The 72,089-nt window shown below is 47.2% G+C and overlaps 2 protein-coding genes and 1 pseudogene across 2 annotated transcripts; 1 reads left to right on the forward strand and 2 right to left on the reverse strand.

The window, feature by feature from the left end:
- Positions 1-2,271: 2,271 nt before the first annotated feature.
- On the forward strand, positions 2,272-20,144 carry LOC119390584 (techylectin-5A). The gene is made up of 6 exons (XM_037658179.2): positions 2,272-2,411; positions 9,315-9,496; positions 10,808-10,950; positions 14,356-14,461; positions 17,901-18,068; positions 19,833-20,144. The coding sequence occupies exons 2-6, from the start codon at positions 9,322-9,324 to the stop codon at positions 20,120-20,122; spliced, it is 882 nt and encodes a 293-aa protein (XP_037514107.1). The 5' UTR covers positions 2,272-2,411; positions 9,315-9,321; the 3' UTR covers positions 20,123-20,144.
- Positions 20,145-31,151: 11,007 nt separating this feature from the next.
- On the reverse strand, positions 31,152-32,773 carry LOC125758102 (uncharacterized; the record flags this gene model as incomplete). The annotated part of the gene is made up of 1 exon (XM_049414872.1): positions 31,152-32,773. A coding segment is annotated over one exon (1,614 nt), but the record flags the coding sequence as incomplete, so codon positions are not given.
- A 160-nt stretch (positions 32,774-32,933) lies between these two features.
- LOC119391518 (uncharacterized) lies at positions 32,934-51,446 on the reverse strand (annotated as a pseudogene).
- Between the last annotated feature and the right edge of the window lie 20,643 nt (positions 51,447-72,089).

Below are 72,089 nucleotides of genomic sequence, written 5' to 3' on the forward strand. Positions count from 1 at the left end.
AACTGCGTTTTTGAGTTAACGTTACAATCAGGAATGGCCGCATTTTGATTCCAACTGTATCAGAAGTTAAAGATACTTCGGCTCGCTTTACGCTCCCGTGAAATTTAGCCCAGTTTCGGTTTCTGCATTTGGCTCTATGTGAAAAAAAAAACAAAGAAAACACGCCACAAGTGGTCTATAGACAACCTCCCTGTCTGAATAATTAAGAAAATTGGACCAGAATCAACAAAAGTCGCCACTAACTTATTATGCCATCCTTAAGTCATGCGCGCCGCTGGATTGACGGAGCGTAAATTAATGCCGTAACCAAAGTGAAATGTCGATGAAAACATGATCGCCAGTAGACGCCGATAGATGGCGTATTTCGGTCGCCCAGAAACGTCTCAGTGAGTTTAAATAAGTTGTCTTAAACAAATCTTACTGGCGTTCACATACCTGGAGACTACAGCAGCTTGGCGGTTCATAGCAACAACAACAACAACAACAACAACAACCACAACAACAACTTACAAACATATGCGCTCGCACAAGTTTGCATTAGTGTGCCGGGCAGGTGTATATAGATGCGTGCTCGGATTTTTAACGCAAACGGAGTGATTGCAGCTTCTCACTTTACTTATGCTGCCTTCGAGTGCTTAATCACGCACTTAACTTGTAAACAAATCCGCTTGGCACGGCGTTAGAGGCTCATTATAGACTCATTACGAGAATAGCAAGTGCGACGGCGTGAGGAGATTACAACTTTGATCTTATCTTCACGCTTTCACGTACGAACTCGCAAAGGAAGCCCTGGCCGTAGTGACAAAAAGAAAAAAAACCAAAATAAAACAAAAAGCATTGAAGCTATAGGAGGTCACTGGCTTACGGGAGCGAACGATCGTGTGATCGCCCAACCTGAACTAATCCTTTCCACAGTGGTTTTCCGACGTGCTTAGCCGACGTAACCGTTTCGGATTCCGGGCGTCTGCCTTTGTGAGGTTACCGACCATTGTTAAACTGGTTAGAAAGCTTCAGCGTGGGAAATATGGATTTGCCTTTCCGCAATGGTACGTACGAGTTAACTAAAATTAGTACAATATTACCACTAAAAAGTGTGCAGTATTGTCGGTGATTCGATGCACCTTCAGCCAATCGTGAATCGTCGAAACGAATCAGTCTACAAGTTATACAGCGGTATGTGTTACTGTCATGCGCTTATTCAGAAGCTCACTCCGGATAGCGAGGTGTAAGAAACCAAAAGCGCCTGCGACTGAAACTAGTAGAAGTATTGCTCGAGACAAATTCGGACTTCGCTTTGGTTGTCTCCGGCAGTAGCATCCGCCGCGCTGCACCGTTCTAAAGAGTCAAGCATCCATGCAGTAACGCGTGGAAAGAAAGGAATTCGAGGGTCGAAATACAAAAAAAAACAAGAAAAGAGAGAAAGTTGGTTAGCAGTACCTTGCCCCCGCGGGCCTCAGCGCGCGTCTCGCATTATCTTTTTTTGTTGCTACCTAACTTTTGACCGGTGGCAAGAGAAAGCTGACCTTGAGAAAAAGTTGGAGCACGGGGTGTAGCCGTGCCTGGATGCATGCCTGGATGCGTGTAATATCCTTGACGCCTTATAAAAAGAAAAACGAGATAATCAAAAAAAGCTGTTAAGCGGCTAACAACCTACAAGATGTGTGGGACCGCGTCAGAAACGCCATACTACACCCGTAAATTTCGTCGGGATCTCGGCGGAGGGCATCTCTCGCCTCGCCGCCTCGCGACCACCGCCGGTAGCGATCAGACGTACACCGTATTAAGGTGCTTAGATAAAAATCTGTTTTTTTTTTCTTGCTTCATCCGCGTGTACCTAACACTGTATCAGCGCGCCGGCTGGCGAAGACAGCCTTATCTCGGTGTTGCTATTCGTCCCGCATTTATCAGGCAATCGAGAGGCTCCCTTCAACGAGTTCGCAGCCGGTGCTTTGCATACGAGTATTATACCTAGCGAATCTGCTCCCAGGGGGGGCAGCCACTGCTTACACGCTTTATGAGTTCGGCTACTGCTGCGCAGTACTTTCCTCCTCGCGGAGGAAACTGGAGCGGCGCCTTTGAAATGGGAGCCTGCAGCGGCCACCGGCGTTTACTGCACGCAAATAGAAAAGTGCAGTATAGAGGGGCATTTATGGTTTGTTTCGGTGTATAGTTACGGGCGTTCGCAAATTTCAGCGGCTACGTGAAGAGGAGAGAAGGTGTTCATACCGCAACGCACGCACGTGGTTAGCCGGACGAGACGATGTATATCGCTCGACGTCACCGCCGTGAGCTTTTAAAACGGGGCCACGCTGAATTCGCATGCTCCACAGAAACTCCGGACTCCGGCGGAACACGGTGGTCGAAGACATCGGAGCCGGAACACACAGCGTGGTACCAACACCCTAAGGATCGTAGGTGTCCTTTTCGTATTTTGCGCTCGAGTTCACACTTTGCGTATTGCGAATCAAAGCTGTATAGAATGATATTATGGCTATACGGCGTGTGACGTGTTCGGTGCTAAGATAATAACGAACATTATGAAGACAGTCCGTCGCGGTGGCACAGTGATTAAGGTGCTCAGCTGCTGCCCCGAAGGTCATGGGTTCGATCCCTGCTGCTGGAGGCGAAAAGGCCCATGCACTGTGCGATGTCAGTGCACATTAAAGAAGACCAGATGGCCGAAATTTCCGGAGCCTTCCTCTACGGCGGGCCTCATAATCATATCGTGGTTTTCGCACGTAAAATCACATAAATTATTATAAATTACATTACGAAGGCGACGAGAATTCGTAATATCTGGAAAGTAGCATTGTTTTTGGAATGAGTCTGACCTTCGCGACACGTCGTATTAAAAAAAAATTAGAGCCAAGTTTAAATAGTCACTCATTAGGTTTTGAGAAAGGTAGGAACATCTGCTTTGAGCAGCATGAGACTAACGGCGGCAGAAGAAAGAGCACGACGAGCGCATGCAATTTAAGTCGAGAAGCTCTTCTTTTCTACACTCTTAAAGCTTACTCATAAACTCTTGATACTCTTAAAATAACTCTTTATTGATCATGCAAGTGATCAAAATTAAAGGCTGCCACTTTGTTGATTATACTGATGCGCATGCTATAGAACAGGTTCGGAAGAGACTTCCCAAATAAATACGTTGCCATTCGATGAATTATTTTCAACAAAGGGGCTCGTCGTTCACTAATGAATAATCTTAGGGTAACGCGTGTACATCGCAGCCCACTTCCAAGCAATTAGTTAATAGACCCGCTTTTTCCGGAAGTCATACTAAATATGAAATTACAGCACCAATTCGACTATTACTCGCAAAGGAAGAACTGATAGGTAACTGCAAGCTCCTCATTAATACTCGCACTCATACATAGGTCATTGTTCGCTGAGAGCTATGTTGTACCGGAAAATATTTAAAATGGTAAATTTTAAGCATTCGAGGGCCTTATGATTGTATGTACAATTATTTGTGTAGTTATCCTCACTGTCGTTGTTTCTTTACAAGTACGATATTACGTGTGCATTTGTGTTCGGCTTGGAACATTTCTTAAAATGTCTGCGTGGTTTTTCAAAGGCGTGATACGCATTAGTCTCTGCTTTTCCTTTTTAGTAAATTCGGCATCCCTGAAAATGTCCACGAACGCTATATATCGAAGATCATTTTGTAAAATCTCTCTCTAGGAAAATGGTACACTTATTTTATCATATCTTTTAAAATTTCAAATGACAGCCCCGCTTGTGACAGCCAACTTATAAATAGCAACGCAATTACATTTAACATACCGCTACCGTTCGTTTAATTAGACGGAGGAGGTGCCGATGTCACGCCAGTGATATATTACAATTGTTGTGGACATATTCAACGTCGAAATAAGTGTATTAACCTGTCTAATGCGTTGTCGCTTTCTCAGGAATCTCCATTGTATAGACTCAATAGCACTGAACCCACGCACAAAGCAGCCCACTCTAGCTAATAGTGAAAATGTTGAATACCCGGCGTGCTGGCTTTGCGGCTGTGCTGCTTTGCCAAACATGAGGGCGTGGGCTCGATTCCCGACTACGGAGGCCGCAGTTCATTGGAGCCGAGATGCAGTAAAGTCCGCACACTTAGATTTACGTGCGCGTTAACATACCCCAGGTGGAGTAAAACTGGAGTACTCCTTTAAGGCGTGCCTCATAATTATATAGCGGTTTTGGCTCGGTAAACCCCAAAACTATTTTTTTTTATTTACGTCCCATGCTGTGCTTACAACCAACGACTTCGCCTCATCACTGTAAACCACCTTAGCTCAAGAGAAGGATATTCAGGTTGTCTATACAGAAGCCAATCACTGTGTCTTTGTGTGTATTGTTCCTCTTCTGCTTCTCACAGTTTCCATATATATTAAAGGGGAAATCCCCCTTCCTCTAAAGCAGTCAGTGAAAACAGTGAGTAGTCAACCGATTCGCGTATATTGTCGAGCGTTGGTGCGTTCGGCACATACTTGTGTAATTAGTGCCATCCATCTCTTTTCGTAGTTATCAGCTTTCTAAACCGGCTGGTAAAAAAAGCCGATAAATACGTTTCCCTCCTATTTCTGCTGATGTGTTTATTGCTTTGAACCAAGACTGAAAACATTTACGCATAAAAAAAAATCAGTGCACGGAAGTTTTGGCGACGTACTGACATAAGCAAAAACGAGACCTTATTCTTGTACGCGTACACAGCACATGGTGACAGAGTAGTCCACACAAGAACTGCTGTAATATAGTTACTGGAATGGCGTACCGCGAGCTCTTACTTTTCAGCCGAAGGTTTGGTGGTGGTGGAGGTCGCTTTGTCATTGCAAATAAAAAAGAAATATGTAGGTGAAGATTTCTCCAAAAAGATGTTTCATTGATATATCACGTTTTAAATAATATAGTGCGAACTCTATAATTTATTACTAGAAACAAACTAATAAACGTGGTCGGAGAAATAAAGGCAAAAGCAGAGGCACCAATGGAAGCAAGAAATGAGGTACAACTTTCATCAATAATAAGTTCTGAAATTTTCAGTCGTGCGGGTACATTTAAATATTATACATATCTCGCACGTATAAGGCCCGCGAAGAAAGGTGTGTTCGTTAAAGGGACACTAAAAAGCAAAACGATTTTTCTCGTATTAGTAAACTACTCTTTCACGATACCTAAAACACCACGCTCGCTGCGAGAAGACGCTTAGTAAGCGAGAAATCGCGCAAAAAGAAAATGTGGGTGGTGACGCCACTTTGAAGTTTCCGCACCATTCGCCGTGACGTCACATATTTTGACGGCGCCTACTAGGGCCTACGTAGCTCCTAAACGGTAAAAATGAAGTACACTGTCCTCTGAGAGGGCCATAGAGTTAACATACCAAGTTTGAGGAAATTTTGTTGAGCCAATGGCGCCAAAATACGATAAATACACTTTGAAATCCTTGACGTCACACGTGGAGATTTTGGCGCGAGATTTTAAGATGAAACCTTGAACTTCAATTTCTCTCTTATTAACGTACCTATCATGGTGAAAGTAACCACATTATAGTCCTCAAAGTACAATTTATCAATCTAAACCGATTCATTGTTTCCCTTTAGGCATTCAGGCGAGTCATTTCTGAATTTCATTAGCAAGCGAGATAGTTCGTCGTGTAACATTTGTAAGCCGGACGGCGTCGTGGAAACTTTCTGCTGTCCCGAAGTCATCGCTACTAAACCAGCGACCAGGACTTATTTGTAACATTTTTGAAGTTCAACTGTCCATTGGAAGAGGAATAGATACCATGTTTTTCTACCTCGACGACACAACACCAACGAGCAGTTCGGCGACTTAGCTCTTTTATATGTAAAGAAGTGCCCTAAGCCCTTCAGAGGTGTCGAAAATTGACGAAAATTTTGTCTCGGTAGAGTTGTCCAACATTGAATCACGCTGCATATTACGTTTTAGAACAGTCATAACTGATCGTTTCGAGTATGTGTATTTAGGCTTTAATGAATATTGTGAATTGAGGAGAGTGGCGTCGTTGCGTTCAGCGGCTGAACGCCTGTTTGCAACTTACCGGCTGCGGCGACTGCGCTTCAGTGGAAGGCGTACCGAGATTTGATTATCGCAGAATGGACTTGAGGGACTTGAAACAGTTTCTGTGTTCTCCGCGGATGTCGGTTACGTTGTTTCGGGACGTTAAAAATGGCCGTGCAGAGTAAATGGTAGAGACGAGTTATTACCCTAAAAACAGAAAAGACCACGCTGCTACATTGAGACTGTCGAGGGAGCAACTTGTCTTAGTGTAGAGAAGATACGGCATATATAAGCATACTTGTGAATGTAGAACGTTGCCGTGATCGTTCCGAAAGTCACTCCTGCATATTAAGAGGGGAGCTCTTAAAACCTTTAATAATAACAGCTGGGTCCACTAATCGTTACTGGACTTCATACACGAAGCAAATTTATATGTGTATTTCTGAATAAATATTATGCCTAAGGGCAGACTTTCGAAAAAAAAATAACAGCTGGGGTTTAACGTCCCAAAACCAGGACATGATTATGAGGGACGCCGTACTCGGGTCAGCAGTCGATCGCCATAACCACTAGACCACCGTGGCCGCGCCCGGGGCCTCTTAAAGCTTTTCGTTACGCGGGGTAGTGCGAACAGAAACTATCATTATCATGAATAGGCACCCGCTCCCTTCTCCATCTTGTTCATCTTCTGCTTCGCCCCCACAACACGTGCGCCGATTTTCCGGCGTGGCCTGTAATTACCCTGATGGGTGAGAGGAGCGAACGAGTACAGAAAGAAAGAAAGAAAGAAAGAAAGAAAGAAAGAAAGAAAGAAAGAAAGAAAGAAAGAAAGAAACAAGCAGAGAGACAGAAAGAACGATATAAAGAAAGCGAAAATCTTGCAGAAAAAAAAAATTCCTGATGAGGCAGCGGGATTCGTACCCGCATACCCCCGATCCGAAGGCGACCGTCTTAACCACTCGGCTATCCAGGAATGCTGACGGAGCATAACATAGCCTTGTATAGTATCGTATAGCAAGGGTAGTGACGGTGAACAGGGGGAGGGCAGAGGAAAGCATAGCATATAAAGAATGAGAAAGATAAATATTGGCAGAAAGAAATGCAGCAAGAGAAAGAAAGAGAGATAAAAAAGATAGAAAGAAAGAGGAAGCAAGCGATAAACAAAAGACGAGTGAGACTAAGATAGCAAAGAAAGAGATAAAAAGAAAGGAGCAGAGGAAGAAGAAAATAGAATTAAACAGAGACAAAAGACATAGAACAAACAGAGAGATGAGAGAAAAAGCAAAATAAAAACAGGAAGGAGGAAAGAGAAAACTGAAGAGGAACAAAGAAGGCCACCCAGCTCCGCTCTTCCTTCAGACTTGGCACCTTTAGCGCGAAGCTGCCTTAATTTCTTTTTCATGCATTGGTGCCTCGTATTTTCAAACATAGATAATTTATAAGCAGCGGTCACTGAAAGGATAAATTAGACGATATTATTTTGTTACAAATCTTTGTTGACTGCGTGTTTTCCTGCACTCTCAGCTATGAAACTGAAATTCCTTAATTTTTTGTTTTTGAACTCACACGGTGTTCTTTTATAAGGCTAACAATTGTTTTTTATGCTATGTGAAAATGATTTTTTTAATGTGTTCCACAAAAGTTCGTGCGCTGACTTCAGGCAAGAGACTTTTACAAGGAAACTGAAATCTGCTCTGAACGTTTCTTTCAGCTTAAGATGTTTAGATATCCAGCCTCTTCGGTATTTCAGGATGTCTCTTTTGTCTCGAGTTGTTCAGTGAAGTGTTTGGACTGCAGGTCTTTGATAAGCGTTTATGCTTTAGACACGTGCCGTGCGCCGTCAGTTAAGGTAGGAAAAAAAAGAAGCAAAAGCCAAGTGGACGCATCGCCATGTTCCGCCTTAGGATCGGTGTGGCAGCGCCAAGGTTATCACGTTCGCATTGCTGCTGTTGGGATGAATCTCGTTTTCACGTGCACTTCATGTAACGTTCCTGCCCACTACCTGTTCGTACACAGTCAAGCATACACACATTATGAACCAATGAATGATGCAGATGAGTTAAGCGTTGTCTAATTACAGCGATGATTTTTCCTACTTAGGGAAGCATCGGCGTGGACCCGCATTCACAAAAACGTCTTACGCTAAATATTTTCGTAAGACAACATTTCAACCAATCACGATGTGGGACATATCTTTAGCGAAGCCGGCTGACCAATAGGGAAATGCAGTTACGAAAGAGATGTTTTGTGTATGGGCCGCTTGTGGCCAGAGCCATCGAAAAGGCTGGCGATAGCGCATCTCTGGGACCGCCAGAGTACCGTATTGAACAGGCGCTAAAACTTCACATCTTTTGATTACTAGACTTGCAGAATTGAAGCTCGATAATCAGACATGGAGGAACACAACGTGCATGTAGCGTGGCAATGTTTGCGCTGCATGGACGTTGCGTTTTTTGCATGTCTGATTATAAAGCTTCATGTATTCAACCAAACGACGTGCTATCTTGTGCAAACTCTAGTGACCATGGTCTAGATTGCCTTTTTTATTGGCTTGTTTTATCGCTGTGCATTAACCTGTTGTTATAGCTTAATAAATGATAATTTACGTATTGGGAATTAGAACTTCGTGGCTCTTTGTGTCCTTGCCCTGGTTTCGTGTTTCAAAGGCAGTCATTGTGGAACAACGATTAGCCTTCGTGGAAGCCTTGAATGATTGGAGGTCGTTTGTCTCGAAAGTCAGAGCGCATCACGCATTTTCTCGATGCAGTTAAATGTACTAAAGGTGCAAATTAGGTAGTTACGAGTCTTCGCAACACTTTTGGTATTCTCGAACTATCGATGTCCCATGATGCCTCTAGACGGGACAACTCCCTCTGTCGGTTCCATCTCTGTGAGGAGAAGGAAGGACCGTTCTGTAGGGATCAACAGGTGTCGAGCATTCGTGTTTCGAATTAGCGTTCGGTCTTAGCAGCTAACCAGAGTGCCATACCCTGAACGGGTCGCTGCTTTCACAAAAATATCATGAAATATAAAACATGTGAATGCATATAAAAGGCGAGAGTAACTTCACCATTGTTGTTAACTGTTTGCTGTAGTTGACAAAGCCTGCACTGAAGACTACGTACGTTAAAAAAACTGCGGCACTCAGAGGGAATTAACTTCTTATGTTTCCTGAAAACATCGAATAGACTAAGCCAGAATCGTTGAATAAGGTGCTGAAGAAGTGCGATGGCAAAGAAAATCGCGGCACTTCAATGAAAGCAACGATGCTCTTCCTCTTATCTAACTTCCAGAGACAACATGGCTGCCGGGCAACTCCGCAGGCGGCTGACCATGCTCGTCGGCATCGCCATTCTATACGCGGTTGCCATGGCAGCGGTGGCGGCTGCCCGGGGAGTGAGCGACGTCCGGCCGTCCATCGAGCAAGCCGAACAGCGGGCACGCGAGCTGACCGAGATACTGGCCAACCTCAAGAGTAACCTGCTTGTTTCTGTCACCGACGATCTTTAGTTATTCGAGGACCAGAAGTGACTCTCTGTCGTCTGACACTGCGCTACCACTTCAGTATTAGCTAACACATCTTTCCGTTTCGGTGGTTTGTAATCTCGTTTTGAACACTTATTTTCTTGAATAAAAGCAATCCCTGTAAAGTGAGAACACTCTGCATTAATACGATGGCCGTGCGCCCTGCTGGCGTGCTCGGCTTGACCTGCTTCCTAACCTGAACGACACGTGTCACTCGCATCATTTGACTTGATAATGATTGATGTTACTGCGCTATGGCGCAGGTACTCTAGGGTGGGCTTAAGTTATACTCGTGCACCAGCCTGAACGTTACCATTGTTCCTTGAATTGTTTCTCGCTTGCGGGTACTTGTCGGTGGCTGTCAATATAGTCGAGACGTGTGCGAGAGAAGAATGGCTACGATGAGATGAGTGACGAAAATGCTTTAAAGAAAGGAGGGAACGCTGCACGGCAATGCGTCAACATTGCTGTTAAAAACGCATTTTGATGCATCTGTTAATATGATATGTGACGCAGCCAACAATGCTTCGTGGGAAGAAATGTTCAAATATGACCTTATTAGATAAGAGTTGGTGGCGATTATTCTCATGCTCAAACGCAAGCAAAGATACTGAATAGCCGGAAGTCCACCGCTAGAACAATATCAAGATAGACGGCAACAACTGAAAACAATAGTTACATGGAAATTGTAATGAATGAACTAGCTTACTGCGAGCAAAATAGAAAATGTAAAATGGTGAGTACGGGCGGTCAGCGTTAGGCATTTAAGCGTGCTCTTGCGAAAGTGATGCCTCACTTTAACTGCATATTCAGAAATTTACTGTACCTGTAAAAGACAGCGTATTTACCTCCTTTTGTTGTACTTATTTTACTCCAGTAGAAAAACAATACACTGCTACTTTTACAAGTCGCTTAAATTTCGGCTCCGGTAACAGTGTGAATTCCTAACTAAAAGAACCATTTCAATTGTGAAGCTACCGAGCTCTTCTGTCTTGTTTATTAGACAGTAGAAGATTTCGCCTGTGAGGTCATTATGAAATTTTCCTACGTCGCTTTTCGATGATCGCTAGTGAGACAACAAAATGACGGTTGACGGTTTTAACGAGCTTATTTCTGGCGTCTCACTCTGTCTTCACCGCACCTGAGGCGGCATACTTTTTCCCACGAATTGTTTAGATGGTATGGTGATTCGGGTAGTTTATGTGAATGAGAACGGCCCTGTTATTATTTTTTATTTTCTTTGTGATCGCTTTCTGTGCAGCCACTATTCTTCCTCGGCACTGCACCGACCTTCTTGGTGCCGGACAGCGGTCAAGCGGAGTGTATACCGTGTTCCACAAGGGTGCTGGACCTTCAGGACAGAGCGTCTACTGCGACATGGACACTGACGGCGGTGGATGGACTGTGAGTGACCCAGCATGCTACGCGGTAGCAGGCAGTTTGGGAAATCCCATGTGTTCGCTGCTCCGTAATTTGTTTCCTCGAAACGGTCTCGTTCGCTCCCTGATGCATAAGCACGTGTAAGCATGGATGTTGTTTTCGGTTTTATGTCTTTCTTCCGTAACGCTGTGAGTATAAAAATCTTGTTTTGGTGGAGGCGAAAATATTTGAGGCCCGTGTACCTAGATTTAGGTGCACGTTAAAGAACCCCAGGTGGTCGAAATTTCCGGAGCACTCCACAACGGGCGTCCCTCATAATCATATCGTGGTTTTGGGACGTTAAACACCAGATATTATTATTATTATTATTATTATTATTATTATTATTATTATTATTATTATTATTATCATCATCATCATTATTATTATTATTATTATTATTATTATTATTATTATTATTATTATTATTATTATTATTATTATTATTATTATTATTATTATTATTATTATTAAAATCTTGCTTTGTCGTGTATGCCTGAATATTCTGCTTTCGGAGCCACAGATTGATATTTTTTTATTAAAGCTGGAGAGGTGACCTCAGCCCTCTTGTGATTGTTACCTTTGAGGTATAAATAAACACATCAGTAAATAAATACTGCCGCTGCTGCGATGAAGCACACATGCTCATGCATGCACACACACACTTATGTGCATCCGACAGAAGTCTTGGGGCGACGAACAGTCGTCGAGACAAAGAGAGAGAGAGGGATAGAGAAAAAGAAGATAACTTTATTTAGCAGTCGTCGAAGAATGAGTAATGTTCTTGGAGCCACGATTGGACAAATGCATTTGCTTTTGTTCGTGAAGTAACATATTTCTCTCGGCAGACTTTTCGATCGCATAATCGAAACTACTGCCATCTAAATGGAAAAAGGATAAGAGCATAGATCAGGGTGAGCAAAATGAAAGTGCTTTACTAAAGGCCGGAATAAGGGTAGAGTTAGTGCCTATAGCAAGGGCAATGGCCTGTCATTCATTATTGTCGGTGACTCTTGATCGTGATGTCACAAAATAAGTTGCTGGTGTCAAAGTCGCAGACTGTACCGCTATCTTGTTTCATTTGAGGAGCGCATTTGGAGCCGCTTAGCCTGATATCTGTAGATATCACGAAGTTTGCAAGACTATTAGTCTCTGTATATATACAAAAGCGCAGGTTTTCTAGTACGTAAACCTCCTTTTAAACGATGGTGATACCCACCAAGTTATCCTTGTGGTATTTCCTTAGGTAATCTCCCCGCATCTTCCTTATGTCCCCAAGGATTTCCAAACGTCCTCAATGCCGTGGAACGATGACCCCCTCCGCGTTATTGGGAAAGAAGTGTACACCCAGATTCAATGTGCGACAGCAGCATGCTTTGAAGGGTCCCTGACACAAAATGTTGCTGCTGAGATAGCCGGTGGGATCCATTCCCGTGAACATGCGTATATCATCTACCAAATATCAACAGCGAATATAACTTGTAAGGTAAGTTCTATGAATATTGAAATTTAAGCGCACTCCAGCGCTATCCGCCGTACCTCGCGACATTGCCATAATCTAAGGTGACCAGAAGGTGACCCCCAACTTCCGAGACGTCACCACTGCAGCCGAGCTCCGAGCTAGCGCAGCTAGTAATGATGACGCCATAGTCATAAGGCCACTGCCCTTTTGACGCGCTTGCACCAAAAAACTACCACTCGGCTGCTGCTCGCGAGTCCGTGCCAGCATCAAACGTGTGCAAGCCTCAAGAAAATGGTCGCGACGATTATAATGACAGCGACGACGGCATCGGGCAGCATGTACGACAGGCAAAAGAACGCGAGCATACGATGCAGGCAGCGCGGAAGCGCGTCACAGTTCTGTGTTGTCACGTGGTAGAGGTTGCTTACCACGTTGCATGCTGTGTTCATCCGGCGGCTTGTTGTTCTCGAAACCCTCCCGAACCGAAAATGAGACCGTTTGGTAATAAAAAGAGTGTAATTAGTGATATGTGGCGCGCTGCAGCAAGCGATGTGCCATGTTAAGACTAACAGTCCCCAGCAACATATTGCAGAAAAAAAGCAAAATGAGAAAATAACGCCGGGACAAAGTTTTTGCGCTAGTTCCCCTTTAAAGCTTATGATACTGCATAGAGTCCAGCCAGTTTAAAAAATATGGCTGATCCCTCCGTCATAGGAATCGGTATGACAGGAACGTGAAACGGGTCTTCACAGAAGTAGTGCTTATTTTGTAGTGGTACATGAGAGCTTGTGCAATGTCTGTTGGTGCTTGGCAGCTATAGAGCCCCGTTTGACGTGGATGCACCCACGTTGACGCCTATAGTGGCACATCTCCATCGTGACGAACGCCCATGCATGATCATGAATTAACTGTTGTGGTGGCTGAAGTTGTTAGCATATACCTGGACACAGCGTATCGGGAATCCCGCGTAAAGAGGACATCAACAAGCACATTTGTAAACACTGGTACTTCAAGGCGCCGTCAATTAAGGAGAGAAACGGCACGCTGTGCAATCCCGAGTAATAGGGTAACCTACGCCTGTGCTCATGCGTAGTCTGCCACATTGCGCTTCAGCAACACGGGAGGCAGATGTTCGCAGCTTGAGCCGCAAACGCTTGCAGGCGTTGCACGTCCCGCTGGCCTCTGACTCGCTCCGCCAAGGCACGACATTCGACCGTCGACATCGTTGCGTTTCTGCGGCGCTTACTGCAGCAGTGTTATTAGTCGGTGCTATCGCACTCGAAGCACTCGGCGGCGGACAAACACCTTTGGTGCATGTGGAAGTTGCACTACTCCGACAACGAGCCGTCACATGATAACGCGAAGCGAAAGGCAAAGAACGCAGTTGCGTCCAGGGCGACTAGCGCGGACGCAGTTACGGGTGACTAGCGCGGATGCTAGCGCGGCTAGTGTTCCTCGCTGGCATCGAAACGCTTTAAACATTGCCTCGGAGATTGCGCGCCGTAGGCCATGTCTTTATCTGCGTCGTCACTGAATCGTTCCCTATCGGCGCTAGTAAGTGTGGTGACGCACTACTTCCCTTCACCGTTCACAGACGGCGGCATCGTCTCGCCCCACCTTGCCCCGCCAACAAAGAAGCACCGTGCGAGAGATAATGTGTGAGAGATATAAGGCGCGTTTGTTAAGTGTCTTGCATGTGACTCGGTAGCCTTGTGGGTAGAGCACCGGGCGCTTACCGTCGAGGGCCAAGAGGTCGTAGGTTGGATTCCCGGCGGCGGAGCTTTTTTCTTGTAGTTCTTTTTCTTTCTCATTCGTTAACGTCATTATATCAACGTCATATCCGCGACGGAAATACGTCACTCAAGTCTTGTGGACCCCGACATAAAACACTTTCGTGTTAAAATTCTGGTGTGTATTTTTATTTTCAGGTTATCCAGAGGCGAGGCCAGTTCGGCAACAGAGTGTACCACTTTTACCGCAACTGGACCGAATACGCTCGGGGCTTCGGTGATCCGTCTGAGGAATACTGGATTGGTGAGTTAACGAAATGGAAATTAATTTTTCTAGCGGCGCAATATCTTCTACTTGGCAGAGCAGGAGCTCACGATTCACTGCGAATCCATTCACCGTTCACCGCTTCTATACGACTAGTGGCGAGCGACTGCGACGGAGCTGCGGCAGCAGATTGCTGGAACGACTATCGCGAGAAAAGCTATTCGGTACAAAAGAGCAAAAACTGTAATCGAAAGGTCGTAGGCGCGTTTCATTCTACTACGCCAAGACGGTGGACACGAGGCTATAATTTTAAGGAAGACGCCAGCGCGCGTTTAGCTGCCACCCTACATTCCGTACACTGTTTCTCGAAAATTTAAATCTTTACCAAGATATCAATTGGCTTCAACAGCACTAACAGTGAGGGCTCGATAATTTCTGCCGGGTTAAATCAAATACGTGGGACTGTTGTTTACTTGTCGGCTTCGACATATAGATTACAAAACAACAGGAACAGCTGTTCTCCTCTTTCACTCGGAGCTTTGAACTGAAGTCATATGGCGCGTGATCCAGCATGTAGAGCAATCAGTGAAGCTGTCACATTTGGACTATGTTCGCAGGAGCTGAAATAAAAAATTAAGGCACCTTCGCACTGTTGGTGCCGAGCCTGAAGGAGCAGTGGAGCTGGGCGGCCTTCCTTGTTTCTCTTTATTTTTCTCTCTCTTTCTTTCTCCACTCCATTCCTCTCCCTTTTTTCTATCTCTTTATTGTCGCTGTTTCTTTCTATTTCTTTCTGCCTCTCTCAGTCTATTTATTTCTATATCTTTCTAGCTCTTTCTTATTTTTTCCCTTTCTTCCCTTTCTCTCTCTCTCTCTCTGTTTCTCGCTTCCTTTCTTTCTATCTCTTTCTCTCTCTCCATTTCTTTCTGTCTTTCTTTCTCTTTCTGCCTTGCTCTCCGTTTTTCCTATCTCCTTTTCGTCTGTTTCTTTATATTTCTTTGTATTTCTCTTTCCTCTTTCTTCCATTTCTTTTTCTCTATCACTGTCTCTCTCTTTCTTTCTATCTTTTTTTCTTCTCTCTTTCTCTCTTTCTTTTTCTCTTTCTTATCGTTCTCACGCCCGTTCAAGTTATTGCATCCTACGCCGGACAAATCAGCGCAGCGGGAGAGCGCGCGCCGGGCGCACGTGTTCGGGGAGCGAAGCAAAAGATGCAGAAGAGGACGAAGAGACCGCGCGCCGGGCCGAGTTATTGCGTTGCACGAGCTAGAAGGTAGAGGCCATTCACGATGGAGATAGTTTATGCGAACGAACGCGTAACGGCATAACGAAAAGCATAACAGCTCCGCAGCAGGGGCGTAGCCAGGGGGGAGGGGTTCAAACCCCCCCGAAATTTTTCAGTTTTGCTTGCGTATATATACACGCACACATACAAACGCACGCACGAAACCCCCCCCCCCCCCCCCCCCCGAAAAGAATTTATGGCTACGCCCCTGCTCCGCAGTAAACATTCAGAGACCACAGGGAGGTACGGCATGTGGGACACGCCGACCGGAACACGTCGTTTGAAGCGATTACGCGGAATATTGGTCTAGACGTGCAGAAAAAAAAAAGCATCAGGACCCATATTCACAAAAACATCTTACGCTAAAAACTTTAGTAAGAGCGATCACGATGCAGGACATTAGCGAAGCCGGATGACCAATGGGAAAACGCACTTACGAAGAAGTTTTCTGTATTCGACCCCTGGTACTGAACTGAAGACTTATAAGTTTGTTTTTATGCATTGTAACAAAATCAGTTTCATGTCAGCTTAATGTACAATTAGGTACTATGTTTCTACGTACGTCAATCCAAATCTACTTTCGAAATCTGCACTTTTTACCTTTGCGGGAATCGATTCAGTGGCGTCACGAATGTAGTCGTTGTGTAATTAACCCGTACTTTCCCGTCACATGACGAAAAGATGTCATATTGTTGCGACAACAGACTGTACTTTCTAAGTGAGACCGCGTTTAATAGTAAAAATGTATAGATAAGGGTTGTTTAGGGACCATTATCTAACTTAGATTAAATTAGGGAACCTTTTGAGCACCATTGTTGTACCACCTCGGATTTGTCCATAGGTCAGCGAAAAAAGTGCAGCTCACTCAGACTACTCAAGAAATATATTTTGCTTTTAGGGCTCACTCTGACCCAGACTCACCAAAAATTTTCCTTAGCTGGACTCACTCGGACTCAGACTCGCTAAACTTTTTCTCAACCGCGGACTCAGGCTCACCGAAATATTGCTCACTTGGACTCACTCAGACTCAGACTCACGGCTCGATCTGAGTCTGAGTGAGCCAGGGTGAGTCAACTCATGAGTGCGTTAGCGTAAAATTAGCTTTGACGATAATAATTTCCATGCTGTTTAACACCAATATCTCACATAATCGGCGTTCCATGTGGCACCTTTTGATCTCGTACTTTCAAATACGACTTATTAGTGGTTGCCAATCAGTAAGACGCGACTCACACGAGATTTAGAATAACAGAGAGCTGGGCTAGTTGGTAAGTATTCATTCTAAAAAGACAGGGCGTGCAAACACGGACACAAAAAAGAAGTCAGGACACCACAAACGCCGGCGTTTGTGGTGTCCCGACTTCTTTCTTGTGTCTGCGTTTGCACGCCCTGTCTTTTTAGAATCACACGAGATATTTTTATGAAGAACTTCCCGTGAAAGAAAGATTTTGCGGGGGGAGGTCAGTGAACCCCCTTCCCTCCACTGCACGCCTCTGATCAATAAATTTTTAGGCGGCGTATGAGCGATATTGCGTTGAAAAATGTGTGTGTAGTCGTGACTATAAACGGGAGCCGATGTCAGGCTGATATTAACGCTTAAGGTGAGCAGATAAGACCATAGGTCAGCAAGAAATGCCTCGCATGTGAAGCGAATGCCTAGATGAGTTTCGGTGCTCTGCAAAATTCTGTGGAATGAAGCCGCCTTTGTAAAATTTTTACATAGCAGCTGGCAAATAACTCCTTTTGGCCATTCTCAGAGCAGAAATGCGGGAATTTTATATCAGGAACAAAAAATAGAAATCGCACATGAGAACAGCAAACTATAACTTAGCTTCGTTTTCTTGACAACTGCATTTTGCAGAGTGTGGGCACTGTTGCCGCGCCTTTATATATATGGCTAAGCAATTCTATATTCACACCGCCTCTTTTTGTTGTTAACCGCCACGGTTGGTCTAGTGGTCACGGTGCTCGACTGCTGACTGGAAGGTCGCGGGGTCGAATCCTGGCCGCGGTGGCCGCTTTTTCGCTGGAGGAAAGAATGCTTGAGGCCCGTGTGCTTCGATTCAGGTCCACGTTGAAGAACCCCAGGTGGTCAAAATTTCCGGAGCCGTCCACTACGGCGTCCCTCATATACATATCGTGGTTTTGGGACGTGAAACCCCTACAGTTATTATTGTTATGATCCTTTGGCTGTTGCAGGCAACAACGCGCTGAATGCGCTGACGTCGGGCGACCAGACCATGGTTCTTCGAGTGGTACTCAGCAACAACACGGATGACAGTGCGTCGGTCGACTACGAGAGCATCCGGGTGGATCCCGAAAACGACCTCTACAGGCTACATCTAGGACGGTTCTCGGGACCAGAAGGTGAGGGAAACGAAACAAACAACGACACTAAGATTTGCCATATTTCCTGCTGGTGAACAGCTTTCCACCGCTATTTGACAAATTTTTATTGTTGCGCTGTAATGAGCTCTGATGACATCGCTACAGTTTGAATAAAAACGCATGCGTGGTGGAAGTTGAACTGGCAATAGTGGCACCGTGTAAAGCGAGACCATTCGTTCTCTTTTAGAGAGAGAGAGAGAGAATGAATATAGAAAAGGTAAGGCGGCAAGCTAGACTACGTCCAGTTTGCTACGCTACACATGGGGAGGGGAATAAGAGAGTAAAAAAGAGAGAGAAGGAGATGCACATTTCACGACACACACATACACCTGACAGGGTTTCACAGGCGGTCGCTCAATTCTGTTGCCTTCAAGTACTGCAGGAGGGCTCGTGTAGCTTTCTGGCCCGATGTGCTGTGAGGCCCTTCTCCCAAGATCTTTCCTTCAGTAAAAGGCCGATCATCAAGTGTCCTAAAGGCACATTGGAGAGTCCGGTGATGTTGTTCAAATTGGAAACAGCGGGACAAGAGACGATCAATAGTCTCTACAGAGTTGTAGTCATCGCGCATGTAGGAATCTGCCGCACGTGCGATAGCTGAATGAGCTGGTAAACGCTGCACCGAATCACAGCCGGCACAGCATTGTAGCGTTACGTCAAGAAATCCTGGATGGCAGTTGTAGCTGTAGCAATGAATCAAGGTTCTGTGCGCGACCATTGGAGTTTAGCGGAGAATTCCAGTGCGTTAGCGCGGCATTGTGTGCTTTTAGAGTTCACAAAAAGGCAAAAAGGCAAAAAGACATTGCTGTGCGAGGTAAAGTGTGCAGCTGTATGCGCAATCTACCTCGCACAGCAAGTTTTATGCGCAGGGGTGAGACGCATAAATTAAGAGGAAAGCTGGGAGGAAGCCAAACTTAATCACAAAATTTCGGCTATGGGCTCAATGTTGGGGAACGGGTACGAGAAGACTCGATGAGAAATGAATATATGTTTGGTGCGGGGCCACGATGAAGAACTGCACCTTACATACACGGAGAGTGATCCTGGAAGCTCCTTACGGCAATGTTCCAAATGCAAGGAATGAAATCAGCGTTTACTTCGCGACAATTAAATCAGCATACAGAAAAGTTACGCTGCAGGATAAGCGCTTAGCGCTTGTCCTGTGCCAGTGTTCTGCCCCTGTCCTGCCTTACATCCGCGCTATCCAGCATTTATCAAGACAGCGCAAGCTGCATTAAAAAAAAAAATTCGCGCGTATTGTTGTGCGTTTTCTGCAGTCGTCTCACAAAAGCCTTCAGCTCCCTAAAAACTACCTCGACTGGTCAACTTACATCAAGGCTTCCAATCCTGGCGACATGAATTTAGATAGCAACATAGAACGTAATATACCATGTAAAAGGGCGCGAACACATGCATATAGGCTAAGGAAGAAAACTGAAAAATAAAATGAAACAAAATCGAGGAATCATAACATAGTGTACAGTGAGGTCTAAGGGAATGAAGATTATCCTGAAGTCCATTTTTCTGGGTTTACTTGAAGTTGTGTTCTCTCAAACTTTTGGCTTGGTCTTCTTCTTGTGGGTCCCTATTAACAAAAAGAGGTTTCTACGTTAAAATTGTTCGTACGAGTAAATGCTGCAGCTGATCGTGATGGTGGAGATACGAATAACGAAGGCGGGGCCCGTCAATGTCTGAAAGTGGACATACGAACCAAAAAGCTGATCCCTGTCACCATTGCCCTCGCAGGTTGGGACTCCCTGGAGATATCGAACGGACAGAACTTCTCCACGTTCGACCGCGACAACGACCTGTGGCCCCAGAACTGCGCGGCCACTTTCCGGGGCGCCTGGTGGTACAACAGCTGCCACTCGTCCAACTTGAACGGCCTCAACTTGAACGGACCCCACGAGAGCTTCGCCGACGGAATCGAGTGGAGCCTGCGAGGATCCTCTGTGCCCCTTCACTATCACTCCTACCCCAGCGTTCGAATGATGATACGACCAGCGGAAACGTCGCGTTTTTTGGGGCGCCAGTAACGCAGGGGACCCTCACATGCATAGCAGCCCGTGTCATCAAAAATACCCTTGATCTCTCTGTCACCTCCACATCTCTTAACACGTAATGCCCAAACACACTTCTACATCAAGAAAAATTAAAGAAAAAAGAACCTTGCTCATATTTTTTTCTAACCACGCAGAGAATATTTGCGCAACAGCGAAGTCTTGAGTATAGTAACTTCGAGGTATACTAATTAGTTAAATTGTAACTAGGTGTCTGGACTGTCTGTTAATGAAAACTCGCTTATGAAGAGTGCTGCTTCACAGGCTATTTTTACATTTTCAATGTATAAAAAAAGTTTTAGGGGTCTAAACAGATTAGCATAAGTTATGCATATGGTACAAGAGGGCTAATATTGACATGGTCCATCGCTTCAGTAATTAGGAACAGCAACCGTAAGCGCTTATTAAAAACAAATGACTGTGCCACTTCGTGCCCAAAGACAGGCGCGTGCTCTGTGAATGTGTTCACAGAAAGCCATATAAGCAGTTCAGGCGGCGAAATTTTTTCCTTCTTGTCATTAAACAAAATTGAAACACAAATTGCGCACGTGAAGTCGCAATAATAAAAAGAATTAAGCGTTAACGCTCGTCGGCTAATAAGAAAAGAATTTACAGTGAAAAGAAATCAGGTTACATTACAAAAAATATTCCACATGTCAAGAGTGCTGCAGTATGTCACTTAGTGTATTTTTGGCTATTACACAACGATACGTTTTGACATAATGACACTGCATTTCTACATACCTAAATATTGGTAAACGAGCTAGCCGGAGCAAACGCCTTGCATTCACGGACAACGTCAATGAAGATTTAAGTGCGGAGGATGGATGGACCACCGCCAGCGTGTTCGCTTACGTCACTGTCCGCAGCTACGCAAGTCTGCGACATCCCGCGACCCGAAGGTCGCGGGATCGAATTCCGGCCGCGGTGGCTGCATTTTCGATGGAGGCGAAAATGTCTGAGGCCCGTGTACTTAGATTTAGGTGCACGTTAAAGAACCCCAGGTGGTCGAAATTTCCGGAGCCCTCCACTACGGCGTCTCTCATAATCCTATCGTGGTTTTGGGACGTTAAATCCCAGATATTATTATTATCTAGAGTAGAGGTCACTGGTTCGAGAAGGACCCTTATTTTTAAAGCAGTCAAACCGATGAGAGATTGCTAGTAGTGCTGCCCCATGTGCGCCTAAAGCAACGGTTGCGGTACGCACATGCGATGCGAAAAGGGGCTTTCAGTTTGTATTTTAGTGAATGCTGACGCTAGACAAGTTGCTGTTTACACGGTTATGTGAAGGTGCAAGGCGATGAGCCAAGGCCTATTGCATCGCGAGGAGTGAAGAGCTCATAACGCTCGGGTTACACGTTCCTGACCGCAGTGGCGACGTCTATACCGACTACGCCTGGTTCAAGATAGTCCACATCTAGTTACGCATCATTGGTGGCAGCGCACGCGTAAATTTTGCCTACATCAAACCACGCGTTCTGGGTAGACGTCGTTAATGCAGTCGGGAAGGCGCCGCTCCTGCGTTCTAGACAAGCGTGTTGAGCTCTGTACGAATGGCAGTTATCTGTTAATTTGGATTAGTACACATAGACCCATAGTTACTGGTTCCGAACCAATGAGATACGGTATAAATGGCACAAGCGCGCGTCCAAGTGCATCGCTACAGTGGTCCAGACGAGCATGGCGGGATATATACTTCGCCGGCTGTTTCCACCCGCCTTGGCTTCCTCTCGCCTATGAAGGCCGAGGGTTTTCTTGAAGCGTTGGAACAATGAGCCCGTTTATTGAATAAAGAAACGGAAAATGCTCTATCTGCTTCTAGTAGCTTCTAGTAGCAACGTGTTCGTGGCTGTCATGCAAACACGCTGGTGGCCAAAGGTTACGCAAGAAAATTGGCATTCCACACGCTTGGCGCTGCTAATAATAGCTTTACGTGCCAAGAAACCGCGATTGCTTTGCGCTGGTGTCTTCTCAATGGCAGTATAAATTCGAGCAATTGTGAATAAATGATCTAACAGGGAATCGTCGGCCACAGGTTCAGAAATTTTGGGCCAGTACAGCCCGACACAGATGTCTTCGCACGCAGGCACCAAAGCGAATTTGTGAAGTAAAAAAATGTTTGGGTTTTATGCGGCGAATGCATTTCTTGAGTATGGAAGTACTTCTTGTGTTTAGGCGAGCCGAGGGAAACGAGGTTGCACGTCGTTCCTGTACTTTAAGGTACGTTTCAGGTTGATCGTTGCAAGTCTCTATCGAGGTCTCATGTTTGTGTTGCGAACACTCTTGTACCAAGTGGCGGTGACAACGATTGCTCTCAAGGAAGCTTCTCAATTATTCTCGGCCCTCATTTGGGCAACGCCGGGAGCTTTTACCGTTTGTCTACAAATATCCAGATCCCAAGGCGCCATCCAAAAAAAAGACCGCCTGTCGACCTGGACGGCGTTTCAGTTTCATTAGCGCCGATCAGGTCAATTTCATAAATCACCGATCACCCATCTGGCGTACCACGTACTACGTGAACTACCTATATATTTTGACTCGTACTGTTCTGAAGTACTGCACCAATTTTCCATGTACTACAACCGTCTTCGCATGTCTTGGTTGCTCGTCCACGATTTACCGTCTACTGTCGGCAAGAGTACTACGATCTTAGCGTAGTTACCTTCTGTTAAGGTTTTCTTATTAAGGCGAAAGCCTTCGATACCTCATTACCCACGAAAAGTGACCGTCGAGTGACGAAAAAGAAACAGCGAAAAGATACGAGTGATGAAAACAACCATCATCATGCAATGACGTCACCCTGTGATGTTTACCATCGTCACAGACGCATAAGGGACCCGGTGATTTTTTTGCTACTAGTAGCGGCGAATTCTTGTGACCTTGCGAACGTATTAGGAATGTCCACAGACTAATCTGATACGTCATGCATATTCGTCAAAGTACCTGTTATTATGCGACAGTGAATTTACGCCAGAGATTTATACACGATATCGCAGACCGGTGACATGTCGCTTGTGGACATTAGGCAAGACTGACATTAAGTTTGAGCGAAACTAATTGAGGTGAGCGTTGTGTACGAGTGTGCCTTCATGGTTCACCGTTAAGAAAGCTATTTATCACTACAGAAACGGAACGAATCATAACGTAACGTCAGCGACATTTTGCATGCTATACGCTTATAAGACGAAGGCTGATGTTCTGCGGATAAGAAGTCTTGAGACCAAGATTTTGACTAGGATGTCCTATAAACATCTATAGCTTGTAAGCCATGGAGATCGCGAAAGCGCTACGGAAAGCAGCAGATAATTAGCCTAGGGATTTATTATTGCGAAGCGTATTCATATTTTCCGCGTTTTCGTTTTACAATGCCGCTATTGTCCATCACTGCGACATTAGCGTTTCTGCAATCAACAGTAACTTTGCTGTACATCCTGTGTAGCCTGTAAACGGAGTGTATATTTTAGAGGGACGTAAGCGTATTCTAGCAAAACTTTGCAATGCATGCGGCACGTTACTCAAGGAGGCGTAGCTGCAGAAGTGGCTATGGGCTTTGTCTTTCATCTATTATTATTATGATATTTGCAGTTATTTCACAACACAGAGTTGATGTACGGAAGATGACATTTTTGAGATTATTTTATGATAAATTGCTGGTTTAAGCTTCGCTTTCAAATGGGATCTCTATTTCATGTGGCTGGCACCCAAGGAACTTTATACGTTTCCTGTCACTGTAGTTTGTTCGCTCCTGCTTTGGTCTCATATGTGACCGGTCGATGATTGACGATCATCTTCGGGCTTCTCTTCAGCTGATATTATTAGGTACGGCCAACATACACCGAAGAGACTATACCACTGGAAGTAGGAAGACGATGAAGTGTTTGGGCGCTGGGTGGGATAGTTTTCAAGTTCATCTTATAGACATAGACATAGACAGAGACATAGACATAGACATAAATTTCGCATTCAGTCGTTACAGAAAGCAAAAAACTCGGACAAGCTTGCTCTTGTGAATTCCGTGCACACGGTCTCACTATGTTTCCTATGTAACAATACGTTACCTGCAAAGGAAGCTTGCGTGATTATTTAGAATAAATATGATGCATAAATATCGAGTATCCCAGCTAGCACAACATAGAAATAATCTTTTATTCAGGGATATATAGCCTAAACCGTCAGCAAACCAGACTAAAGAAGTCAACTTCACGACGAATTTAACCAAGACAAAAAATCCTGCTATAAGACCTACTTTCAAAGATATTAACAGGCGTGTTCTTCTTGATAATTTGTGTTGTTTACGAATATATAATATTAGCCGTCAGCAATACGGATTGAAGAAATCAACTTCAACAAGGATATAATCAGAACTTGAAATCCCGCTATGAGGCGGATTTTTAAAGACCCCTTTTCTCGCCAAGCAGCAGATCGCGCATCATTTGTTCAATGCATGCATTGGGCATGCATGAACTACCACGAATTGAAATTTGAGCTCGTGCCTGCGCACGCCATCTCTCATTGCGATAAATAAGGTAACGCGCAAAAGGATAAAGGCGTGTGGCGTTCACATTGCGCCAGCAATCATGAAGGCTTCCAAGTTCGTTAACCAGGAAGCTTTACGTAATTTACATGGCAGCGATAACCTTCTAACCTAATTCCTCACGAGCTCTTTAGCTCTGATTGTGTATCCATCCGCGCAGCTGCTTCTGCTTCTGCATTGTCAGTTAAGTTCTTCGATTTAGCATGTGCGGTCGCGCGCGTCGGTCATGGCTTGCTTTGCTTTATTTCGTGTATGTGCCGTGGTTCATAGAGACCATGAACGCAGCTGTGAAAAAGCTGTACTTCGTTACATGTACAACTTGTGGGCCCGAATGCAAGTGTGTTCCTGTGGAGCGGCTGTTGCGCTGTCTGACTGTTAGGCCTAGTCCCACACGATTCCCTGCGGAGGAATGCACTCCTCGTCTTGCGTGCGGAGCGCTATCGCAACTTCCTTTCTTCTGTGCTGGAGAGATGGACGCGGCCACCTTGATGTGCGATTACATTTCTTCGGATTTACGGATTTTATGTAAACCACAAACTTCTGTCATTTTTGAAGGTGAGTTAATTTCGTTGCATTGCACTCTGTATTCGAGAACCCTAAAAAATTAACAAAAGATAATGTGTTGCGTTGCATCACGGGTGTCATGTGCGACAATTTTCAGCAGTACGTGACTGCGTAATTCATGCAGAATACATGATTAAGGTGTCCAAACATAAATATAGGCTATGGTTTCCATTCATGTTCGAATGCACATGAACGAAACTATTTTTATTACTTGACCTAGGAGGTATTAGGAGGTATTCACCTGACGTCATCCGCAAGGGGCGCTAGCGAGGTTGTCGCCATACCCGTGCTCGCTTAAACATTTCCGACGCCACCTATGAAGAAATGTCTGTAAATGCGTCAAGTCGATATAATGTTCCTTCAAGGCACTCGATAATATATTGCAACAAAAATAATGTCGTAACACGTTAATTTATGTGTGTTATGGTAATCATTCCTAATTACTTTGTAGTTTAATATCTATTTATTTTGAAGCCATTCATGCTAAGTTTCTGCATAAATAGAATGGAATCTCAGGCTAGAAATATAGTGCAAATTCATTTTCGGTTATGTCCATGTTGAACAATGCAAAATTATACTTTTGCCATCGGTCACGGGAAGCGGCATGTCGAACTACTCATCGAATATGGTAGTGCCTTCAGCAAAGTGACCATATACAACAGTGCACTGCAAAATGAGTTAAGTGAGCACAAATTTACTATGCAGGAGGTTCAATTCATCCGAAACTGAATCTATCTTGCTCTTTGTTAGCACCTAGTGGAGACAAATAGCAAAAACAAGTGGTGTACAAAATTGTGTACATAGCGTGTCAAAGGGTTAACTATGGACCTGTTTTTAAGCTGCGAGCTGTTTTTAACGGAAGCTGTGTTAAGCTTCTGTTAAAGGTATGAGCATGCGCTAAAATGCCATTATTTGTTTAGCTCGGGCCTAAATTTAGGCTTTGCCCACTTAAATAATCACCTGATTTAAACCATTGCCATTGTTGTTTTGTGCAATGTTTGAACCTAGGTTCCCGCTACCACTATTTAAGTTTGTTCTTAGGGAACTGATACCTGCATCACAATTGCTGCCTTTGCTCCGTATATTGATTCAATAATCAGTTCTGTGATACTGTTCTACAGTAAAACCTCGGTGATACGAATCTTGTGGGGTTACCAAAAATATTCGTATCATCCGAAATTCGTATCACCAGAAAACATGGAAAATTAGTATGGGACAAAACAAAGTTGGCATACGTTTTGGTGTAGTGTTTCTCAGGGCCGCAGCGACGTCATGAGACGCTCTGAATGATTGCCAGTATAAGTTTTTGTACTTGTACTTTATACTTGTACTCGTAAATATACGGTGCGTGCGCGTGTGTGTAAATAATGAACCAGATGTGTTGTTCCCCGTCACCTCTAGTAGCCCCTTCCTAAACTTACTACGTTTTTATGCATGACATCAGAGTACTGAGGGAAAAGTGACTTAAGAAGCGTTTTGCACACGATAGATAGAGGCCAAGCTCCTTCGCCAAGACCGTCCGCTTCGTCTCTCGGGGTATTCGTCCAGCTTTAATGGGACTTCATGACGGACCAGCAGCCCAAGTTTGAGCCTTGTTTCGTAGAACGTCTGACTGTGGGGACATGGCTTGCATCAACGTGGCAGGTACGTGCTAACACAGTACAAAGACGCTGCTACGTCGAGCATAGCAGCACGCGTCAACGCGTCAGAAAAAAAAAAAAGCGCGACCTCAATGTCATCTGTAATCTAAACGCGAAGGCGCCTAAAGGCCTCCAAACTTCGCGCGTACTATCTCGGAGGCAACGAGGCACCGCTGATGGTCGTGCAGCGCGCATGCCCGCGCCCGCGCGTGACTGCCACGTCTTCCGCGACAGCGGGGGCAGCACCTGTTCGTACCTGTGCGCTAGCGTACGCTCGTATCAAATGTCGCGGGGTGCAAATCGGTTCGCAATAACCGGACCCCAATACATTGCAGGCTAGTGGGCCTTGGCGGGGACCTCCGAAAAATTCGTATCACCCGAAAATTCGTACGAGCCGTGATCGCATGAGCGAGGTTTTACTGTATAATGTTGGAATATATCATGGGAGTGCCATTTGTGCAACTGATTTCTTGCCGATTGTCACTTTTGCGTATCTAGTGCGTGTGAACAAACAGCTGTGCACGAACACTTGAGATAAACCTTTGTAGCCAGTGAGCTTAAATATAAGTTCATGGTCCCTTGGTACTAGAGTCGTATCAATTTAATACATTGTTCTGCACACAAGCTTATTACAATATGTGTAAATTCAGGCAGCTCTGCTCCCCACACGTCCTTTTTTTTTGCTGTGAACACTGGTCCTACGAGACTTGCGCGTTTTTCGTGGCCGTGCTTGTAATTTCACTTGTAATATAATAAAAATACGGTGGCTGTACTTGTGCCTCCCACATCACTTAAGTGCAAATAACCTGCCGGCAGCCGCTTGTTCTCCTCCTTCGAATATGTACCAGAAAGAGGGTACATATTCGGGGGAGGGGAACGAGAAAACTAGGAGCATGGGAAAGGGAAACAAGGTAAGAAGAGGACAGGAAGTACAAAAAAGAGTATGGATAATACAATCCGAATTGTAGAAGGATTTTATCCCTACTTTTCAAGGCTTGAGGTGGTCGTTGAATATCCCTTTTGAAGAACAAATTTCTGGAACCTTCTTAAGGCAGAATTGTAAAATTATTAAAGCGGCATACTGACCGGACATTAGCCCAGATAAAGGACCGATGCAGTCGGATGAACGGATTTGAAAAAAAACTTGCTAGAAGACGTTCGTTTCGTCTTGGCCAATCCGCAGTGTCGCATTTCTATATCAATTTTGTGCTAGCTGGGATACGGCGCTCATGGAACAGCTTCAGAGTTAAAAACATTGCCTCATGACAGAATATTGTGTACAGGTTGGAATCGAATTTTTGGCTGCTACAAGCTTTAATAATGGGGGGTCGGAAGCTTATATGAAAAGACCCCCACTCTACTTACGCATAAACTTCAGACTCTAGCCATGCCCAAAGCAGCGCCCAACAAACGCACCCAATTTTATGTTCTTTGATAGAGCATTGTGAAACATCGCCGACGCGGTAGATCAATGGTTACGGTGCTCGGCTGCTGACCCGAAAGAAGAGGGTTCAATTCCGGCTGTGGCGGTCGCATTTCGATGGAGGCGAAATGCTAGAGGCATGCGTACTGTGCGATGTTAGTGCACATTAAAGAACCCAGGTGGTCAAAATTATCCGGAGCACTCCACTATGGCGTGCCCCGTAATCATATAGTGGTTTTAGGGCGTAAAACCAAAGTAATTATTAACATTGTATATCACTCGTGAAGCATAAGGACAATGGGAACAATTATATGCGCGAACTTCATTTTTCTTTCCAGCAGAGGTAACTGCACTTATCTGGGAATAACTAAACTCAAGCACGTAATATTGATACCTACAAGTAAATCATTAGCGTTGGCGCTGCGTCAAACCTTAACAGTTGTAAAGGTGTTTATTGACAGCTGGATTGACGGCGACGACGCACAACAGTCACGACAGAGCGCAGACTCTCACGAGCACAAGCACGAGGGACGTGCTCTCCGAGAAGAGGCGAAGGGGGCGACCCACTAGAAGGCGCTTGAGAGGACGGCCCATTACAGCGTTCCAATGCTTCTCTACAATTACCCCGGGTACGAAAAGGGAGCCGTCTGGCGACCTAGCAGCTGGTCACTATGAGCGGATCATGGTAGGGCTTGAGGCGCTCCACTTTGACAATGTCGCGCCCTCGACGGCGCATGTCCGAAGATGGGTCGATGGGTTCAATCAGGTAGTTGACCGGGGATGTGGGTTCTACGACACGGTAGGGGCCTTCGTATTTGGGCAGCAGTTTGGAAGAGAGGCCAGTTCCAGTGGTAGGGACAGAGAGCCATACGAGCGCTCCAGGGAGGAACGTGGGTGCAGAAGTGTTGGTCTCACCGCGAATGCTCTTCTGCCGCTCTTGGCCATGCGTAGTAAAGGTCTTGGCAAGCTCGCGATACTATTCAGCAAGTCTGGCTGTGGCAGAAATAGGCGCACACTCAGATCGATCCGGCTTGTATGGAATGATTGTGTCGATTGTGTGCGACGGGTTCCTGCCGTACAATAAGAAAAATGGTGAGAAGCCAGTGGTGCTTTGAGGGGCGGTATTGTAGGCGTAGGTGACGAAAGGCAGAATAGAATCCCAATTTGTGTGATCGGCGGCGACGTACAGCGAGAGCATGTCGCCGAGCGTGCGGTTAAAGCGTTCCGTGAGCCCATTCGTCTGTGGGTGGTAAGCAGTAGTTTTGCGGTGAACAACGTACGTTGCACTCTTTGAGGATGACTTCGACGACTTCTGACAGGAAGACACGGCCGCGGTCGCTGAGCAGCTCCTGGGGTGGGCCGTGGCGAAGCATGAACCGGCGGAGCAGGAAGGAGGCTACATCGCGCGCTGTAGCCGCTGGGAGGGCGGCAGTTTCGGCGTATCGCGTAAAGTGGTCTACAGCGACGATGGCCCAGCGGTTACCAGCCGACGTCAGAGGAAGTGGCCCATACAAATCGATGCCAACGCGCCCAAACGGCCGGTCAGGGCAAGGTAAAGGTTGCAGACCTGCTGGTGACTGGTGCGTTGAAGTTTTGCGGCGCTGACAATCGATGCAGGAGCGAACGAACTTCTGCACGTAGCGGTACATGCCTCGCCAAAAGTACCGTTCGCGAATGCGGTGGTATGTTTTCGATACCCCAGAGTGCGCACACTGCGGATCAGCGTGGAACGATTCGCATATTTCAGAACGCAGACTGCGGGGTATTACTAGTAGCCACTGGCGGCCGTCGGCGAAGGAGGTCGTCGCGAATGGCGAAATGGTGGGCTTGACGACGCAACGCGCGAGTGGATGGTGTTGCAGATGGATCAGTGAGCAAGTCTATCAGTGAAGCGATCCATGGATCCTTGCGCTGTTCGGTAGCGATAGTGTGAATGTCGATGGAAGAAACGGCATTGTGAGACATTGAGCTGTGGGTATTGTCGTCAGGCAAGGGGGAGCGCGAGAGTGTGTCGGCGTCAGCATGTTGGCGTCCGTTGCGGTACAGCACGCGGATATCGTAGTCCTGTAGGCGAAGTGCCCAGCGGGCGAGGCGGCCTGATGATGGCCTTCAATGATGACAACCAGCAGAGTGCATGGTGGTCGGTGATGACATCAAATGGGCGACCATACAAATAGGGTCGGAACTTCGTAAGGGCCCAGATGATCGCCAGGCATTCCTTTTCGGTGACGGTGTAATTGGTCTCGGCTTTGGTGAGCGCACGACTTGCATATGCCACGACATATTCAGGGAACCCTGGTTTGCGCAGCGCAAGGACAGCGCCAAGGCCAACACCGCTGGCGTCTGTGTGTACCTCTGTAGGGGCCGTAGGGTCGTAGTGGCGTAGTATGGGAGGCGACGTCAACAAACGACGGAGCTTCGCGAAAGCGTCGTCGCACTCTGACGACCATGAATTGAGGGGCCATTACTTCCGAGGAGCTTCGTCAGCGGCGATATGATAGTCGCGAAGTTTCGAATGAAGCGCCGAAAGTAGGAACACAGTCCTACGAAACTGCGCAGTTCTTTGACAGACGTAGGTTGACTGACTGATTGACTGACTGACTGACTGACTGACTGACTGACTGACTGACTGACTGACTGACTGACTGACTGACTGACTGACTGACTGACTGACTGACTGACTGACTGACTGACTGACTGACTGACTGAACTGAACTGAACTGACATAAAAAAACAAAACAAAACAGACTGATTGAGCCGAAAGCTTCTTTTATTGCGGTTGTCGGTGTCGGTGTAGTCGGAAAATGCAAAGCATTGACCAAGTACTCAGGATGTTAGGTTGAAAGCTGTTTATTGATCAAGCTGGCGCGTGCCGACGTATGTTTCTTCGAGTACAAAAGCATCAAACAGGAGGACCAGGGCCATCGGGTGGATCTTCTTGTCGTATTTCTTTAGTGGAGGACACGCTCGCCACTTGTAGCGCCACATGCGGTGGTTGAAGGCCTCGTCATCTGGAAACACCTCGTTGTTTGAGAGCACAATGATGGGCGTCCTGGAAATGTTCTGATCAGCCGAGTACTTGACCGCCACCGAATCTACGTCACCGCCAAAAATTTTTTTAACAGTATCAAAAGCAGACGACTCACAGTTTGGCTCGTTCCACACCAGGATGCGACGGCCCACGGTGTCCTGAAGCGGAAAGCTAGTGTAGCGGTTAAAGTTGCGGATCGTACCGCGGTTAATGTAAAAGGAAAGAACGGGGTCAAAAAAAAAGTTTTTTCCTGCACTCGGAGGGGACACAATCTCCATACAGTTTTTCTTGGGGACCGCCTTCTCGACCAGGCTATATAGGTTGTTTACAAAGGCCGACACTTCCTCGTGGATGCCATTAAACTGAAAGTTTAATAGTTCCATCATGGCATCAAATGACGCGGGCACATCCATGTAAAAGGTAGCGAGGTCACCGTGTGGGGCATCAAAGAGAGGCTGGGTGTGCTGGTACATTTCAATAAAGTCCAAGGTGGTGTACGAGCACATTTCGTCATTAAACACCTGGATAGCTCGTTGGAGGCGCTTGTCGTCCAGGCGAATGAACCGAAACACCGGGTCTGCCAGCCACTTGGGGGTGCGCACAATGTTTGTCAACGGCGATACGGGGTTTTCGCGTAGCCAGTCGTAGATGGATTCTTCCGACGCTCCTTTTGAACGTTTTCGGCACTTTGCACCCGTTCTTGCGCGTACCTCGTCAGTGTCTCCACCGCTCGTCTGACCTCCATGGGCGTCGTCACATGCAACTGAATGCGGAAGTTTCGGGTACAGTATTTCCAAAACTCGCCCGGGCTCGTGTCCAGAACCTTCGAGTTGTGCCAAAACTTCATTTCTAACGTCGCGACCCCAATCATTTCCTCCCATTTTAATGTATTCCAATACTCGGGGCTCACTATTGAAATACTTGACGAGATGGTAGAGGTCCCATGCACTGGCGCTTGTAGACCAAATTGACGAGCGATTTGGTCGTCTGACGAAGCCAGCGAAGATAACACATCGGCATGTGCCATTGCTCCAGCTGCAGTCGTGTAAGACGTGGACGTGTGGGAGTGTAGTTCCTCGTGTGTGGAGTGCGACGGCAGCGATTCCGTACTGGGTGGGCCCTTGCTCGAATCCTCTGATAATGTCGTGACAAATTGTCTCAGCTTCTCCGTCGTCTCGAGCGGGAAACACATCATGCACAAGCTTTCTTCGTTTTGGAACTGACTGTAGCTGCAGTGCCCAGCGTGGAGGGGGTTGTAAACTTTTTCCATCTCCTCCAACCCCTGTTCCTGGTTCGGACACGTTTGGATCTGATACTTCTCCCACGCCTCGATCAGGTTCCGCAAATGCCGCCAGGGTTTCATTAATGTCATAGGTACTGTTCTCGTCGCTCGAACCAATAAACTTTGTAGTTTGTCCCTGGGAATATAGATGGCGTCACCAAAAAATAATTCCAAATGGTAATATAGGGGTACCTCATCTTCTGTTTCTTGATCGTCAAGCTGACGTTTGCGTGATTCTGCCATGGTCTCTATTAAAAAGCAGAAAAATGCAAGAATTCAGAATATAGCATAGCTAACCGAAAAAAAAAGTCTTACCGAAGGCGTCTTGAGTGTCCGCTTGAGGTCCTCCTGAGTGGACAGCCTGTTGAAGACTGTGAGTTCTGAGCTGCTGCACACCTCTTTATATACCCCTCGCGGTGGCCTTGGAAGCCCTTTATAATTAGTGTAAAAACCCGTCTAGAACTAGTTACGATTGCGCGACAACTAGTTAGTTATTCTCCGTCTCCTGCATGGCGCTCAGTGGAATATAAATGAGTTTTTTTTTTCTTCTACAACAAAGGCGCTTTTTAAACACGTATTTTCCTTGTATGTCGTTGTCGTTGTAGTTCCACTCAGAAAAAGTATATATATATATATATTTAAATATATCTCTTCTTAGGCTTCGACGACAACGACAACGGCGCAGCATTGTGAAGTAAATAAGAAACGAAACAAAAGTTGTGCTTTTTTATTTTGCTTTTATTAAACAGAACGATCTATTGTGGGAAAAATGGCACCGAGCGTAGGGTTCTTGAAGCAACTCCTTTTGATGCATTAATTTGAGCTTGCGCAATCTTCTGCAGCTCTGCCTTGTGTTCGGTAACTTCGGACTCCGTGCGAGTGAGGTTGACTGGACGTCCGTGACGTGTGAGGCTGTTGTAACTTGCTTTGATGTTTTCGTTGGAGTGACGCAAGTAAGGCCCCACGTTCGAGGGTAAAGTAACACTGTCGGCAACTATGGTGTCTACGTCAGAGTGAACCACCAGTTCTGTGTCAATTTGAAAAAAGGCGGCAATGTCTTGAAAGGTTTCAGTACTGCCTGGGTCGTCCTTGTTAGACTTGCTTACTGCCAATACCCCAAAACTCAAACTTGGTTGAATAGTTGAGTGCGCCATCGTTTTTAAACCTCGGGTGAAGTAAGTATTTTCCATAGGGTCCAAATACTTCACGTGGCGCGTGTGCATATCGTCGGGTCGAAGCCGCATGGTGATGTTGGTATCTGGCTTTTGCTCGTACGATTCGTAGTTTGACATGTTGCTAGTGGTGTAGGATACAACGTCAGCAGGCAGGCCAAGGTGTGTACGAGTTAGCAACTCGTTTCCCGCGTTATAAGTTGGACCCATCTTTAGCCATGCGTCACTTCCAAACTGGTACTCATAGTTGACTATAGGTGTGCCCACGTGACCTTTGAACGGAAACTGGTTTACGAACTTGGTCAAGCGGGGACTTGCCTTGTGAATGTGAATAAAGTCGTAAGCAAAGTTGTGACGTGGTACACCCATGCACGCAGGTACGCTCTTTTCGTCATCGCCATCGTCATCCTCGTTTCCGGGTGTGATCTTTAGACCCCAGTAGCTCTTAGCCAGATCCGAGTGGTCCTTCTCCTGAAATGGTAAATAAGACTGTGGCTTCATCGGGTTGTTTGTCTCGCCTTTCTTCACACGTCACATGCCGGTATCCAAGTAGTGGTTCAGTCCGACGGAGCTAAGGCCATAAACTAGCATGTCAGAGTTGACGGGTTGGACAACCGAAGAGCCAGTCTTCCATGGCGTGCGTAAACCATGAGGGGTTACCTTGACAGAGCAGCTAACAGCTCTTGTGTGAGCTGGTAGGTTAAGGTAGGTGCCGTGAGGAATGTAAAGATACGGCCGGTCCACTGGCAAGCGTGACAGGCTAGTCAGAACTCCTGGAAACGTTTTCTCGGTGTCATAAACTAAATTGGTCTTCAGCATTGCGTAGGCCCATGTGGTGAGTATTTTGCTGTCACGGAAGACTGTGACCACTCCGTGGTCGCGAGGTACGCGCAAAATCTGCTGAACGAGCTCTGTCGAATTTTCACCGTCACCTCCAACTCCTGCTCCGCCTGGACGGGTGGGGGCGTCTGAGTGCATCTGCTGCGACATCTGCGCACCTTGGGCGTCGCCGGTAGTTGAGTCAGGCTGGTATCGCTTTGCGTCTGCTGTATCTGATTCCCCGTTATGTGCACGTTTCCGTCTATCTCCTGGCATTCCATAGAGACTACGGCCCAAGACGTATTGTTCCACAATATTCTTCGTGCCCAGACCAACTGCACCTAATGCGGAGTGCCAGTTACCCGTGCGTCTAAAGTCGTTCAAGAAGAGAGCCGCAGATGCCTGATCAGCAGCAAAGACGTCCTCGTGGCTCGTGGCCCGCTCGTAGGCTTCGTCGTGTGACTTGGCTATGCCGTCGTCCTCGTCCACCGGAGCTCCGTTGCGATGTGGATTCCCGGGACCCAGGTACCGGTGGCCTGGGAACAAAGGCATACTACTCTGGTTAGGAGATATACACATGGTAGCGGTAGCGACATCGACGACAGCTACACTCTTAGCCGCCTCTATTTAATTGACTGACTGACTGACTGACTGACTGACTGACTGACTGACTGAACTGAACTGAACTGACATAAAAAAACAAAACAAAACAGACTGATTGAGCCGAAAGCTTCTTTTTTTGCGGTTGTCGGTGTCGGTGTAGTCGGAAAATGCTCTTCAAGGCACTCGGAAACCGACGTGGAGTTACAGCGACTCCGTGCGTATCGTCGGCGTGCGGAGCAAAGATATCGACGCACAAAATCTATTCAAGGAAGGAAGACACAAGGGGAAAGACAGGGAGGTTGGCCAGTTCTTAGACCGGCTGGCTACACTGTGCTGGGGGAGGGGTAAGGGGGATAAAAGATGATACAAGTGATATGTTACAAAAAAGGAGAGTAAGAAAAGGAAAAAAAAAGGAAGGAGAATACGACACTGCTTAGAGTCTGTCTCTAAGACCATTTGTGCGCAAGAAGCACAATAATGCTTTCAAAGCCTTCTGTGCTGACGACGGACTCGGCCAAGGTCCCGGAACTCTTTGTTCCGACAAAGGGCGGCTATCGAGTTTATCTAACGCATAGGAAAGTTCTTGTCTTGGAGCACTGAAACGGGGACACTCACACAGAAGATTGGAGATGGTTTCTTCGCAGCTGCAGTTGTCGCATGTAGAGTTGTTGGCCATTCCAATCAGACAGTAGGCATTTTTGAAGGCCACGACAAGCCAAAGGCGGCACAGAAGCGTCTCCTCAGCTCGCGATATTCCTGACGGAAGACGGAGCTGGAGATTGGGATCGAAGCTGTGTAGACGAGCGTTGGTGTATTCCGCCGAGTTCCACTGTGTAAGTGTGAGTTCACGTGCCAGCGAACGAAGCCTTGTAGCTGCGTCGGTTCTGGAGAACGGTATATATGCTTGGAAGGGTAGCGCTAGTGGACACGGACTAAAGGAAGACACACGGACACGCAGACGGAAGCGCTGGACGGAAGCGCTGCGGAGTGGACACTGTCATATGCAGATCGGGCCAACGTTACTAGAACAAACTCAGTTTAAAAGCTCCGCCGGAGAGGCGGTCCGCATGGCGGTCGTGAGAACTAGTGGCGCTGCAGTCACGTCTAGCTCCCGCGGCTGGCGCTTGTTGCGATCGGCGCCGCCGATGTACGAGCGCACGTGGGTTACAGCGACGCCTGCGCTTTGTTAGCTCGTGATTTTTGCGACTGTTCTTGACCAGGCTTAGCGTCCTGTACGAAGACACGTGCATGATGTACGAAGCGTAACGAGGGCGAATAGATTCACAGTGCGGTATGCCGACTTGCTTTGCGGCGGGCTGCTAGAGCGGCTACCGCAACGACGACTCCGCTTCACGACACTTCTTCGGACCTGCAAAAGACCCTACGCCATTCAAGCTTTGTATCGCAAAGACAGAAAGCTTACTGCGAAATGCAAGGTCTGTGACGTTCATTTTGAGAGTGACGACATTGTAAAGCACTATGGTCGTGTCGTTGCGGGACAAGAAGTTTTGATCCCACGTGGAAAGTGGGAACTCGCGCCAGGTGCCGTGCCGCGCTTGTTCCCAGCACTTCCACCCCACATTTCAAAGCCAAAATGTTCGGGGTTTAGGCGCAAATCTCCCCCAAAACGCACGGCGTCCCGCGAAAGCCCAGTGCCCAATTTGGAGGAGCCGCCAGAAATAGAACAGCAAAACGAAAGGCAGGCGATTGCATATATACGCTACCGAGAATGAGAGTTGCATCACACTGACATTCGATCAGTTGTCAGCTGTCGCTATGCCTTCAAAGCAGTGGATTTTCGCGAGATTTTACGACGAGGTATTGAACAAGATGTGCAGAATATTTTACACTCGCCGGCTCGGGAACGGGCAGCTAAGCGCAAGAATTGACACGGTACACATAGAAAAGACGAGGACCAGCGCTGGTCCTCGTCTTTTTATGTGTACCGTGTCAAATCGTAAACTGTTGCGCGGAAAGACGTAGACGGGGAACACAAAAGACACACACGGAGCGCACACTGTCAACAAATTTTATTAGCAGAGCGACGTGACCTTATACACCTGGCAAAACTCAATGCGCATGGCAGCAAGTACATACTAACAACACGGTCCAATCAATATACACATGTTGTGCCACACAGATACGCGATTTCCTTGTCGGAAAGTGAGATGGACGCTTGGCTGACGCATTTTTCTTTTAAGTCGGAGATCTTGTGAGCCTCGATAATGAGACGCGACATTTCGTTGTTGCTATTTGCGATTATGTTGCACTTGTGAAATTCCGGAATACAGCCACAACTATTGCAATGAATTGCAAGCCATCCCCCCGTTTTGTTTTTTACATTGTTGGCGTGCTCACGAAGCCTGTCGTTTATACAACGGCCCGTTTGTCCTACGTAAGAACGGCTGCATGTTAAAGGAATTTCATAGACGAGGCCTTCATTGCATTTCACATATTCAGTTTTATGATTCTTAGTGCAGGTTTTCTTATCTTTACGATTTGGGTTTGTCATCTTGCACACCTTTGCAAGTTTCTGCGGAGCGGAAAACACTAATTTAACATCTGCTCTATGGGCGATCTTTTTAATGTTGTGGGAAACCTGGTGGACATACGGAATAACCGCGAACTTCTTCCTTTCTTGTCCATCCTCTCGGGAAGTGGGTAGGTTGCACGTGCTAGACGCCCTGAGATTCCTCAGGAGATTTCTTTCCGCGCAACAGTTTACGATTATGACAAACCAACAAGCCCAAGTCGACACCCTCCTCAAGTTCGTGTCAAATGTTTTGCGCTGAGCAGTTTAATAATGGAATACCAACTAGCCCAATCCCACACTTTGCTTCGGGAAGGGAGACTTAATTGTGCAAAAGATAATTGCTGCGTAGTGAACGGCTACAGCACGAAACGCAAACGGCTGTCGTACAGTGTAAAGTGCTGCGGGCATGGAACATCTGCTGGGTGAAGTTGAAAAATTGAAGTTGGATACTGACGACTCTTCTAGTGACAGAGTACGCGCGAATAACTGCTCGGTGCTCACATCACGGCCGATCTGTTCGAATTGTTTAAGGCACCGTAGAAGGATCCGACGTAGAAAGATGAGACACCGAAAATACAACTATCCGCTGAAAAAATCGCTCAGGGAAGACATCTATTCGATGTAATCGCACACTGAGATTTCATTTACCGAGTTCTCGTAAAATTTTCCGATTTTGGGTCAGTATCCCTTTAACCGTCGCGAAAACGTGTCTTGTAAACATTGCAAAGCATTCGTGATGTTTTTCGAGAAAATTTTTTTCAATAAATTGTAGAAACATGAGTACTGTTTTTCTAGAACGTTTTTGTATCTCGAGTAAGTACGCTTCTTTGTGCACTAGAAAGGCTTTTACAAATGTGTTGGGTTGTTCTTGGTCTAGATAAGACGGCAGCGGCTAAATGTCAAAGCGTCGTGACGTCGACGAAGGCAGCAGTCAGCAGGTCCGAGATGAAACTCTTTATTTGGCCGAACTTGTGGCCGGGAAACTGAAAGTCGAACTACAGCAATACACTGATAGCGGCGAACAGAGCGTCGACCGTCGATCAACTGACAAGCAGTCAAGCGCGTCGGCTTTTTATACAGGCGCTATCGAACTTTCCAGCGATATCGCTGGTGGCGGCGTTATCTCTCGACAAAGCTGGAACATTCGCGTGCAGCGCGCAATCTTACCAAAACGATCTATTACAATCGCGAAGCTTCTCGAACACTGCTTCACGGACAGCGTCGAGCGTTGATCACCGTCCCTGCCGGTCAAATCCGAATACATCAAAATAAAACAAGAAGTGGGCGTGGCAATATAGACCGAACATCGATTCTTAGCCAATCAATGAACAACGCACGCGGACCAATGCATACAGACGACCTTATGCATATCCACCTAAGCATCCACCTAACTAGTACAAAGAAAGCTGCCGCGAGCAACTGCGCGGCGCACCGCAGCGTTATGCCGTGGCAGCAGACGACGCGCCGATAGTGGCGCAAGACGGAACTGCAGCGCCGCTAGTTCTCGCGACCGCCGTTCGGACCACCCTCCTCCGCTGGCGGAGATACGGAGCTTTGAAACTGAGTTTGTTCTAGTAACGTTGGATCGGGCGGCCTCATACGCACTGTCATTACCGTATATACCACAATGACCCGGTATTCACCGATACGTTATGCTGCGTTGTTTCTTGATTGCATGGTGGTGAAGGGAGCCTTATAGCAGCAACTACTTGCTCATTACGTCCATAACGAAATGACGACGTAATAAATTGAAAAGCTGCCTTGGAGTCAGAGAAGATGGACCAAGCTTGCGAAGGTTCTTCAACTACAAACTCTGGTGCTGCACGGATGACGGCGAGTTCTGCAGTCGTCGATGATGGCAAATGCGATGTTTTGAATTTTATGATGACGGACTGCTGAGATTGTAGAAGAGACAGAATCGTCCATGCAAATATGAAGGCGTCCGCTGTGTTTCTCATACAGGTGCAGTAGTGTGGCCAGTTCTAGGGCTAAATATGACGACTGTTTTTTCTTTTGGATTCCGGGAATGGTAAAAAGGGCTTTGAGTGGGTGTAGGCACCACAATGGTAACGGCGGTCTTGCTGCTTGCGTGAAGTTCGAGGGAATCATTGGGCGATGTGATGCTACAGTAGCGCTGAACGCAGAATGCGGCCTAGATTTAGGAAATGAGGCGAGGTGGCGCGATGGAATCCGAGCGAAATGCCTGATGTGCATTCTCCAAGCATCGACGCGTATGTAGCTAGTGACTGGATGGTCACGCATGATGACGACAGTCGCTGCTGTAGATGCGCATCTTGGAAGACCAAGGCATATTCTCAGTGCTTGAGCTTGAAGCGACTGCAGGACACGTACATTTGTTCTCCGGGCTTTACAAAACACAGGTAGGCTGTAGCGCACGAAATCGAGAAAGAGAACGGTGTAAAGTTGAAGTATCGCTCGCACAGATGCACCCCAGGATTTTCCAGCAAGGAACCTTAGGACGTGGGTGATCATGGTCAGTTTCTTCTTCATGTAGGCGATGTGAGGGCTCCAGGACAGGGCGCGATCGATTATGAATATCAGAAAGCGGTGGGTCTTCTAATAAGTGATGGCGTGTCCGTTGATTTTAATGACATACGGGCCCATCGCCTTGCGCGTGAAGGCAAAAAGCGAGCACTTCTCTGATGACAGCTCTAGCCCCCGTCCTTGAAGGTACTTCGACGTCAGTGTAGCCGCTCTCTGAACCTGGCACGTACGTGGAGACAGGTCACCCTCGAAGCCCAGATGCAGATGTCATCTGCATATATTGATAAATGAACAGACCGTGGAACAACCAGGCCGAGGAGCGCTAGGTTAAAGAGTGTGGGTCTCAGAACTCCACCTTGAGGCACGCCACGACAGGTGTAATGGTGCATTGTTGGACCATCTTCAGTCTGCAAAATGAAGGTCCTGCCTTTTAAATAGCTGTCAATCTATTGGTAAAGATTGCCCCCCAATCCAATACTACTCAAGACATCCAGAATGGCTTCATGCGATAAGTTGTCGTATGCGCCTTTAACGCCCAAGATGGCCGCGGATAATCTTTTTAGGCTTTTTTGCAGCTGCACAGACGAAACCAGGTCGATAACGTTATCTATGGACGACCGTCCACGCCGAAATCCGGTCATAGCCTGAGGGTATATCTTATAATGCTTCAGGTACCACTCTTGGCGAGTCAATACCATACTCTCCATCACTTTTCCAAAACAGCTGGCAAGGGCGATGGGGCGATAAAAGGTGAAGTCTAGAGGCGATTTACCTGAATTAAGCAAAGGGGCGAGGCGGCTGGATTTCCACGAAGAAGGGACCAATCCGCTGCACCACGAGTCATTGTACACGGCCGGAAGGGCACGCCGAGCTGCTTGACCGAGCCATGTAGGTGACCTCATCAGGTCCAGGTGATGAAGATCGCTTGCATGTTGTCAAGGCTGCCTGAATTTCTTCTAGAGAGAACAGATTGTCCATTCTCGAATCTTTTGAGACTGGCGCGTTTTCTATGTAACGCGTGGTGGACGCGGACCCCTGACCGGCAACCTTCGTGCAGAAATGTTCTGCTACTTCGATTTCCTGGCGGCCTTGGTGGAGAGCAAGACATTTGAAGGGGTGATTTTGGTGCGGCGATGTTCGTAGGCCGCGAAAAATCCTCCATATTTGCGATAGAGGCTTGTGTGGATCAAGCGATTCGCAAAAGATTTCCACCTAAAAGACTGGAGTGAGTTGATTCGATGCTGAATCTTCTTCTGCAGACGTCTTGCCTCCATCAAGTCGTAAATGAATGTTGTGCGCCGATAGCGTCGTTCGGCACGACGACGAATAGCTCTGAACGACTCCAATTTCGCTTCTTATCCGCAAAAAATTTGATGTAGGTTCAAAATTATAAGTAGCTTGTTGAGCAGCATCTGTGATCATACTTTCCAGATTTTCAAGCGGACGCGCTTTATTTTCCTGACACCACTCTTCTGTTAGTAACCTGAACTTTGGCCAGTCGATGCGAGGCGAAGCGTTGAAATTTTGTGATTTGCTCAGGCCCTTGATTTTTAATTATGTCGGAATGTGGTTACTCCCATGGGTTTGATTATCTGCAAAACACTGCACCTTGTCAGTTAGGCCTCGTCACAAAAACGTGAGGTCGAGGCAGCTGCTGTATGTCGATCCCCGTAGAAACGTAGGACTGCCGTCGTTTACACAGCACAGCTCCTGATCTGACGCAAACGAGAAAACTTGTCTTCCGCGACGATCCATCTTCTGACTTCTCCACAGCGGGTGGTGAGTGTTGAAATCACCAGTGACAGTACATGGTGTTGGAGTCGCTAATAAAAGTGCGCTTAATCTTGCAGTGTAAAAACGGCTTGAAGGTGAAATGTATGCACCTAATAGCGTGAAAGTGAAGTCCCCGCGTTTTAGTGCCAGGCAGATGTACTGGTTGTTATCATCAGGTGTTACCGTGTGCTAGATATAGGTAAGCTCGCACCTGATATAAACGATGACTTTACTCTGCTCGTTGCAGGTAGCCGACTTGAATGCTTCGTACCCAGATAACCGTATAGCATTGTGAAGGCGTGGCTCGCAAATAACGATAATGGGGAACTGGTTCTTGAACGCAAACGGTCGAATATCCGAAATGCGGTGTTTGAGGCCTCGGGCATTCCACTGAAAACTCGACGCTTCTTTGACTTCTTTACGGAAGGTTTGCAGAGGAGGAGCCATGGTGCTTCTCCAGTCTTGACAGCACCGGGTTCAGTGCATCCAATACTTGAAGCGCACTTTCAGCCGCCGGAGTGCGCATAGTAGTTTGGAGCGCATGAATCGTATTCATTAAAACTTGTAACTGGGCGAGTTGGTTCATACTTGAAGGTAAAAACTGGTAAGCGCCAATAAACAAGAGAATGAACATGGAAGCGCATGTCCATGTTCATTCTTCCTGTGTCCCTGTCTTGTTTATTTGCGCTTACCAGTTTTTACCTTCAATCGTATTCATGAGCGCCTTTACCATGGCTACGACGTCCTTATCTCGACTGTCCACACACTCTCGTTCCGAAATGATTTTAGACGAGCGACGCTGTGGCTCTGCTGGCGGGTCCACCGTCGGCAGCTCTGGCCATGCGTCAGGTGGGCCGATTATGCTCGTATCTTTCTTAGATTGTTCGTTGCCGGCGTTGCTGGACGCTTGTGGTGATGTATGGACGATCATTTGGAGCGGTGCGTCCCCAGCTTCGGCAGGGGGCTTAGAAGGCCTCCAGCGACGAGAACGCCGGTGTATCACTTTGGCAGCAGCCTCTCTGTAGGTTGAGCTGACCCGGACCATTTGCCTCCACACCTGCATCTCCTTGTTCATATTTGGGCAATCCTTTGACGATGCGTCGTGAGGGCCGTGACAACTGCCGCTTTTGCGATGTTCTGCATGACAGACGTATGTGCTGTGCGACTCTGAGCATCATGAACACACGGCAAGGTTTGTACAAACGGCGCTGACGTGTTCCATGTTAAAACAGTTCCGGCATTGAAGTGGCCTCGGCACAAAGGGTCGCACTGCGTGTCGAAAATGGCCGACTTTGATTTGCGATGGAAGGCTCCTTTAAACACCAGTTTAACACAGCGTGAGTTACCAAGACGACGGGCTTGCAATATGATAAGTCCTTCTGTCACCTGCCTAATGAGAACCGGGAAGTCACTTTCGCTTATGGAAATGTCGACATCGTATATAACGCCGGCTGGGGAGTCCCTGCCATCAGGTATGTAGGAACGTACGTTTATATCCTCCAACACGCTGATGTTGCTCAAAACACCCAGCGTGTTTCGTTGCGTGACGTCTATGGTGAGAACATTTCCACGATTTGTACGGGCGATGGCGAGGGCCTCAAGAGATCTAGACGCAACTTGACGATCGAGCCGGTTTAATCTATCAGCAGCAGCCACCGGCACAAACAGAATTGTGTGAACCGGTGGCTCTCGCGTCTTCGTAGTAGTCTTACTTGTTGATGAAGATGCCATCGGTAGTCTTCTTTTTGCTTTCCGTCTTGTCACAGGCAAAAAGTCACATTCGTCTGAGCTTTCGTCACTGGCCGTAGAGTAAATCAGCGTGTCCTCGCTATCGGCATCACTGGGGCGGCCGGTGCGCTTTCTCGGAGCAGCTGCACTTGACGTGGATGGTTTGGGCGAAAGCCCAGGTAAATTCACGTTCATTTCCGCAGTCACAGGAACAGTGTCTTCCGCAAACACCAAACCGAAACATGAGAAATTGCAGAGACTGAAATCAGTGTTCTACACAAGAATCACTCCGCCAAGAGAGAGAGAGAGAGAGAGAGAGATACGAAGATGAAAGGCAGGGAGGTTAACCAAGCTTTCGCTCGGTTGGTTACCCTACACTTGGGGTGGGGGAGGGGGGAATAATAGAAAGGAAAGGGTAGAGAAGAAAGAAGAAGAGTAAAAAAGAGATGAATGAACAGTTAGCTCAAGATTACACAACACGAACTCGCGCTGTTAGTTCACAGGCGCTCGTGAGTCCTCAAGAAGCACAAGAGGGCTTTCGTGCCCTTGCGCATATGCGAGACCGTAGGCCAAGGTCCCAAGATCTTCTTTTCTGTCAGTGGTCTTGAGTCCAGGTGACGGAGCTTGACTTCCATACGACGTCGTTGAGCCTGATATGATGGGCAGTGGCATAGAATGTGTTCAAGCGTGTCCTCGCAGGTGCAAATGTTGCATGCCGCACTGCTGGCCATTCCAATAAGGCACGAATACGCATTCGTAAATGCGACGCCCAACCACATGCGGCACAGTAAAGTTGCATCGCGTCTTGAGAGCCCGGATAGCAAACGAAGTTGCAAATTTGGGTCAATCGAATACACGCGCGCGTTGGAAAAACCCTGCGTATTCCATTGTAGAAGAGTGATACGGCGTGCAAGTGATTGTAGTCAAGATCTAAGGATAGCTTGGCGCATGCAAAAGAAGATCCAGCGTCGTATAGGCAAACTGGAGTTTCAACGGCGGGTAAAGTATTGCGCGTCTCTAGGCGCTTGAAAACCACTTTCTCAAATATAGCGAACTGTGCGAGGCCTACGTATTTCTCCGGAACAACATTTTCCGTTTAAAGCCTGGGCACTTTTTTAACGTCGAAGGGATTTTGAGGTAGCGGAAGATTTTTGCAAGAAGATTGCCGGCAAGTCTACTTGCACAGGAGTCCTTGCTAATGATAACACTCCACATTCACTAGTCTCGCACATGGACCTGCTTTTTTTTTCCACGGAAGAGCTGGATGCGGCTCTTCCTTTATGTAATCGGTCTTCGTCGCCTGGGCCAGATGGCAAATGAGGGCCAGATGGCATATCATACCGCCTGTTATGCGACCTCGGAGATCAGGCACGAAACTCTTTGCTGGATGTGTTCAGTGAATCCTGGAGAGACGGAGTGGTTGCCAAATAATAGAAGACAATCCGTTTGGTGCCACTTATCAAACCTGGAATATTACCTCTAAAACTGACCTCATACCTCCCAATAGCGCTGGCTTGTTGCGTAGGGAACCTGATGGAGCGAATGATCCTCCTTGGAAGATTCAGGTTATTCCTGGAACACTATAGAGTATATCCAGACGCCTTGGCTGGTTTTCCCTCGGGGCTCCAGAAAGCCGCGAATTCAGCATCGGTGTACCTGAGAGAACAAGGCCGCGAGATCTCTCCTGAAAAATCGGCGCTGGCCATGTTCATGCGGAAGGCAATGACATCGTATCACGTCTCCATCAATGGACAAAATGTCTGCTATACCAGAACGCGCAGCTTCTTGGGGGTATCCATCGATCGATATCTCTGCTGGAGTCCCCATGTCGCCGCTCTAAAGAAGCGACTAAGGGCCATCGCACAACTCTTCTAATTCCGCGGAAGGAAAATGTGGGGCACGTCAGTGCACGCGATGCGGTAGTTATACATGACGCTGTTTCTGGGGTACCTGCGGTACAACTTACCGGTATTGACGAACACCTGCAAAAGTAATATGCGCACAACAGAAAGCGTCCAGGACCAGGCACTCAGAGTTTGTCTTAGATTGCCGCACTGCACACCAACAGTGGAGACCATCGCAACCGTCAAAGATCATCCGGCCACAATTCACGTTACTCTCGAGGTGCTTAGAGCGCACATTAGGCACCTGGCTCGCGCCCCTGCCTACCACCTCGCCTCGCTTTTAGAATACCGGAACAGTGCCTCCCAACGGACTACACGCCTCCTGAAAGAATCGCGACACTCCGCTGGTGTTTGGACTTACCGAAACTAGGTCTGACAGTGCCAGGGATTCGTAAGAAGGCAGAGCTCCCGTCGCCAGCTTTGAAACAGCTGTCTCTACCCATGCTGAACGAGGAATACGAAGACCATGCTGCCTTTTACACGTATGGCTCGACAACAGTTGGAGCATCTCCTGAAGATAATATCTTCCCAGCAAAAGCCGAAGACATAGAGTTTCGAACGCCTCACAGGACAACATCAACAGCCGCGGCACTCCGCAGCAAAATCCGCAGGATTGAACGGGAAACACAACTAAAAGGGAGTACATTTACTCCCTTTTATTTTTCATTATTCATTTTATTTTATTATTCATTCGAGATGTACTCATTAGAAATCAGCTCAGCAACGTCCTCGAACTGCTCTACGTCGTGAGCCTCAAGACCAATTGGTGCTTGAAGTAAGGAAACTGTACTATTCGGTAACTTTTCAGTGGTTACCGGGCCACTGCGGCATCATCGGTAACGAGCATGCCCATGATGCGGCTAAGAATGCTCACGAAAATGGCGTCACGAAACCTGTTCCACTGACAAGAAGTGACGCGGCAGCAAGGATATGTACGCTCATGCATGACGTCGCAAGATATATGTGGAATACGCCCGGTTTACTCCACACTCGCCTTCACCGCCTGGACGCGTGCCTACGACTAAAATTCCATCTGGGCTACCCCGATCCCAGACGACCGTTCTCTGCCGCATGTGGCTTGGGGTGTCACGTCTAAGCTTGTTGCATCGGAATGGCACAGAGTGCTGCATTGCTCCATTGACCATTGACCATTGCTCCAGCGACGAACCCATGGAACATATCCTGTGCCATTTCCCTCAGTGCAGCAATCAGAGGCAGTTCTTCTCAGCAGTGTTTGCGCTCCTCGACGACCAGCCGCTTTCTAAGCAATCAATCTCGGAATGCCGGAGAGCTCGAGGTTCACGCCGGAAAGCACCGGAGGCGCTACTGAAGTTACTGCGAGTGACCCGGGTCGTTGAGCGATTATTACACTGCTCTCTCTCTCTCTCTCTGTGTGCGTGCGTGCGCTTCTATTTATTTCCCCCCTCTCATTCTTCTTTTCCCTACTTTTCTGTCGGCCCTTACCCTTCGCCTGTGAAGGGTAGCAAACCAGATATTTATTTTCCGATTACCTCGCTGCCTTTCGGCATTACATTTCTCTCTCTCTCTCTTATGATTAAACAGGTCCGGAAGTACGAGCTATACTAATATCCACGTACTGAATAGGCTCAAAGTCGGCAAACTTACGCTCGCAAAAACGCGCAATACCGGAGTCCTTCACTGAAATATTTTTGTATTACAAAGGCTTAAGATGAGAGCGTCTGCCAGAATAGGTCCGCGTTTAGACGGCGGCCAGTATTCCTTGGGTACTGGTGGCGTCCTCGGTCAGTTGGACGGCTCAGAGTTTGTCTTATGGGGCCAGACGGACTAGCACGGCGTCACACTGTTCATCGTTAGTTAATTCGGGACCCTTGCAGGTCGCCTGGGGTCATGCCCATCATAATATGTGCGATTGGTCCACTCTGTTCTTGCTTCACCTACATCGCTACAAGAAATTGCAACGATAAATCAATAATAACTTGCCCAGTGCCTCTTTCACTGAACTGTTCGAAGCAGAAAATAAAATTTTCGTTCTCCGAAAACAAATAGAAACAACAAATATGAAAAATGAGAACGCTTCCTTTTAAGAGTACAATTTAAGTTTGATGTGCCACTCTATTATTTCACTTGTTGATTTTCTTACTCCTACTCTTTCTTATGTAAACTGAACTGGCTATCCGGTTGAGTGGGCGAAGGAATATATTTACAAAAAAAAGGAGAAGGGACCAGCGCTACCAAAAAACACTCTATGCGAGTGCTCTGCAGTCTTGGAAAGCATTGTTTTTTTGAAGCTACGCTTTATATCTGCTTGCATCCCCTGAACGGCACCGGCTGCTTTGTTGCCCTTCGAATGACACAGCAACTCAACGCACAATTGAAGTTCAAAAGGTCGAAATGTACATGAGGCAATGAAACACCACAAACGTCCACTCAATTCCTTACGCGAACAATGGAAGGCACAGAAGAGAATAAGGCGGCTCTAAGAGACGGTATCACACTGCCACATTTCTCTGAACAAGCCAATCTGCGCAGACGAACCTTAAAAAACGCACATAACTTCTTCACGTATCTAAGTAACAAATTTAATGAACACATAACAAAGCCAGGCGGGATTCGTGTTTGAAATGTGTTAGCCTATCCGCGTATGTTTTGTCATGTGCGGGATCATAAAAAATGCGTTCATGTCTTATGTAGTTCTTAAACATGAAATTATGAGTGGCTCTCATCATGCATATTTCACTTTGATGTGACTGATATTTCTGTCTTATTTTTTAGTTTCTTAACAGCTTAGGCTGTTATGGCGTCATTCCAATAATCGATTTGGATGACATTGTTCTCCGCCACAGCCATAGTTAGTTAAAGATACCACGCAGAATGAGCAAATACTAATAGTTCTCGTGGGAGTCGAACGCGGGTGCTCTGTATAACAGGCAGCTGGTCAATAAGCAAGCCATGGCAGTGCTCGCAAGCTTCTCGGTACAAAGACACTACTACATGGGCGTCATATTACGCAAAGAGCGACGCGCGCGTAGCTATGTAGCTGCGCATGCTGCGTAGTTCGGCACCAGGTGTTCCGCCCGGTGACCTGCGTAACATGTGGGCGTAAAAGTCACAGTATGCGTTCGCCTAAGACTACCCGAAGGCGAAAACGATCTTCTTGTTTTTCTTCTCACTCAGCCCATTGTATAGATGAAGTGTGCCCATTCCACTCTATTGAAAACCGCTCGTACAGGCAATGACTTGACAAATGGCTAACATATTTTTATCAGCAGTATTACACAAAGCAGAGAGCTAGCAATATTCAGGTGCCTTCTTATCACACTGGTACCACGCCTTACATTTTATACATTTCGTTGCAAAACACAATGCAAACTGAAATGCTGACGTTTATGGAGCGTTTTTAGCAACTTATTTTCGCCACACGCAGAGCATTTTGAACAACGACAGCCACATTAAAGAAACAAGGATTGTGCAAAATTCCAGCGAATTCCGTCGTATGACATGCCGCGCAACGGTAGCTGTCACTTGCTCCGTGTCCAACAATTCTGGGATTGTTCGCGTTCCAGAGTAATCGGATTCTGAGACACCAACAGCCCAATAAAAAGACCTGCGAAACTACAACTTCGACTACTCTGCGCAGATAGCATTCTGCTAGCGTGAATTACTAATGAATGCTAGGAGAATTCTCGCGGCCGCCTTTTTGGCAGGCATTACCATCTTGATGTAAGTATTTTCACACTTTCTACACATGTTTAAATGACTTTCAGAGCATTGTGACCCTTTATTTTAACACAATATTTTTGCAGTTTAGGTTTTTGACCACATGACACCCAAAAATAAGCGCTTTCTCATCTAATATTTACAAGCCCCTGAAGGAGTGAAAATTCGTTGTATATACGCTGAACTATCAGCTCATATATCCAGCATGAATGATGTGCCTGTGCTTGTTTCTTTAACTGTTTCTGTTAGTTAGGTGTGAGGTTCTAGTCTGGCTGATTGCAAGGCGATGCAAGAACGTGGCTAAAAAGGAAGCTTAGCTAGAACGGAAGTAGGTGAATTACTAGAGAAAGAAAACAGCCCAAAAAGACAGTACATTTGTGCGTCTTCCTCAAGTTCTCTCTTCTTGCGCTGTTTCCTTTCTTTTGTAATGCAAGAAAAGTCTGTGAAGGAATAGCTGACATTTCCTTTAGTCTGCCACTGCGCCCCGACGTGGCGGTGCCCTGTTATTATGTTCAACACCGTGTGATAAGCGTCGTTACATAATAATGATGAAAATAACGGAACAAAATGAACGAAACTTAAGTTTTCCCACTATTTCGTGCATAATAATTTACTTTGTTTACTAAACGGGTCGCAATGTTCGAAAATCTGCTCTCACTGTTCTGATAGGAAGTGCGCACTTCCGAGAGAAGCCGATTGTGGTCTCGATGACGTTAGCCCCTCCGTTGGCAAGGCGCCGCTTCGCGCTCCTTTGGAACTGGTTTAGTTGATGATGAAAAAACAGCGCATGAAGACGAGTGACGGGTTGTTTGATTGGTTGATAAAACTTTATTTTCGGTCCTGAGAGACACGGCTAGCGCGCAGTGGGCTCCTGCCGCGCTGGGACGGGCAAGCTAAGCCTGACCGCCGCATCTTGGGCTCTCTGGACGGCCCGTAGCTGATCCCCTTTGTTGGGGCTTCTGATGGCGGAGCACCACTTGGCTTGGCTGGCTTGTTCGGGGCCTATTAACGAGGGGCATCGCCGGAGCATGTGATCTAAGTTAGCTACCGCCCCGCAACAGGGGCACGAGCTGCTAGCGTACGTGTTTGGATAAAGTTTGTGTAATATAGAAAAGTTTGGGTCTGAACCCGTCTGTAAGAGTCTAAGGGTGCTATCGCGGAACGATTCTATTTTTTATTCCAATGCTTTTCGTGCTTTTCGCGCTTGGCCATTGGACAGAACGACGGTCCGTCCGCATTATCAACGCGATCAGCCAGCCGCGAGTGGTGGATGATAAGAATAGCATAGAATATGGCATTGGAATCGGGAATAGCATCGTTCCGCGATTGCACCCTAAGTGTCATTTTCTTGGCTCTGTGTGCTTTTCTGTGAGGAGGGGGTAAACCCTCCTGCGAGATAGAAGTGCCGTGAAATCCCTTTGTACGTGGTGTCGTCTGTTGTCCAACGTCGTGGGCTGGGGAAAATATCCGTGGGCGGGAACGTGAGACCTCCCGCCTTGGAGTGGGTCAGCTCGTTGAGGTTGGTAGGACGCTCCTCAAAAGGACCCATGTGAGCAGGAGACCACGTTAAGATGTCAGTAGATGTGTCCTTGTCACCGAGGATACGACGTGCTTCCTTGTAGACGGCGCTGACGGCAAAGGGCACAAGTCATCAGAGTCGGGTATGCAGGCTTGGAGGCGATCCCTGACGGGCATCTTCGACCACGGTGGGCAACAATTACCGGGACCTTTCTAGAAGCCAGCATGGACAGATGATCGTTTCCCCCTTTGCCCGCAACGCCGGGGAAAGGGGGAAACTTTCCCCTTTTCCCGGGCGGCGGCCCGGGAGTCACTGAAGAAGTTCGCACGCTTTTCGTCGAAGAGAGCGATGACGATGGCTACCTGCTCGGCAGTGCTCAAGGAGGAACATTCGATCGATGCGGCATTGATGACAGAACTACCTTGGTCGACCGAGACCGCCGCCTATCTGTTGCTGTTCCCGTACCGGGTCGCGTTGAGAAAACAGCTTCCTCCAGGGATCTCTGCTGCTCTGCAGAGGATCACCGTCGTCCTGTCCCGTCTTCTTCCCACGTTTCGCTCCTGGTGCATGCTGCGGGGAAAGGGGGAAACGATCATCTGTCCATGCTGGCTTCTAGAAAGGTCCCGGTAATTGTTGTCCACCGTGGTCGGAGATGCCCGTCAGGAATCGCCTCCAAGCCTGCATACCCGAGTCTGATGACTTGTGTCCTTTCCAGTGCTTCCGCAATTTCCTCTGGCGCATTGAATTAGGTTTTCATTAAATATCTATTTATATTGAAGTCATTCAGCTTCTGTTTATGCATAAATAAAATCAAATTTTATGCTAGAAATACCGTTAAATTTAATTTTCATATATAATTATTTCGAACAAAGAAATAGTATACTTTTGGTTTAGCTTGCGGAAAGCGGTTATGGCGCTGGACTGCTGACCCGAAGGTCGCGAGATCGAATGCCGGCCGCGGTGGCTGCATTTTTTATGGAGGCGAAAATGTTTGACGCCCCTGTACCTAGATTTAGGTGCACGTTAAAGAGCCCCAGGTGGTCGAAATTTCCGGAGCACTCCCCTACGGCGTCCCTGATAGTCACAACGTGGTTTTGGGACGTTAAATACCAGGTGTTATTATTATTATTATTATTATTATTATTATTATTATTATTATTATTATTATTATTATTATTATTATTATTATTATTATGAATAACTAAATCTTGGAGTAAAGAAAAGCTTGAGAAGGAGTGCGTTAGTACACCTTCACTATCCCTCTCGAGAAAACAATCTCATTCTTTGCTAGCTTATATTTGCAACATGCTTGATTTAGCTCTGTGCACACAGAACACCAAGATTTGACGTGAACAAATCATTGTGTCAATAGCTTGTATGTCTCTTGTCTTATTGAAGTGAGTGTCTGCATATATCTGATGTATACGGGGGGAAGGGAGCAATGTCAAGCCGCGACTGTGCGGCTTTTTTTCCCTCCTCCTCAGCCATGTATATATATATTTTTTTGTATGCATGTCTGAAATAAAGACTCAGACTCAGACTCAGACTCAGACTAATCACACACACACACACACACACACACACACACACACACACACACACACACACACACACACACACACACACACACACACACACACACACACACACACACACACACACACACACACACACACACACACACACACACACACACACACACACACACACACACACACACACACACACACACACACACACACACACACACACACACACACACACACACCACACACACACACACACACACACACACACACACACACACACACACAGAATAATATATAGTCTTGCGAAATTCCCAAACAGAGATATCGCGATTACACTGTGCTCCTTCGCTTATTAACCCCTTGTGAGATATGGCGTAGAGTAGCCGTCGAGTCACTGGATCTCGTCGGCGCATTTAAGAAAGGGTTTTATTTACACTGTCTGAGGCCATAAAGACCTTGCTAGCAGTCCAGCGTCCCCGTTTTCTCTCGCGAGACTGTCGACGCTCCCTCCTCCTCTGCTGTTGGTCCACCAGTGCTTGCGATAGAAATAACACCCTTTCCTTAAATATTTGTCCCATTTATTTCACATACAGAATTTGTGATGTGCCTTAAGGATATACATTCTGAAAACTTCAAGCGCATGACACAAAACTGCACGCCACAACAGCCCTAACAATTTCATGCTTTGTCCTAAAGAATTTACCACAAGTGTACGCCACCTGGTATGAAGGCGTAAATTATATTTCCAGTTGTTGTCACACGACTTTATATCTGGCATGACGGAGTTTCACTGCGCTTAACGGCAAGCAATGCAGGGCCTAAGCTACCATCTGGCGGCAGCTACAGACTGACATTTATGCAGACCCGATAGCGTCACGTAGACTGTACCCTGAGATCTATCACGACAGCATCTGCAAGGTCTGCTGTATAGAACCTGCTACACTCAAACACATGCTCTGGGAATGTGAAACAAATGCTAAAGGCAGTAACCCCGTTGTTCTCTCGTCGAGGTGGGCCGATGCCCTGCACAGATCAGAGCTCGCCGATCAATTATGGGCCGCCCAAGAAGCCTTCGAAGCAGTGACTAGGCAAGGCCTACTCGCAGGCAAACTGCAGGACACTCAATAAGCGTATTTACCAACCAATCAATTGATACGCGGTTGTGATTGCCAAGAATGGAGCAATCAAACGGACAAAATTTAAACTCCTTATTGGGCGAACTTGTGCTCAACAATAAATAACACACACTGCAAAATCAAGTAAAAAAATATAGTACGAGCAAGTAGCATTCACAGTACAACGATAGCGGTGAGCACGATCGTCGATAATCTGATTTTAAGGTGAAACTCGCAGGCATTTGTAGATGTGGCATCGTAAATTTCAGCGTTATCGCTGATGCTCCCGTAATGTTCCAGAATGAACTCAAATACTCACGTCCGTGCGCGCAATCTTATATTGTAAACACTCTTGAAGGTTTTCATACAATATGGCATGACCTATGCCAGAGTTTCAGCCAGTGACCTACGGTCACGAGGAAAAAGAAAATTGAGAGCACTTGTGAGTATGCACAGACTGAAGAACAATAATGGTGTAATATTATATTTCTAAAATACGAAGCATTTCTTAGCGAACTTCTGCGAGTTCGAGCGTATCTATCTATCTATCTATCTATCTATCTATCTATCTATCTATCTATCTATCTATCTATCTATCTATCTATCTATCTATCTATCTATCTATCTATCTATCTATCTATCTATCTATCTATCTATCTATCTATCTATCTATCTCCTGGCCTTTTTCTATCTATCTATCTATCTATCTATCTATCTATCTATCTATCTATCTATCTATCTATCTATCTATCTATCTATCTATCTATCTATCTATCTATCTATCTATCTCCTGGCCTTTTTGTTAATTGGATGTATACCAAAATTGGTATGGCATAACATGACTGTATGACTAACATAAATGACAGGTCATCACATAAAAATGATGACATGTATGTCATGCACGGCATGATTTAGATGCCATGGTCTTGGTGCTCCTGCGGCCGTTTCGTTAACTTGATATGTACCAAAAGTGGTATGGCGTGACAACAGTATATGACAAACATAAGTGACAGGTCATAATGTAGAAATTATGACACGCATGTCATGCACAGCACGATTTACATGACATGGTCTCGGGTTGCTCAGGGCTCTTTAGTTAAATGGATATATACAAAAATTGGCATGACAAAAGATTTGTATACGACGAAAACAAATGGCAGGTGGCAACGTGAAAATCGTAACATGCATGTCACGTAGGGCACGATTTACATGCCATGCTCATGGTGTGCTCGCTGCCGGTTCGCAAGCTTGATATGTACCAAAATTGGTATTCCGCGGCGTGACTGTATGATGATCATAAACTATAGGTCCTAACATGGAAAGCTGCTGACCCGAAAGTCGCGGGATCGAATCCCGGCCGCGGCGGCTGCATTTTCGATGGAGGCGAAAATGTCTGAGGCCCGTGTACTTAGATTTAGGTGCACGTTAAAGAACCCCAGATGGTCGAAATTTCCGGAGCCCTCCACTACGGCGTCTCTCATAATCATAGCGTGGTTTTGGGACGTTAAACTCCAGATATTATTATTAACATGGAAATCATGACATGCATGCCATATATGGCATGATTTACATGACACTGTCTTGGTGTGCTTCTGGCTGTTTTGTGAACTGAATATATAACAAAATCGGTATGTTGCGACATGAGTGCGTGACGAACATAAATGACAGGTCATGCATTGGCGTATGTACCAGAATATACGTTTCATTGGCATGGCATATACCACATTGTACATGCACACATGCATGCATGGCGAACATGCGATATATAGTGGACTCGATGTCATGACATGAATGACTTCATTTGCCTCAAAGACAACGAAGGCGATCTATGCAGCTGTTTGCTGGCTGCTTCGCATTGCATCGACTCCCACAGTGCGTGGGATATCTGCCGAATTTTTATTTTTGCAGCTCTTTACTGGGACTTGGACATCTTAAGTAAGCTCCCCTAAGAGGTATTGGTAAAATGTTTGATAACCAGATCATTTAATATGTTTGCCAAACTAAACATCAGCATTTCAAGCCTGTAAGTGATAACATCGAGATATGTTGGAAAAAGTATATTTTTTGTTTGTAGTTTTCAATGCAAGTGCAAACTATTATGGAGAGAATGTTGTCTTATATTTGTGTGTGGAATTTATTCGACGGAAGTAAGGCAGAAGTTATATGCAACTTCATGTTTCACTTTAGAGCTGGAATGTGGGACGCTAATGCGCATCAGCCTACGGATCCAGGCCGCGCATATCCCTCGTGCGACCAACAGGTGAGCTATGTCTCGAGGCATTCAAAACTTTGATATGCGTTCATGTCCACCTAATGTCATCTGGAATCAATGCACTTAATGGGGCCATGAGCCACCGCTCGAGATTGGTGATAAAACACAACCTGCATAAAGCAGACACTGCTAAGATCAACTCAGCCAAACCTTGTATGCGCGGGAAGGAGAGTTTAGAAGCAGAGAGCTAAGCTGCCATTTTTTCTGGTGCCCCCTTTTCATACTGTGCTAACTCTCTTCAGAGCTGCCGGCGCCTGCTGCTTGACGTTGAGCAGCTGATAGCATGCTTTTGGCCAATAGCCAACGCAAATCAAGAGCGACGTTTGAATATGATGCGCTTCTTGCCACATGCCGGTGCCGCGCTCCATCGTTGGCTAACATTACACAGTAGCCACACACGCACACATGAATCACAACGGGGGAGAGCGATCGCGCTTGATCACGAGCGCTCCAGGTCGCGACGCGCGCTGACTTAAGTTCTTTCCCACGTGCCATCCCTCCCTGTGTAGCTTACAGCGCGCTCGTCAGGACGAGAAAAGAGAGAAAGCGCTTAAAGTGTGCAACAAATCTCCGTAATTCCTCTCGTTGTGGATGGATTCGAGAAGTTTTTACGGCAATCGATGCATGAGGCAACAAACTTCGACACTGAGGTGGTTCGATGATCACTCGGAAAGCTAATTAAGGGCCCCTTTAAAATGTGTAAGATTTATCAAAAAATACAATGCGAGGAAAAACAGACGATATATTGCACATGTATAAGAAGTGGCTTGCCGGAAGCCAGTACGGAAACTCGCGCCAAGCAGGACCGGAATTCCACTGCGAAGCATCCTGGGAGAATTCCGGTTATGGCTCCATCTACTAGCGTAGTGTCGTCCGCATATCGCAAGTTGGTTGCCTTTGCTCGTCCAACTTTCACATCTATTTTCTATATTTGGAGGTCGCAGTTTCCGAGTCGATATTCTAGGTATTTCTAATAGCGGAGCTGTTTAAGCTGTAGGTGAGGCCGTTGATGTACGCAAAAAACTTGGCGCCACGAAGATGGGCGAGAATGAGCGAAGGTGGGCGAGAGTAAGGCAATAAATACTAAGAGAAGCGAGGAAGTGCTATGTGAAGGAGGAGGAAGGTGAGGGGAGAGGGAGAAGCGCGCACATCGTGTTGAAACCACGTGACTGCTCCGAATAAAGGAGGCAGTGTACTGGCCCGGTGAGACATTTATCTGCTGTCTCTCGACATGGCAAGACCTAAACGTACCAACGCACACGAAGAAGAAGCCGCTCAGCGAGAGCGAAGGCGTCCTGCTGATCGGGAAAGGAGGCGAAACTTCGGACTCATCTAGCATTCGTCACCAGGGAAACTGCTAAACTAAAGCGTGACCAAGCCTACCCGGAATCCGGCCATCGGGGGGCTGAATCCGTGCGCCGACGGCGTGAAAGCGACCCCGGCTAGCCCAGCCTATCCATGAAGAGCATAGTTGAGCCAAGAAAAAGCCTAGCATAATCATGCAGAAGCCTAGTTCAGCCAAGAAACAGCTAAGGTCGGTCGCCAGCTTTGAAGTGGAATACCAACTAGCCCGTACTCAAACCTTGCCAGCTTAATGTCGGATGCCACATAAGTGGCACGATTAGCAATGTTGCATGATTCCCAACGTGCTTTATTAGAAGAAGACCTAGCTATGCGACAGAACCGTTTCTTTCTGTTAGATAAGCGGTGTACGACCTACACCAAGGGGCTTTTGTATTAGAAAACACAACACGATTGGAAATGTGTATTTCTTTCAATAGGCATCACTGACCTACAAAAGTATCCCAGTTAGTCTGGACTGAAAGTGTATGAAAGATAATGAAAAAAAAAACACTGTCGAGAAATGAGCTTAATTCGTTGTTAATTGCTTCAAAGTTAGCCTTCTTATAACGACGAATAACATTCTTTACCTTAGCTTTTTAGAAGAGCTAGCGTTAATGCGAAAACTTATTGAAGAATGATCGCTAATATGGGGTAGGATGTTGTAGAGGAAGCAAGATCTGGACGATTGGTTAGAATTAAATCGAGAGTATTCGCAGTGTTTAGTGTGATGCGAGGCGGCTGGGTCAGAAGGTAGGAAAGAGTAATTACGGAACAAAGCTGACGAAAGTTTTTTGCCTGAGTTGAAAAGGGCTATATGCCTGGCGGACGCGTGCCCCACGACAAGTTAGGCAAATTAAAGTCACCAAGTTAGAACAGAAGTGATGAGGGAAAACATGAACAAGTTACCTAAATTGCCAATGAAAGTGGCAGATGATGAAGTCGAACGATAGCAGACACCAAGGATTATTTTTGAATGACTGAGTGTTAGGCAAGCTCATGTGCATTCAAGATCGTTGTTAATGTCTATATGAAAGCACGGAATATCTTTCGAAGTGGCGAGAACAACACCGCCTCCTTGACGCTCAGTGCTGTCACACCGGTAAATAGAGAAGCTACAGGTACCATTAAATATATCATTATCTCGCACACATATGCAGTAAGCCGATTTTCTGCAAGGACGATAATTTTACCACAGCATGTGTCGATTGCTGATGTCAGTGAAAGGGATTGGTTGACCGGACTCTAGTATTTGTATAAAGTCACAGTTCCACCGCAAGGGCGGAACAATGAATGCGATAGGAACAAATGCAATGTTATACGAAGTGAGGCTGGCAGCTAACTCTTTTAGATCCGATCTCACGGAACTCTACAAAACGCTGGTGTAAGAGAATACGGCCGCTCCAGGGAGAGATGCTCTTTCCGCACAGTCTCTTCGCGTTCAGAACGTAGCACGTAGAAGGGTATACGAGCCGATCGCTGATGGCTGCTAAGATAGCGCGCGCGCCCTTAGAATCAACGTTCATAGATGCTGCACGAGCGATTTTATTCCAAGCGCATGCACGAGTTCTATAGGCGTGTTCTCTGGCCCACTTCCTTCGCCGGTACGCAGTTATTGTATAGCCTATTTTAACTCTTGGTTCTATAGTTCATACCCAAAGCATAGAAAAAGCACTTCCACAATTTATTTTTCTTAAACAGATCTTCAGTGTATTATTTTCATATTTTCGGTTTCTTTTCCCCATCGTGAGATGCTTCCACTCATTGCTGATGACCACAATGATTTTGGGTTTGTAAAAAATGACTGAGGTTTAACGCTTGAAAACCTTGTTATCGGGAGCGAAAGGTATGTCAGGCTTTATAGCAAATCTGATGATGAAACCACGTGGAGGTCGAAATTTAGATGTGGCGTTGCAATGAGGGCTGGGCAAAGATACTTTGAAATTGTATCGCGATACGATACAAGATACTCGGGCTAGAAGTATTTGAGATACAGATACAAGATACTCGCGGAATAATTGTACCCGATTCGATACTTCCCAATTGTATCTTAAGATACTTCGATACATTTGCAATTTGCTGTTATATATATCTATATAATGAAGCAGCAAAGGCCTGTGTAGAAATGTGTTTACTTGAAAATTTCTTAACTGCGATCAGCTTTGTTTAATTTTCAACAAAATACCTGTTTGTATCACAAGATACAAACTTTCTTGCTCAAGGCGTATTAGTTTCATTTCTAAACGACTTATTGGGATTTGTTTGGCTGTTTAATATGACAGCTGTTTAACTGCTGCGCTGTTAGTTGTTTTGCTTGACACTTCTGTAGTTTATTGGTGTCGTTGCTCTACTTGGAGACCAGCTAGCTGGTTACCATCTACTTGCAAGTGCCTTCGTACGATGGCGCAAATACCGCTGTGCAGTCTTGCCTTGTCCGCAAGGGTATTGGTTTCGTAATACCGCATCCACCGACAGGTGTACAGCAGCAACAACGTTGGTAGCGGTATTCTTTGTGACGCATCGTGTAAAGGATGGTGAACTACATGGTCGGCGCTTACAGTTATTTGAGGACATAAAACTGTAGTGATTTTTCATATTTTACTTATCTGCTGGCATAACCCTTTCAGTCACGGTGTGTACATATGTACACATCAACTTCGAAGTCGCATCACGCACCGCGTGTTTCTTCAAATGACCTGAAACTTGGTGTGCACATTCGTGCAGGCTTCCTGAGTGCACAACTACCGCTTATTTAACTTCATTGTGCTGTATAGTTCTGCGGATGATCACTTTGCTAGAGACACTAACATGTTCGACGATCGTTCGACGTGCGACGTTCCAAGACCAACGTCAAGAGTATTTTTTTTCTTCACTCGAAAAGCATACAACCAAAAAACAAACTGCGCATGCATTTTGGGCCTAACAACTGATTTCTTTTATGCAAGGATTGAAGCTGACCGATTGCAGAATAATTAGATATTTAATTACACGCTAATTAGTATTAATTACTGTAACTCGCACAAAACAACACATTCCTTCATTTTAGTTCTTGAAATGTAATACTGAGTGCCTTGAAATCATGCCATGGAAGTTTGATGCATTTGCAGACAGTGCTTCATAATTCGTGACTGAAAGGGATAAAGCGTTCCTTAGCAACATATTCACTAATGTGCAATCTTTTACCATTTGTTCTTCGAGAGAACCTAAGCCGCCAGGAAACGTCTCAGGCGTATTCTAGCGGCACAAAACGCCTCAGGTTATCACTGCTATTCACACCATTGCCGCTTCTAGCTCTGCTTACCTGCGGATTTGTAACAATAACAATACTTTAAGCATTAAGGTGACCTAAAAAAAGGAAAACGGGGGGATATATTTAAGTGAAATAGCAAGGTGGTTCCGTATTAAACAATCAAAGTGAATAAGTATACAGGGTGTTTCACGTAAGTAGAACCCAATATAAAAAATTACACCATTTCCCGCTAAAGGGGACCATGAGGCGATGCGAAGCCGGAGCACTTGCACGATCGCGTTCCGTTGGCGTTCGTTGGGCATGCTACCGACCTCGCGTCGTGGAACGCGAAGAGGGACGCTACGCGCGTTATATCTTCCATCTAGCCTGGCCGTTAAATTCTCACAGGGCGAGCGGGGAACGCGGTCGACAGGCGGGCGAGAGGGGGGCAGCGTAGGAGTGGAGAGAGAAGGGGAGGGGACGCGCATGCGCTCGAACTCATCGCGGCGTTGCGCAGGAGAGAATTTCGGCATGTCTAGCCCGCGTTTCAGAGGAAGAGTGGAAAGGAGGGGAGAGGGGAAGTGGAGAGGGTGAGTGGAGAGGAGGTCTGTGGAGAGGGAAAATGGAGAAGGGAAGGGGAGAGGGTGAGTGAAGAGGGGGAAGTGGAGAGGAGGTGTGTGGAGAGGGTATGCGCATGCGCAGTAAGGGTGGTCACGCCGCACACCACCACCACCGGATTGAGCTCCGCCTTAAGATACTTCGCATCTAAAAAAACAAGTGGTTAACCGCCGCTGGATGAAACCAAAGGTATTTGATTTGCCGTCATGTGGCACTCGTTATGGTATGTTTTGTACTAAGCTTAACTGGTTAAATAAATAAGGTCAATTATGCGATATTGCGATATTTTTATTATTCACTTTAGAGCCAACTGCGCTTCGACACATCGTAGAGCGAATTTAAGAACGACCGACCCATTTTTTTTTGGCAGCGTACATGCTGAGTGGTGAATGTTTTCGGTCTTTTAGAGAAAACCCGCGAAATATGAAATAAAACCACGTTCGCATGACAGGTAAAAAATAAGAATAAAGCAGAGAACGTATTTTAGCAGCAGGTTACAAAAGACATATTACAATAAACAGATGGGCGAAAAACTATTCAGAGGACAAGGTGATGTATGGGATGCAAATGGAAGACAGCAAAGAAAGCACTTGAGCTAACAGTCAAGTTATCATTGAAAGAACTTTTCGAATAATTTAGCAGGAATAACAGACACAGTACGTCAAAATACTTCCTGTTACGTAAATGCTTGTTCTATTGCATCTAACGTCAGCACCGACAGTGGGACGGTTGTTACAATCTCCTTTGCATGTAAGTCAATCTCATCGTACTAATGTACGTCAAGCTTACATCCACGAGATCTTTCAAATCGCTGAGGTGTGAAAGGCGCGAGACGCAAAGCAGCCCCATTCTTGCATTCTTGAGACATTGCAACGAAGCATCACGCAAGACAAACTTGGATTGCGACAGTATAGCGGCATCAGAATTTGTGCGAAAGAAGCCGCACGCATTGGAGTACGCACCAGAGTGCAGGGTCTATGAACAAGTGTCATGACATCAACACAACTAAAAAGAAAGAAAACATCTAGGAAAAAAAAGGTAGGCTGCGCGTAGACGTTCGCACGCTTGTTTTTGTCGCGATGGCTTGAGCGCCATCACGTAACTCTGCTCCACCAATAGGGACGCTTAAACATCATCGCCTGTGCTCGCTGGACTGCTCTGGGGGAAATATACAAGAATGTTACTGTCGTTAGTTTTATTCAGGTGGATGAGTGGCAGCAATATCAGCTTGAGAACCGGAATACCGGTCGACGTTTATTGCTTCGCACGGTGGTGTTTCTATAGGAGTATCTTGTATCTTAAGATACACGATACATTATTGAATGTATCGGAAATACAGATACTCGTTTTGCAAGACGTATCGCGATACAGATACAAGATACCCAAAGAGTATCCAAGATAGTATCGAAGATACATGTATCTTCGATACTGCCTAGCACTGGTTGCAATTGTGCACGAATATGGAGCGAACGCCGCGGAGTTGCACGCGTATGGTAATCGAAACGTGGCCCTTGGTCGTTTCGCTCTTTGCTTCGCTGCGCTCCGTACGTCGGCTCGTCTCGACCTCTCCGAGTGCTCCTCCTGGCCTCACGAGAAAAAATATCAGGGAGAACGCGCACCTACTCGCAGACAAACACGTTCTCGTTGGCCCACTCGAAAGGGTTTGTTGCTTTTGACCTCGCGAAATCGGAAAGGTTACGTAATGACGACCACTGGGGATAGCGGAAAGGCATGAGGAGGAGCAGGCGAGCGTCTGTTTGTGGTTTACTTTCACCTGGTTACGTGGCACCTAAGCGGTGAGGCTCCGAGCGAGCGCAGCTGTGGCCCCTCTCCGTAGCGGATCACGTGGCGTGACGTTACTCCTGCCGCCTTTACACTCCGGCAGCGATGTCACTGCGACGCAATGAATGAGCTTGGAAGACGTGGCGTAGTAAAGCTTTCGCTCAAAAAGCTGTTAATTCTGTGACTTTGCTCAAGAGATCCCTCATTCTTCCATTCGAAATACTCTCCTCAATTGCTTTACATTCTGCTTTCCAGTGCTCTTCCTTGTCTATCCTAGCCTATTTTAAAGCTTGGCAGTTTAGCATTGACCAGTGTTGTTTCTTGAGCTACATGCTAAGTCCCTCCGTTTAGAGCTGCGGATTATGTTCTCCCTTTTTCGTTCTCGGAATATTTTTTTCGGCTTCCTCCATCAACAATTTACATCACTCCAAAGCTGATCTGGGACACTATCTACGAGATACAAACCTTGCAATCAATTCGTTACATTTCGAGAGCATTCACTCAAGGTTGTAACCAACAGTTAAAACGGACTTGTTACGCTTGCGTAGTTTCATATGCAGTTGTCTTAGGGTTTCGAACTACAACCTATCGGGGTTCGGTTCGGGTTCGGATTCAACACGCTCATTTTCGCGTGAGGTCGAACTCGGCTGGGGGAATAAAAAATATAAACAAGGGCTCGCGAACCTATTCACAACAGTTAACTTATTCATGAATCGTTTCGACACATTAAACTTCGTCTTCGACACGTCCTGCGGTGCTGTTGACCTAAATATGCTAAACTGAAACACCCCAGACAGCACTGCCTTAGGGAATGCCCTCGTAAGTTCACCAGGGCTTGTATTTTCCAGTTAGTTTCATTTTTGCGCAGAGCGCATGGCGCATCCGCGAGTATTGCCGAGAAGTTAAAAAATCTGCCCATTGGCTGATTGGAAATTGCGGTCAATTGTTCTTACATAAAAATGACAGAAATTTATTAAAGAATGTTACAGGGGGAATCATAGGTTGGCAAAACAAACAAAACTCACTCACGCTCACTCAAAATACATATTTTTTAAATCTCAGTTTTTTTGGGGGGGCTCAGATTCACCAAAACTCTTCCCAGCTTGGCTCATCCGGACTCAAAATTACAAATATTCAGCGCGGTCGGGCTCACCCGGGCACCGACTCATCAAAATCATGTTCCAATGGTTTAATTTGGAGTCAAGACTGCCGTTATTCCGCTAAGCCACTCACCAAAATCAGACATATACAAGTACACCAATCATTACGATTCACTACGACTTTATAGCAATTCAACCCATTAATTATTGAAAGCTACTGATAAGCAGCTAATCTAGCGCAAAAATTGGAGACTAATTAGAAGCACGAAACAGTTAAGAAGAATTAAGAAAGAGAGTAACTTAGCAATTAGGTGCGGGATCTGGCTAGTTCGTAGTCCATTTTTCGTCTTAGCCGAAGAAAAGTTGTTTAACAAGGGTCGAAATAAATGCGACATATAGAAGCGCTAGCTTCCGACAAGAGTATTAAACTCGCAAAAACGTCTCTAATTTTTTATGCATTTAAATGTCTCGGAAGAATATAGAACCGGTGACGTGCCCGATCTTCGCAATGCTGACAATGCATTCCCTTTAAGGGTAAAATTGAGTAAAGCGGTACTTAAAAAAATTATACCACGAAGTGAATGATGTTAGAGGAGCTTGCTCAGAGATAATCGCGTAAACCGTGAATGCTCCGCACAATTCCTGTACTGTCATATAAAGACGCCACACGTTGTTATAGTAGCGATTGTGGACAGGTTGTTGTCGAACCACAAGCGGCCGCAGACCTTGTAGCTGTGGCCAAACGTGTGGTCGAGGAAATCGCGCTTGAAGCGCGCGTCGGCGCCACGAACTTCAGGTAGCGACCGCTTTCGGCGCTTGGCCGCTGCATTTCGCGCCCGTACATCTTTGAGGTTCTCTTGCCGCCGCTTCCGCGCTGCTTCGGCTTCGCGGCTTGTATCTCGGGGTCGGCACGACGGTGACGTCTCTCTTCGGCCTCGCGAGCTCTCAGCGCAGGGTCTCGGCGGCGAGCCCGCGCTGCTGCTGCATTGCGAGCCCTCCGCTCCACCGCCTTGTCTTCTTCGTTCATGTTATTAGTATCGAAGCGCACTGACTGACGACTGTCGAAAGAGAGAGGAATCGCGCAGTTGTGGCCCTCTAGCGGTCTCCCATCAAACTGGAGCACGCGTCGGAGTGGAGCGAGCGCCGCATGCTACAGTTGGCTATTCTATATGTGGTTTTGCCTGCGTTAATATCATCATCAAGGCGCCCGAAGAACAAGAGGAAGAAGACTTCTCTTTCGCACGAGCGTGCGCCGAGATGGTTATACTTTACCTGTGTTACGCCAAGCTAGCGGGAGCAATGAGCAATGAGGCCGGCTACTACGGCGGTGTGCAAGCCCCAAGCATAAGGAGCAAGCTCCTAAAAATTCTTATTTGTGCATGAGCGATCATACATTGAGACGGAAGTGCACGTTCGTTTCCACGGGCGAGCGTACGCGTGGGTTTTTGGTAGCTTACGGTAAATCTCACTCCTTTGACACGGTGCTGCCCGAAAGCCAGTGACACGCCTAGTTATGCACAAAACTCCACTTTACGAAGCGATGATTTTCTGCACAAACATTTCCGGGAACAAGGTCTGCAGCGGCTCGCCCTCCAACGCCGGCGACATAGCCGGTGTCGGATAGGGAGCTCTGTCGACGCCGGCGTCAAACGTGGCAGGGGTAGGATGGGATGCAGGGCTAACGATTCATTGAGTGTATGATACACACAATATATCTGCCATTGCTGTGAGCAAAGTTTACAAGTTTGTGAAAAGGTTTATTTTAGAACTTCGACTTGTGATAATAGAAAGTACCCCAAGTGAACCTACACTGCTTAGGTGATGCTGTCAGAGCGCAATCCTGGACCAAATGTTGCGACAACGGCTTACGCAACGGTGGCCTGCGCTTTCCTATGGTAGTTGTAGTTTCCAGGTTCCAGTGACATTAGTGGCCTCTACCCTTCTCCTCCAACGTGCAATTAAGGGAAAAAATACAGCAGTACACAAGAAGTGACGTTAGACAAGCACCACCGCCACAACTGATTTCAGACAACAAACACCACCACTTCTGATGTAAAACATTTATTTACGATCTGCACTGTGTGGGTTGTGTAATGTGTTAATTAGGAACGCCAACTAAAACAACCGGCACATCGCCTTTCTCTTCAACCCGCGCGATGTGTGTGTGTTTTTTTACGAGGTCGGCCGATCCCGGAAGCTGTGCGCCACTTGCATAGTGAGCTGCGAAGAGCTTCGAGCAGACGGGAGTGGAGGTGGGGGGGAGAGGGGGTCATCAGTTAGTACTAATACTTAAGTTAATAACAAGGTTGGGGACAGTGACATCAACACATACGCCACAACGCAAGCAGCCGTTTAAGCACTGCACGGGTGGCTACTGTTGCTTAATTGTTTTTTTATTATGAAGGTGCCGGTCTTTTACGATGACTTTATATATGTGTGGAGCACCACAAAAAATTCAGCACTTGAGGCTAACAGTACCGCTGTACAATGAACATGTTTCTCTCATTTATTTATTCTGTTCTTAATTTTATTCAATACTAACGTGCTGCACGCTTTCCCTTTTCCTGGCTATGACGGCCGCATTTTTTTCGATAGGGACGAAACGCAGGAACAAGTGTACTTAGGCTCAACGGATATAAAGGGGCAAAATACTGCCGCGAGTCTTATATTTCATGAGTGAAAGCTTCACCCACAAAGACTGTGGGCAATGCGCTGCGCAGGCCTCGCCGTGATGTGTAGGAAGCTTCGCGATTGTTTTGGAACAATCTGTTAAGTTTGCGCGCCGCACGAGAATGTTCCAGCTTTGTCGAGAGATAACGCCGCCACCAGCGATATCGCTGGAAAGTTCGATAGCACCTGTATAAAAACCGACGCACTTGACCGCTTGTCAGTTGATCGACGGACGACGCCCTGTTCGCCGCTATCATTGTACAGCGTGTATTGCTGTAGTTCTAGTTCTCATTTTCCCGGCCACAAGTTCGGCCAAATAAACAGTTTCATTCTGCAAACGCCGACTGCTGTCTTCGTCGACGTCACGACCACGTGACATCTGGTGGAGGTGCTGCTTCATGATCCGGACGCCACCGCGGAGCGCTGACCCAAGCCCAAGCCGCGAAGAAGACGACTCTAAGGACAACCCGGAGCCTCGAACCAGCCGCCGGCAGAAAGGACTACCCCCCGAATACGAACCTCTACCGGACAAGACCAGGACCACAGCGAAGACAACAGCCACAATGACAACCGCTGGGGCGCCTACAACGGTCGTCATGCAACAACCGAGGGAGCCGCCGACATTCCGCGGATCACCATGCGAGGATCCAGAAAGCTGGCTGGAGGCATACGACCGGGTTTCCACGTTCAACAACTGGGACTGCAACGAGAAGCTACGCCATGTCTACTTCGCCCTTGAAGACGGCGCAAGGACCTGGTTCGAGAATCGAGAGTCCACGCTAACATCATGGGACCTCTTTCGCACCGGATTTCTCGACACCTTCACGAGCGTCATCCGGAAAGAAAGGGCTGAAACCCTTCTCGAGACCCGTGTACAGCTCCTCAATGAGAACGTCGGACTTTACACCGAAGAAATGAATCGCCTATTCCGCCATGCCGATCCAGCCATGTCCGAAGAAAAGAAAGTTCGCTTCCTGATGCGGGGAGTGAAGGAAGAACTCTTCGCCGGACTTGTGCGCAACCCGCCGAAGACGGTCTCGGAATTCCTTTCGGAGGCCACCACAATCGAAAAGGCACTAGAAATCCGCACTAGGCAATACAACCGCCGCATTCCTACGACGACCTACGGGGAGGTTCAGGCGCTGCAGTCTGATGACCTGCGTGACACCGTCAGGGCGATTGTGCGGGAGGAGCTGCGCAAACTGTTACCTTCGCCGCAGCATCAAGTGGATTCAATCGCCGATGTTGTCCGCGAGGAAGTCCGGCAATCGCTTGGAATTCCCGAAGCACCGCAGGCTCAGCCGGAAGCCATGAGCTATGCTGCTGCAGCCCGACGCAACGCCCCCCCCCCTCCTCGCCCACGTCAATACGCCGCGCCGCCGCAGCAGTTCCGCCGCCAGGCACCGCCGCCACCACCACCGACGCCATACCGCCCGCCGACAGGACAACGCTGCGCCCCCCGAAAGACCGACGTTTGGCGTGCCCCTGACAACCGACCGCTCTGCTATCACTGCGGGGAAGCCGGCCACACATACCGCCGATGCCAGTATCGACAGATGGGGCTACGCGGATTCGCCGTCAACGCGCCGCGCCCGCAGCCAGGCGAACGGCCTCGCGACATCGACGACTACCTCACCGGAACACAGTGGGAAGAACGACGACCTTCCCGCTCGCCGTCGCCCGGCCGCTACATGTCACCGCACCGCCGGCAGTACACTGGCCCAAACTAAGGGCAGCAACCGATGGAGGTGCGGTTGCTGTACGACGAACTGCCGAAGATCCTCCGCGGCCGCCGACGACGACAACGCGACGAGACCTTCAGAACACGATGCAAACCGGACGGAGCCCTCACGACGAAACTTCGCGGCCCGAAGAAAACCTGACGACGCAACGTCGAAACAGCGGGACAAATCGACGAAGCCGTGATCCGACGCCACGACTTAACCGCAACGCAAGACGACGAACAAGCGACCTCGATGTTCTTATCGACGGCCACAGCGTCACAGCTCTCGTCGACACCGGTGCCGACTATTCCGTCGTCAGTGGGCCATTCGCCACCAAGCTGAAGAAAGTAAAGACCGCTTGGAGTGGACCAGAAATCCGGACAGCTGGAGACCACCTGATAACGCCGATTGGTGTCTGCACGGCGAGAGTCACCATCAATAACCGCACTTATCCTGCGAGCTTTGTAATCCTACAAAACTGCTCTAGGGATGTGATACTCGGAATGGACTTCCTAAGTGACCACGGCGCCCTAATCGACCTGAGGTCTGAGTCGATAACACTAACCTCAGACAAAGCGCTCCCGCCCCACGCGACGCCAGGGAACCATGCACTGAATGTGATAGAAGAGCAGGTGACCGTTCCGCCGCGCTCCAGCGTCATTATATCCGTCGGCACCGAAAAAACCTGCGAACCTTGAATGCGTAATCGACGGCGATCAGCAACTACTCCTGAATCGTCAAATTTGTGTCGCAAGAGGTATCGCCGAGCTGCATGACGGTAAAGCAAAGGTACTGCTGACAAACTTCAGCCACGAATATAGGCACTTCAACATGGGTACGACGGTTGCCTACACCGACGAATGTGTAGCCGCCAGCGATGCTTTCGCCCTCTTCGATGCTGTCGAACCTGCTTCGACGAATAGAGGTCCCGTACGGAATTTTGACGTCAACCCGAGCCTTCCGAAGGTCAAGCAAGACAAGCTCAAAACCCTGCTCCTGAAATACAAGGACTGTTTCTCGTCGTCATCGCGGGTCCGACAAACGCCCCTTGCTAAGCACCGCATTATAACAGAAGAAAATGCTCGACCACTCCGTCAGAGTCCCTACCGAGTTTCGACGCGAGAACGCGAGGCCGTGAAGAAACAGGTCGACGAAATGCTGCGCGACGACATCATCCAGCCGTCGAAGAGTCCGTGGGCATCCCCGGTGGTGCTAGTGAAGAAGAAGGATGGGACTCTACGTTTTTGCGTCGATTATCGTCGCCTGAACAAAGTCACGAAGAAAGACGTGTATCCCCTTCCCCGGATAGACGACACCCTGGATCGATTACACAACGCAAGGTACTTTTCGTCGATGGACCTCAAGACCGGTTACTGGCAAATAGAAGTCGACGAGAGAGACCGAGAAAAGACTGCCTTTATAACGCCAGACGGCCTGTTTGAGTTCAAGGTCATGCCTTTTGGTCTTTGCTCGGCACCTGCGACTTTCCAACGGGTTATGGATGCAGTACTGGCCGGCTTGAAGTGGCAGACTTGTCTCGTGTACTTTGACGACGTCGTTGTGTTTTCCTCAAACTTCGACGAACACCTTCGGCTCCTTGAAGTTGTACTTCAAGCAATCAAGACCTCCGGACTCACCTTGAAGCCTGAAAAGTGCCGCTTCGCGTACGAGGAGCTCTTGTTCTTGGGTCACGTGATCAGCAAGGATGGTGTTCGCCCGGACCCGCGGAAAACAGCTGCCATCGCTGACTTCCGGACGCCCACCGACAAGAAGGCCGTACGCCGTTTTCTCGGCTTGTGTGCCTATTACAGACGTTTCGTCAAGGAATTTTCACGGATCGCCGAGCCACTGACGCAACTCACGAAAGCCGACGTCGAATTCAGGTGGGAAACGTCGCAAGTTCAAGCATTTCAAGAATTGAAACGACGCCTGCAGACGCCTCCCATACTTGCGCATTTCGACGAGCACGCCGATACGGAAATCCACACCGACGCAAGCAGCGTAGGACTCGGCGCCGTCCTTGTGCAGAAGACCGACGGATTGGAAAGGGTCATCAGTTATGCTAGCCGGTCGCTATCAAAGGCAGAAATCAACTATTCCACAACAGAAAAGGAGTGCCTGGCCATCATCTGGGCTACATCGAAGTTTCGCCCCTACATCTACGGCCGGCCCTTCAAAGTTGTGAGCGACCACCACGCCTTGTGTTGGCTAGCCAACTTGAAGGACCCTTCAGGTCGCATCGCACGGTGGAGCCTAAGACTCCAAGAATTCGATATTACCGTCGTTTACAAGTCCGGAAGAAAACACTCCGACGCCGACTGCTTGTCTCGTGCCCCCGTTGACGCACCGCCGCAGGACGGCCACGATGATGACTGCTTTTTGGGAACCATAAGTGCCGACGACTTCGCTGCACGACAGCAAGCCGACCCGGAACTCAGGGGCCTTGTGGAATACCTCAAGGGCAGCACCGCCGTTGTTCCAAAAGTATTCAGGAGGGGATTGGCGTCATTTCTCTTGAAAAACGACGTCCTCGTAAAAAAGAACTTCTCTCCGGCCCGGGCCGACTACCTCATCGTTGTACCTTCGGCACTGCGACCAGAGGTTCTGCAGGCCCTGCACGACGACCCGACGGCTGGCCACCTCGGCTTTTCCCGCACGCTCGCGAGGATACAAGAAAAATACTACTGGCCACGCCTTCCTGCCGACGTCGCCCACTACGTTAAGACTTGCCGAGATTGCCAGCGACGGAAGACACCGCCGATTAAGCCAGCGGGACTTCTGCAGCCAATCGAACCACCGCACCGGCCGTTCCAGCAAATCGGGATGGACCTACTGGGGCCGTTCCCGACGTCGACTTCCGGCAACAAGTGGATTGTCGTAGCGACTGACTACCTCACCCGCTACGCCGAGACAAAGGCCTTGCCCAAAGGCAGTGCCTCCGAGGTAGCCAAGTTCTTCGTGGAGAACATCGTCTTGCGTCATGGCGCCCCAGAGGTCCTTATCACAGACAGAGGTACCGCCTTTACTGCGGACCTAACTCAGGCGATCTTGAAGTACAGCGAGACGAGCCACCGCCGCACCACCGCCTACCACCCGCAGACCAATGGCCTCACCGAGCGTCTAAATAAGACCATCGCCGACATGCTCGCCATGTACGTCGACGTTGAGCACAAGACGTGGGACGCCGTCCTTCCGTACGTGACCTTCGCTTACAACACGGCCGTCCAAGAAACGACGCAGATGACGCCGTACAAGTTGGTCTACGGAAGGAGCCCGGCGACGACGCTCGATGCCATGTTACCCAACGTCACCGACGAAGAAAATGTCAACGCCGCCGCTTACTTACAACGTGCCGAAGAAGCTCGACAGCTGGCCCGCCTGCGCATCAAGACCCAGCATCACACCGACAGCCGTCGCTACAATCTTCGACGACGCTTCGTCGAGTACCAGCCCGGCGACCGTGTCTGGGTCTGGACGCCAATACGACGACGCGGACTGAGCGAGAAGCTTCTTCGACGATACTTCGGACCGTACAGGGTACTTCGACGTCTCGGCGCACTCGACCACGAGGTTGTCCCCGACGGCATCACGAACTCCCAGAGGCGCCGAGCTCGACCCGAGGTCGTGCATGTGGTGCGCCTTAAACCGTACTATGCTCGTTAGCGCACCTGAGGACTCTAATGTTTGCTTTATTTATTTTTTTCTTTAGTATTGCACGTATTCATGTTCTGTTTTTAAGCATCGGGACGATGCTTTTTCAGAGGGGGGCATTGCCGCGAGTCTTATATTTCATGAGTGAAAGCTTCACCCACAAAGACTGTGGGCAATGCGC

This window comes from Rhipicephalus sanguineus, chromosome 4, assembly GCF_013339695.2.
Source record: "Rhipicephalus sanguineus isolate Rsan-2018 chromosome 4, BIME_Rsan_1.4, whole genome shotgun sequence".
Lineage (NCBI taxonomy): Eukaryota > Metazoa > Arthropoda > Arachnida > Ixodida > Ixodidae > Rhipicephalus > Rhipicephalus sanguineus.

What these genes read in the sequence shown, in the direction of transcription:
- LOC119390584 (XM_037658179.2), top strand. Translation starts at nt 9,322, where the DNA reads ATGGCTGCCGGGCAACTCCGCAGGCGGCTGACCATGCTCGTCGGCATC. An exon ending in GATACTGGCCAACCTCAAGA is followed by an intron (nt 9,497 to 10,807) that starts GTAACCTGCTTG and finishes CTTTCTGTGCAG; the next exon opens with CCACTATTCTTCCTCGGCAC. An exon ending in GTCTGAGGAATACTGGATTG is followed by an intron (nt 14,462 to 17,900) that starts GTGAGTTAACGA and finishes TGGCTGTTGCAG; the next exon opens with GCAACAACGCGCTGAATGCG.